Source organism: Diadema antillarum, unplaced genomic scaffold, assembly GCF_040938485.1.
Source record: "Diadema antillarum isolate AM-2024a unplaced genomic scaffold, OU_Dant_1.0 scf00000066, whole genome shotgun sequence".
Taxonomy (NCBI): Eukaryota; Metazoa; Echinodermata; class Echinoidea; order Diadematoida; family Diadematidae; genus Diadema; species Diadema antillarum.
This window is the reverse complement of record NW_027270955.1, coordinates 2,528,552-2,600,640: the sequence shown is the minus strand read 5'-3', so window position 1 is coordinate 2,600,640 and position 72,089 is coordinate 2,528,552. Positions and strand designations below refer to the sequence as shown.

General features: G+C 38.3%; 2 protein-coding genes across 2 annotated transcripts; one reads left to right on the top strand and one right to left on the bottom strand.

Moving 5' to 3' along the window:
* The first annotated feature begins 13,710 nt into the window (after positions 1-13,710).
* On the top strand, positions 13,711-23,987 carry LOC139716514 (uncharacterized). Its single transcript, XM_071628054.1, has 8 exons — positions 13,711-13,955; positions 16,297-16,944; positions 18,223-18,342; positions 18,846-19,026; positions 20,053-20,165; positions 22,102-22,191; positions 23,038-23,282; positions 23,758-23,987. Exons 1-8 carry the CDS (start codon positions 13,711-13,713, stop codon positions 23,985-23,987), a joined length of 1,872 nt encoding a protein of 623 aa, XP_071484155.1.
* A 6,617-nt stretch (positions 23,988-30,604) lies between these two features.
* LOC139716513 (uncharacterized) lies at positions 30,605-70,229 on the bottom strand. Its single transcript, XM_071628052.1, has 10 exons — positions 70,068-70,229; positions 68,163-68,297; positions 66,982-67,200; positions 42,925-43,251; positions 41,506-41,625; positions 40,344-40,418; positions 37,710-37,877; positions 36,017-36,148; positions 32,498-32,698; positions 30,605-30,624 (listed from the first exon to the last, which is right to left on the bottom strand). The coding sequence occupies exons 1-10, from the start codon at positions 70,120-70,122 to the stop codon at positions 30,605-30,607; spliced, it is 1,452 nt and encodes a 483-aa protein (XP_071484153.1). The 5' UTR covers positions 70,123-70,229.
* Positions 70,230-72,089: the final 1,860 nt, after the last annotated feature.

Sequence of the window (72,089 nt, the reverse complement as noted above, 5' to 3'; positions counted from 1 at the left end):
CATTTACTTGAATTTTGCCTTCTGTACATGTCATTGATTTTCATAACCCTTTCCCACGTTCAACAATATTCGTAAATCTGCGGTCATATTCGGGCATACGTGTGTGAATTAGGTGTAAACGTATTGTCGAATTCCATGGAAAAAATATATCGTCTCATTCCATTTCAACACTGTCCACACCAATCATTTTTTTTTTTTTTTTTTTTTTTTTTTTTTTGTGAATTCGCATCTGATGATGCAGTCAAATTTATGAATGTCTATTTCCGGGTGGGCCGAGTGCCAAGTTATTCCATTAACTTTATCGCCAGATGAATAAACGTCAATACTTGAATCCACACTGCATACATCAGTTCAAGTTCAAATTTATTTCGTTTTCCTCAATCAAATAATACGTGATCAGTCGTTGCTTTGTCGGACAAACCTTGCATGGGCAAGCTTTCTGATGGCAAGGAGCAACATTTGTGTAATAATAATAAAAAAGATATGCATAAAATTCAAATGAGTCAATAACCCTGTATAGTAGGATTTGGAATTTGTGAGACCTTTTTTTTTTTTTTTTTTAAAACTTGAGCCACATACATTGTACATGTATTTCATGGATCATCATTGTGCCTTTAATTTTGTTAATTAGACCAGTTCTCTGAAATAGGACTATTTTTCAAAAGAGTGATTCACACACGTACACACACACACATACCAGCATTTACTTGAATGTTGCCTTCTGCACGTCATTGATTTTCATAAACCTTTCCCAAGTTCAACATTATTCGTAAATCTGCGGTCGTATTCGGGCATACGTGTGTGAATTATGTGTGAAATTATTGTCGAATTCCATGGAAAATATATCGTCTCATTCCATTTCAACACTGTCCACACCCATCGTGTTTTTGTGAATTCTCATGTAATTTACTGTCTGATGTAGTCAAATTTATGAATGTTTTTTTTTTTTCCGGGTGGGCCGAGTGCCAAGTTATTCCATTAACTTTATCGCCTGATGAATAAACGTCAATCCACACTGCATACTGTACGTACATCAGTTCAAGTTCAAATTTATTTCGTTTTCCTCAATCAAATAATACGTGATCAGCCGTTGCTTTGTCGGACAAACCTTGTATGGGCAAGCTTTCTGATGGCAAGGAACAACATTTGTGAAATAATAATAAAAAAGGTATGCATAAAATTCAAATGAGTCAATAACCCTGTAGGATTTGGAATTTGTGAGACCTTTTTTTTTTTCTTACCTTGAGCCACATACATGTATTTCACGGATCATCATTGTGTCTTTAAGTGAGTATCTCACTGGGCTGGAGACTGTTTGGAGACATGGGACTCATTTCATAAAAGATGTTAGGATAGCAACTCTTGCTGGAATGGTAACTTCCCATAGCAACAGCCAATCAGGAAGCTGGATTCTTGTCGTTCTCATGACAATAGTCATTCCAGCAAGAGTTGCTGTCATATAATCGACCTTTTTTTTTTCAATGAAATGAGGCCCTGGTGATGACTCGAGTCTTTCTGGTCGTGGAGTGGAATGATCGTGGAGACGTCTCCGCGACGTCTCCGCGGAGAGATCGAACATGTTCGAGAGAATCGAACATATTCGACTTTCACGGAGACTCATTCCAGTCTCCAGCTGGTCGCGGAGACGTCCCCGCGCGGTCTCCTACACGTAGTCGTGGCCAAGTCGCGTTGACTAGTTTTAGGTCCTCCGAGGCGTCTCCGCCACTTTGCGGAGACCCATTTTGGCTACTATCTGTTGTGTCGCGGAGACGTCTCGGAGACCTCGCGAATGAAATTAGACTCCACGACTTGGCCACGACTAAGGAGATGTCGTGGAGACGTTTCCGCGACCAACTGGAGACTGGAAAAAGTCTGCGGAAAAAAACAAAATGAACATGTTTCATTCTCTCGTGACTCCCCGGAGACTCTGCTACATTCCAGGAGACGTCGCAGAGACATCTCCGCGGCTAGGGAGACTCGAGTTGCCACCAGGTCGCCAAATATAGTCTCCAAATGAGATACTCCTTGGACATGAAAATATACTGCACTTGAAGACTAGAACGAGTAGGACCATATGCAAGATGTGACAAAGGGGCGGAGGAATTTAGGAGTAGTCTGTAATCACTCCCAATAGTGACATTATTTGAAATTCCTCGAACGAATAAAAGTTATAGTCTGTGTATGTGACACACTGCAACAGAAGAGTGTATATGTCGTATAGAAAAACAAAACAACCAAAACATGTAGGAGTATGAAACGTATATCATGTAGGCCTATACCGAAAGCTCGTATCACATCACAAAATAATCTCCGTGTGTTTGTGTACGCACAATGTCAAATGTACTCATATATACATTTTTGCGGGATATGTAGAGAACGGAAAACTTATTACCATGACCACCTCTATGTCGTCATGCTTGTGAAAACAAAAGGAAAAGATTTCTTGTGTAATACAATCAGGAGAAAACAATGCAGTCCTCCACCGTACGAATCAATATGTGTATTGCGTGTATGTATGTGTGTGTGCATAGGCGCCGGAAGTGGGGGGGGGGGGGCAGGGGGGCGGCCGCCCCCCCCCCCCCCTATCCAAATAGTGGGGGGCAAAACGCATTTTTGCCCCCCCCCCAAAAAAAAAAAAAAAAAAATGGCTACAAACGGCAGCTTTTGGACTGTAAAATGTCAAAATTTTCAAGCTCGCTCGCTTCACTCGCTCGCATCCAGCAGTTGAGCCCGGTGTGCCTCCCCCTTAATTTCTAAAGCGAAAAACATAGCTACAACGGCAGTTGTTGGACTCTAGAATGTCAAAATGTTCAAGCTCGCTCGCTTCGCTCGCTCGCATTGAATCGTTATACCATTCTCCTAATGTTGCTGACAGTAATTGCCAGTAGTTGCGCACGATGCCCCAACCCCTTAATTTCCAAAGCGAAAAATGAATATAGCTATAAACGGGAGTTTTGGGACTGTAAAATGTCAAAATTTTCAAGCTCGCTCGCTTCGCTCGCTCGCATTGAATCGTTACGCCACTCTCCTAATGTTGCTGCCAGTAATTGCCAGCAGTTGCGCACGATGCCCCCCCCCCCTTAATTTCCAAAGCGAAAGATATAGCTACAAACGGGAGTTTTGGGACTGTAACATGTCAAAATTTTCAAGCTCGCTCGCTTTGCTCGCTCGCATTGAATCGTTATGCCACTCTCCTAACGTTGCTGCCAGTAATTGCCAGCAGTTGCGCACGATGCCCCCCCCCCCCTTAATTTCCTAAGCGAAAGATACATAGATACCAACGGGAGTTTTTGGACCGTAAAATGTCAAAATTCTCATGCTCGCTCGCTTTGCTCGCTCGCATTGAATCCTTATGCCATTCTCCTAATGTTGCTGCCAGTAATTGCCTGCAGTTGCGCCCAATGCACCGCCCCATTAATTTCCAAAGTGAAAGATATAGCTACAAACCCCAGTTTTGGGACTGTAGAATGTCAAAATTTTCAAGCTTGCTCGCTTCGCTCGCTCGCATTGAATCGTTATGCCATTCTCCTAATGTTGCTGCCAATAATTGCCAGCAGTTGCGCCCGATGCGCCCCCATTTATTTCCAAAGCGAAATATGTAACTACAATTAAAACTCCAGTTTTGGAACTGCAGAATATCAAAATTTTCAAGCTCGCTCGCTTCGCTCGCTCGCATTTTATTGTTATGCCATTCACCTTATGTTGCTGACAGTATATAATTTGTCGATTGTTTCACACCGTCATTCCATAATCTATGTAAGGAAAACTTACAATGTTCCTCAATGACTGCGTTGTTGAATGTATCACATTCCGTAATGTATTGTAGTCCTATTATTGCTCACGCACACACGCACAAGCATACAGACCGTCAAAATTACTTAATGGTTCCCCCATGTTTCGACCCACCGTACGCCACTTTACCATATATATATATATATATATAATAGATGTGTGTGCGTGTGTGTGTGTATGTGTGTGTGTGTGTGTGTGTGTGTATGTGTATATTGTGTAACATATGCATGGTCTAATCTTGAGCCCCCTCCAATGTTTGCCCCCCCCCCCCCCCATCCAAAACTGCTTCCGGCGCGCCTGTGTGTGTGTGTGTGTGTGTGTGTGTGTGCGCGCGCGCTTGTGTCTACGTCCGTGTGTTCATGGAGGTATTGTTTGTATGTACCTCCATGGTGTGTGTCTCTAATGGTGCAATTATAACAAAGACGTGACCAACGGTCACTGGTCTATCAATAATGCTTGCGTGCATTTATTGTGTCGTCACAATAAATCTCGGCGTGCAGTGTCCATGCGAGGTCAATATGATATTTCTTCCATCTCTCAGTGTGACAAAGCGGTATTATGGGGCTTGACATTGTGCTTCACCCACACCTTGAAGTTGTTCAACAACTTCCTGTTGACTCTACACACGCACGCACACACACACACTGTATATGCAAAAGATATTAACACCTATAGCGAAGCTGATGACGTTCGCAAATATTTGACCTGTGTAAAACTGTGACATTCCAGTGACCCGCAGACTTATGGTTTCTCTGTCGATACATCCTTGTCGTTTCCCTAAGCAGAAAGAAAGCCGGGGAAAGAGATTTAGAGCCTTAAAGGGACTGTACAGTTAACTGGTCGAGGAGAGGATTCATGTTTATAACATTCCTAAGTGAGATAATGAGAAACGTTCTATGAAATATGAAAGAGCATGTAATTTTAAGAAGGATTCAACGTTTATTTGATGGCGACAGGCCACGCCTTTTATTAGGATCTCTTTGTTTCACCTTGTTTTTGGTATCTCAGTCATTTCAAAACCGATTTTCATCAAATAAACTTTTAATTCCCCTTAAAAGTGTATGCTCTTTGACATTTCATATAGAATGGTTTCTGAATATCTCGCAAAACATTAAAAGCTAAATCCTCACCACAACCAGAACTGTACAGTCCCTTTAACGTACAATAGCTTTACCGAAACTCAGCTCCTGTGTCCATTGATTTAGCATGTTTTAGCCCTAGCCCCTTCGCACTTCCCTAAGCACACCCTGCCTCGCCCGTGACCCCGTTTTTGTTTGACTTTCAGACAGTAATTCCCGGGGGCATCTCAGCTATCTCAGGTCATCACACACTTTAAAAAGTACAAAACAAGGACAAAAACAAAGGTGACAACCATGTTTTGATGAAATCTCGACTAAACCATTCTGAGAAACACTTTATATGATATTCAGTTTTTCTTTATGTTTCCGTAACTTTATAGTCGTACCGTAGACACATGCATACAATATGATTCATACGTATTCACCTTGTTTGTTAAAACAAGGAAAACCAAAAGTTTGCGCAAGTGTTAGTCATGAATGGTTCTGAGTTATGAGTGCTCCAGCAAAATCCAACTTTTCGACTTTTGTCATGTAAAATATATTATTGACATGTGCTGCAAATGTATTTCAATTTATTTTCTCAATATGATCATGGAACCCACCTTTGTCCATTATATCGAGACCGCTGTGTCATAACCCTTTGTAATACGATGAAACGGCACCTTTTGAATGTTACTGCTATCTATAATATGTTTTGTGTGGACAGCGATATACAATGATGATTCACTGCATTTTGTATGGCGCCAGATTTTTCTTTTTCTTAAAACACTCCCAAGACGTAGACTACTCTGTTGACGAAAAGATAACGTTGATTCATAATATGCTACATTCCCTTTATATTGTCTTTTCTTTGACACCCCATTAAATCAATACTCTGATCTGACACGTTGTGTATACGCCTGCGGCGCCGGGCGATGTACATGTAAATTACTTTGTACACTTGTTACGATCTCGCACTGAAATGTTGACTCATCACACGACAACCTGTCGTGTCTGTACATAATAATACATGTAATTACAGATGCTGTGTAAAGTGTGTTTTTCGTACGCTATGTGAGTGTGCGTCTACTGAGTATTTCATATCATTTCATTTAGTCCATTTCCATAAATAACGCAGAGGCGATTAACATTTTAATACAAATAAAAACATAAATCAATACAGTATTGTTATCAGGGCAAATACAGATTGAAGTGCGATAAATGTAGATGTCTTTTATGACAAATACAAAATCAAACTTGATTGGAACGGAGGGGGCTGCTAAAAACAGAGCATTTAGTTTGGAGGGTCTTCTCATGCGATATGTATGCATAATATACATGCATGTGTGTTATATTATACTTTCATGAAATAATACATACATGTACATATTATATGTCTGTCCGTGTTTGCTGTTACATATCATGCAATGCTTTAATCATAGTATAGATTGAAAATCACTTTGTAGAAGACTTCCATGTAATGCTTTCGCACAGTTTTCCTTTGTGCGACATCCGTTTTGTAACCATCACAGGGAAGCTTAAACCAATGACATCCCTGCTTTTTTAACGAACCCTGTAGTGACTTCGATTCGGTTTGCTACAAATTTCAACGGTGGTGTGTACATGTAACCCCAGTGTAGGCACATGCACATTATCAATTAATAGCGACAATCGTTACCACTCTGCTTGTAGTTTGTTTGATCTTGGGTCTTCGGTCGTCCATACCTTTATCACTCCACCCCGCTCCAAAGCTTGTTAAGCCAATATAATTAAGGCAATTGCTGAGCGAAGACAGAAGGCGGAATCCATTTGCCCCACTTCATGATTGTTGTTGGTTCGGTACTGTAAACGCACCGTGATGAGTTAGTGCTTCTGTTTCGTGTTCTTATTACATGCATGTTTCATGTAGCCATACATACATTGTCAGCAAGTTGCAGTTAATTGCTTCTGTTGTGAAAGAATATCACAAGTAGCTTCATCCACAGCCGAGCCGATGACTTGATTTTTTTTCATGAGAACACACTTAGACACCTTGAGCCAAAAGGCATGTGACATACATGTAAATTACATATATTACACTGTACTAGGACGCGTAGCAGGCTAGAATTTGCTCTAGAAGTCTTCATTTGGGGAAGGGGAGGAGGAGGAGGAGGAGCGGGAGGAGGAGGAGGAGGAGGAGGAGATGGAAGAGGAGGAAAAAAAGATGAAGACAAAGAATGTAAACAGAGTGTAAGCTCAATATCTCTTTTAGTCCTATACATACAACGAACGATTTACCATTTGCGGTCATCGTAACAGTTACGATGACCTCAAATGGTAAATCGTTCGTTGTATCATAGGACTAAAAGAGATATTGTAGGAAAGGTAAATATAGACTACTGAGATGACGGGATATTCGAGTTAGTTCAAAGTGGAAGTGATATGGTAAGGAACAGAGACGAGGTGGGAGGTTAAAGAGCATATTGTATACAAATGATCTTTATTCTGTTTCATTGAAAAAAAAAACCATATATTTTGTACAATAGCAAATTGAGGACAAGGAACGAGAACACATACATACAATGCATAGCATATATTGATTGTAGATGAAACATGGAAACTACAAAAGACCATGATGTCTCGTCAGGGTAGTTCACAACAAAAATAGTAAGAGGAAATAATATTGTTTGACGATCACAACATGAAACAGATGAAAATATTACAAAACCAGATACAAACAGAACAATAAATGGGTGGAAAGTTAGAGGAAAAACAAGGGGTATAATAATGATATGAAGAAGATGAGGAGGAATGAAGAAGAAGGATACTAAGATAAAGAAAGATAATATGAAGTAAAGGAATGTTATCTAGGAGAAAAACAAAGTAAAACCAAAGGTGTTATGTTGATTGTCTAAACGTACACTTTGGTGACGACCACATCAGTACGTGATATCGCGTCTGCGTGCACACGAGCAGCAATGTGCTCATGTTTGTTCATTTGACAGTGTTTGCATTTCTGATTATAAAGGAACACGTCTTTCAACATCTTGGTAATCATCTTCTATCTACAGATACCAATCGCTGCAGTAGAGTACCGTGGGTATGTCACCAAATACGGAATATTGAAGAGCATGCAAATCTAAGAGGATCATGAGGAATTGGAAATTTATTGAATGAAAATCGGTTTTGAAATGACTGATACAATAAATTATCCCAAAACAAGGTAAAGCAAAGTGGTCCTAATAAAAGATGGATCCCATCGTATACAACCACTTTCATGAATATTGAAGAGCATACAATTCTAAGAGGAATTAAAAGTTTATCTGAGGAAAATCGGTTTTGAAATGGCTGAGGTATCCAAAAACAAGGTAAAACAAAGCAAAAGGTGAGTCCCACCATTTATTAGGACCACTTTGTTTTTGGATATCTCAGCCATTTCAAAACCGATTTTCCTCAAATAAACTTTGAATCCCTCTTAGGAAGAATTACATGCTCATTTATAATACATTTAAAGAAGAGGTTTCTTGTTATCTCACAAAAACAGTTGGAACCTGAAGCCCCATCTGAACCAAAACTATAAAACCATCCCTTGAACTAAACAGAACAATGAAAAAGTCGTTGAACTTTGAACCGAAGTAAATAAGATAAAGAAATCTTAGATACTCGTATCTTGCAACAGTTGTTTGATATCGACCACACGCTCAAGTGAAAATTAGGTGAGGTGATAGTATCATCGGTCTTAATTCCCGAATTCTCTTGTTTCTTTTGACATAATATATAACAGGGCTCGATATTAGAGACATAGAGGCATAGAGACACCACGGTAGTGATATATGCGCTATATAAGCACTATATATATATATATATATATATATATATATATATATATATATATATATATAATATATCATATACATGTATATTAGCGGTGGCCCAGTGGCCCCGGGCCACTAAAAAGTGGTGTCGGGCCACCAAAATGTCAGATTTAAAGATTTCTAGTGGCCACCAGACAACAATGAATTTAGTGTCGAGCCCTATATATTATACAACGTATATTCAATTCAATTCATCAATTCAAACTTATATGATTTTATGTGCGTGTGTGTATGTGTTTTTAAGTAACTGTATTTCTGTGTGTTATATCTGTATACAGTATTACGCGTATACTTTATGTGATAAGTTCCTTTTTTAAACGATGGATGAACAAGCAGCGTATACGTCACATCACATCTTTTGTTTTTGTTTTTTACTTTAATTGTAATGATTAGGTAATGAGTGCTCTCTACCAGGGAATCATGTCATCAAACAAAATATTCGGTTTATTTATCAGTTATGTATTTGCAGTTTACATCAGATTGAAGCGTGCCTTGATTTCGAATATCGAAGAACCGTCTCTTATTCAAAGACCTGATTACCTATAGAAGTGCAGCAGCTCTTGGATATTGGATATAATTTTTGTAGGTGTTGCCGGGTTATGCATAGGTATGCATGCCATTCTTACTCGAATGAATGATCAATCACATACAGGTATCACCCTGATCACGAAGAAAATTGTTGGTTCGTAATTTGTTATAACGGTGAATTTAAGAATGTAAGACTGACCAAGGAGGTTTTATACATGGAGTTCTAACTAGCTGTAATTATTCAAACAGTTGTCAGATTCCTATTGATGTACAAAAGAATTCCACAGGTGCACTTGTGCCTTTGATGATCGATGTTCGACGCCGCCGTCTTGCTGAGCAATCTGAAGATTCATTTTGAATGTTATCATAATGTTGGCCATATTTTGCTTATTTATCTATTAAATGAAATGAAATTTCACTTAATGATAAAGCATGTAAAACAAAGGTCAATTCCGCCCAGAAATTCGCGCAAAAGTGTAAATCAGAGCTGTATCATGTGAAAATGTGTAAAACTGCACCATCAAGGAAAGCTGGTTTTATCACTTTTCCGCTTAATTTCCACCAATGAAACTAATATGGAATAATCTTCAAGTATAATTCTTTATTGATAGTGCCCATGTATGCCCACTCGAGTACTTTTCATCTTTATATCAGCAATTTTGCTCAATTTCTATTCCCGCATCCTCGTGTCTGTACCACCTACCTTTTATAAGAAGGGATAGCGAAAAGAAATTACCATCACAAAGACATATCTTGCTTTGAAAGTGGCTGGTGATTATGCAATGAGACACGAGTTAATTGTCTTATAATCTGCGCGGCAGATCCTGTTTGGCACATGCTTCAAATGTTTTTGAGCGGCGGCTTCGAACATGGTTTCAAAGGAAATAAGACGGTTGTGACTCCATTCTCTAGAACCTCCTTGGACTGACTTGTTCAGTGGTGCAGGCTGCTTCAGATATACAGTGTAACTTTGAATGGAAACACTTTACATAGGATTTCGTACATACGTGATCCCGCTTCTTCTTCTTTCTCAAGGTTGATTGGTCGATTGGTTTTCTATTCCTTTGTACATTAAGCCTCCCCACTGTGACTTCACGTTATGAAACTTGAGCTATGTTGAAATAACAATTTGCTTATAAACATGACTCAAATTTGTATAATGCGATATATATTGCAGTGCATTGTACCATGATAATATTTAGGTGAGCCCAGAATGTTGACAATCCCTCTGTTCTTTGTTAGGCCATCGACTGAGTTGAATCAACCACAAAGTTATTATAGCGTCATATTAGGAGAATGTATGTGAAAGAACTCGACTAAATCATCAGTGTACAGACAAGCATCGTGGAGGCTAGGGAGGGGGATACTTAAAAACTGCGGGAAAAAAGGCAATAACATTTTATACATTATATCGACTTAAAAAAAGAAAAAGATCCGTCTATACAATTGACAATCCCGAGGATAACGACGAGTCGCTGCATGCAGGTGACGTCTGCGAAAATAACTGACTGCCACACTTGAATAGTAGAGCCACCTCTTCACTGAATGTATTCTATTGAATGTGTGTGCATGTGTGTTTGTGTGTTTCAGATTGTAAAAGTCACGTTGTTTGCTTATTTGTTCGCTAATTTGCTTTGTTTGTGTCTGTTTTGCTGAGGTAAGTCAGGGAGGTGTTACAGAGATGGAGTAGCGACTCTTCGTAATTCATGTAAACACATGTTTGGGTTCAAGGCGTTACGACGGGATGTCTAGCATTCCACTATGCTTTGAAGTCATGCTCGGCACCGCTCTAGTTGCAAGATGAAGTTCGGAGACGAAGAACGCATTTCACCTTTCGTTGAATTACAAGCTTTATTTCACCGTAAAATTTTAAATGAAATACTCGAATTGGTTTAGAATAGTTTAGGAAAGAGTTCAATATTATAAACATGTATTTCTAGTTTCTTCGTAATGCGCAAATCGAAATGAAATGAAAATTAGGCCCTCTTAAAAACCTAATATTTTTCTATGATGCGCACATTTCCTTATGTTAGTTTTCTATCTTTTAATCTGGGATGTTTTGATCTTTCAAATGAAGTACATGTACTCCGCTAAAGCGTGTTCCTGCGTGCTTTTAAACTATTTGCTGTTAAAATTGCCAGTTTTACACTGCATTTTGATTCGCTGCTCCAATTCAAGGTACACAAATTCATTGTTGCCATCACATTGAAAGAGAGAGCGAATTGCAGTAGGGGCAAGTGTTTCTAGATGTGAGAGCATTAGTCCCGATTACTGATGTTCTCTATTGTCAAAGCACATGAGCAACACCTGTAGTTCAACGCATAACTTCTCGGCGGTGCCGCGCATGACTTCAAAGGAGAGCAGTATAAATTATCTCTCCTTCTCTAGCACCTCCCTGGGTAAATAGTGTATCGAGGATTGAGTGAGGAGGAACTCAGCTAATTTAGATAATGCACGGAACTGCACTATGTACTGAAAACCCAAACTTCCTCATCAAAGTTTCTGTTTACCATTGGGAGTACTGATTTGAAAATGTTCGAGTTATTACATTATTACGATGCATATGTGTAGGTCAGTTGTATCACAAAACATCCTACCATATGAACATTTTACAGTAAAGTCTACAAAATATGAGGAGATTTCACCATATTTCTCGATAGGCCATACATATGTACATGTAAATGTTTATGGTGTGTGTGTTTTTTTTCTAGAAACAATCTTATTATAACTATTGTTCAGATTTCATTTATTATCAATACTTAGAACTGATTAAACTGATTAACATTTTCACTTTTCAAAATCCTAACTCACATTTCAGAACCATTTTAAACATTATTTAAAGCTGGGTTTTTGTTTCATCTGCAAATGGTGAATAATGTCTTTAAACTTTGATCATGAGCATGAGAGTTTGATAGCTGGAAACAAGACGTGACAGGAAAAATGTAAATTATCTTCCCATGCGGTATACTGTTTTGAGCCAGGAAACTTACCTCCTTTATAAAGCTCCAGAGAACAAAATATCCTTCCCATCCGTAATACCAGTTTCTGCTCCAAGCGACTTGTATTGCAGCCAATTGGCCAAGTCCATTATTATCTTAACCCATTGTGTGCTTTGAGTACTGATTGTCACAGAAAATGCACAGAATCAAGACAGCTGTGGTTGCATTTCTATTATATAAACAGTGTATTTTTTTTTGAAGGCTTTTAACGGAAACCAAAAACCAAAAGAGAAACGTGGATTGAGTGAAAGCAGCAACATTAGTAGAGCACATCAGTGCAAGTTTGAGGAAATTCGGACAATCGATGCAAAAGTTATGCATTTTAAAAGTTTTGGTGTTGGAACCACTGGATAAGGAGACTACTTGAGTTTATGACATCATGTGTGGACAACAATATAAAAAAGTACAATAAAATTCAACATGCTTTCACTTTTTTAGCGTAATGAAAGAGCCCTTGACTAACCGCTTTCAGAAAGCCGGGGGATAATTACTTCCCTTAACATACTGTATTTTAGTATCAAGTTGATGGAATGTGTAATTTTCATACACAATGAATTTTTGTGGAATCCCCTTTATATTTTCTTTATTATTGTTGCCTACATATGACGTCATGAACTCTAGTAGGCTCTCTATCCAGTCATTACAACACCAAAACTTTAAAAAATAATAACTTTTGCATCGATTGTCCGATTTTTCTCAAACTTTTACTGATATGCTGTACTAATGTTGCTGCTTTCACTCAATCCTCTTTGCTCTTTGGGTTTTGGTTTCCTTTAATTCCAGAGTGGAAAAAGATAGAGTTTTGATAGCGCTGTTAAAGGAAGTATCCGCTCGAGATTACGCTGTAACAATCGGAAGCACACGTGGGATAAGACAACGCCTCCCTCGAAACGCTTTCTGTCATGAACTTTGCCAGGAAATAAAATACCGGTAAAGAGCGCACCATGTGTTATATGTAAAATGTCGCATCAGAGGTCATCATGGGGACTCCCATACTCCCACTTCGTCTAATAGCCATTAACTTAGTCTCAACCTACATGGTCTAATCCCGTTTCGTATACAACCAGTTCGTCTGACCATTTAGTCCATATGCCACTGTAGTCCCATTTGCCAGCGATCTACTTCCAGATGGGCTGTTCCCATTTTGTCTAATACCCACAGTTTATAAGACAAAATGGAAAAAAAAATCCACGGAGTCAAAATTGCAATTAGACCATCTGGTCACTAGGCGAAATGATAATTGGTCAAACTGAACATTGACCAAGTGACGATTAGACCAAACGGGCATTAGACGAAATTGATAGTAGACCAAATGAGTTTAGCCATAGTGATGTTAAACGAACTGGGAAGTAGACCATCTGATATTAGACCAAGTGGCAATAGACCTTCATGTGATGGTGCATTAACACGTATTCAAGGCTATTGGGTTGCTCTCTTTAACGCTCTTTCCTTTTTGGTCACTCTTCCATTGTAGTCGACATGAAGCGTCTACTCAAGCTACGGAGGCCAGTGATACTGAAGTGCTTTGCGTTGCTAGGCGTGGCATCTCTCCTCATTACCCTAGCGACGTCGCGAACATCGTCCTCTCGTGGAGACATCGGGGCGCTGGATGACGCTGCAAGAGATATGTTGGAGAGGACAAAAGGGCGACGGGATGGACTCGAAATAAGAGCGGGAGTACGAAGCGAGAGAGCCAATTCAATAGGGTCAGTCTTAAGACCAGGGTATGTACTGCATGAGATTTGAAGTGGATAGAACATGATTATATCCTTTCTGATACATTATAAAATGTGTGCATCCACGTGTTCATGCTACATAGATGGGATCCAGAGTACATGTCATAAATCGTTGCTGGCTTCAAATCCAGCCATATAAAAACTTTATGTGTGTCGGGAGAAGGTGATTTCCTGCAAAATATGCAATAAAATATGTACAGCATGTACAGAGTTCACAAAGTTTGTACACTCAGGGAACCGGAAGAGGGGGCGTTTCTATCCCACCTCCCTTACTGAACCGATTTAGCCCATCGTCTAGCAACTGCTGAAAATCAACGAGGTAGCATTTTCTGTGTAAAGAAGGCAAATATCCTGTTCTGGAATCAGGTGGACGCAACCAGGCTTATCGAACGTGCACACTTGCACGGCTCACGGCAGGAATTGTCACCATGCATGCAGAGTTTCCACTCGTGGGTCTTTCCCATTTCTGAGTTATGGAACTTCAGTGTTCTCCCCCTGTCGCTACGTCGTGATGTTTGACACAAACACACTGATTGTGCAAATTAGCCGAGGTGAAGACGTCATCAACTCGCCACTGTCACACTAATTTGTGCACAAAATATTAAATCCATGTTATTTGACCTATACGTTATCCAGTACCCCCCCCCCCTATAGTTCATTGCTGCTAAGTTTCAGCAATAAACAGGGCGATATTGTTTGGATTAAACACTGCATTTGGTAAATATTTGTGTGTAAGTTACGATAACGATTCCCGATGCATTCTTGCTTTCGTTTCTGAACAAATGCTCATGACCTTTGTCATAATGTATTTTTCCCCATTGGGTCACGCCTTTATTCTTTTGATGTCAGTAGGCCTATACGGTAAAACTCCTTCAAGGGGCCCCGACTCGCACGCCAATGTGCCCGCAGGGTAGTCAGGGTGCCAAAAACACGACTGCGTATACAGTTTCTCGTGACAGGCGTTGCAATGGTCATTCAAATCAACCACACCATATACAAAGTTAATAATGATAATAATAATAAATAATGTATAAAGCGCAGAAACTATGTCTATATATTCTACTGCGCTTCAAGAGCTCTTAAATTCCTATGTTGCACAATGCTGCCTGGGAAGTAAAAAAGAAAAGAAAAAAGAAATAGGCCAATGCTAAAACAAAAAGTTTTCACTTTTGATTTGAAACTGTCTAAAGTCTGACATTTCCGAATGTCTAATGGTAATCTACTCCACAATCTATTGGGGCTGCACAAGTTGTATATAGAGGACTGTTTATTCCTCACATATTCATCATGCTACCATGGCCCTCTATAACAATGGTCTTCAATAAAGAGGCCATACAGTCCTTCATACGATTTTCCGCAATCATCGAAGCTTTATATTGACTCTTTTATTGCGTAGCATTCCACTCTGTAGAAGTTATCAACCGTATATGAATTATGAGAATAGAGGCCATTCAAGGACATACACTGTAGTGTGTTCCTGGTTGTGCACCATACAGAGCCTGAGTGAATAAATGGATGGATGAATAGATGTATGAAATAGTACATCTATTGGTTATATTGAATGAAAGGAAGTTGCTAGGGGAACAAATGCATTATTTAGCGTATGTACATGTTGCATTGCATTAGAAACTGTGCCGGCAAGTACTCAAGCTACTTGGGAAAATCAATTTTGGTATACTCTGTCAGAGACAAGTTCCCACGTTATGAATCATTCGGTGATTTTATCAACCATTATCATGTCGTATACCTTCATTTTTTCATAGCTTTATTAAATGTACATGATAACAATATCGGAGACTCAGCATTTGGGGCAATTATATAGATTAGAGATTTCAAATTTGAAACATAATTAAACAATATGCATTTTCTACGTGGTTATCTTGCCTGAGATTGTGAAGTCGATCCAATGCTTTTACATGATTTTATTTTTCTTTCAATAACAAACCTGAAACTTTTATCCTCCGAATGTCATTGGGAGCTACAATGTAAACGTCAGTTCAATTTCATCTTGATAGAGCTACGTATTAGTTTTTGTTTTGTATTTTTTTTTTTTTTTTTTTTTAGTGATTTCAAAACTTGGTTCATCTCTAGACAAACAGTCAAGAAGTTGGATGTTTTAAATGATTGTTTGTTTATATTGCTTATAGGAAAGACATTTTTACGTCAACAAGTCTATGCAATACGTTCAATTCCATGTACTTATTATTTTATCTGTTTACGTTGGCAGAAATGTGGGATGTGGGATATCTATTCTTCTATAACGGTGAGCCAGAAATGAAAAAAAAAAAATCATGATAATATTCTGTCAAACTTTGTTTCATTTCTCAAGGTTATTAAGACCCGACAGAGAAGTCGGAGGAACGTTACAGGGCCAACGGCACGAACATGCCCAAGAACTCTCCCGCGGCTTGAAGCAAGACGAGCTATTCGATCACGAACAGGATGCCGTAGACCCGTTCGCAGCGGGACACCACGTTCCAGACGACGAAGACATGCTTCGCGGCGCCCGTGACCCATGGCCGGGAGACAATGCAGAGAGCGAGTTCCCTGCAGGGCGGGAAACCATCGCAGACGGGAGGGACGAGCCTTATGTAAGAGGTGATGAAGCACCAAGAGCAAATGTAGATAATATGGTACACGGCGGTGACGCTGACGTCTCGAACCCTAAACGCCAAGTGGCGGCAGTCGAGCCGCAGAAGGTGGCAGCAGTCGAGCCGCTGAAGAAAGCGGCCCCCGCCCGCAAGGCGCAATCCTCGACGGTGCTGAAGCAGAAGCGTGTACGCCTGGTTCGGAAGACCATCCGACACGGGAAGGTGATCAACGAAGAGGTGCTCGGTGTGAAGACCATGATCGTCGACGACAAGGGAAAGCCAGTCAAAAATCAGCGCGCCGCCTACGATGAAATATGGTACAGCGACATTCTTAAGGGGAGCTATCGAGCGAGGACGGTGCACCTAACAAACGTTACGAACCAAGGGTGAGTTCCAATGACCATATCCTCAGATTCACGTATTACAGAGAGTCACAAGTGTAGTCGTTTGATGCAAACTAAAGCGATCATTTATCACTTCATACATTTCTAGCAGATAAAGTATGGTAAACACGGTTGATCGCACAGATAATTTAAATGACAGGCATGAGGGGGGGGGGGAGAACATTCGAAATGTTCTGTTCCAAATTAATATGCAAAATGCATAGTGTTGGTATTGCTCGTCTTAAATCGCAACTGTATAATACTCTTGACCTGATAAGCATGCTTATCTTCTCTTCATGGTTAAAGTGCTACACCACTTCATCACATGTTTAAAGTGACATCTATGTATAAAGTGTTAATCTTGCAAACCAAAAGGAAGAAGTGTCTCCTTAGAGGGATGGCATAAAAGATGGAAATGAGGATTGAGCTTTTTACTTGTTTATGAGATACCAAGAAGCCAGTTATGAAATAAAACAGGGCATACTAGTACCATTCTAAGAGGAATTCGAAGTTTCTTAGATGAAAATCAGTGTTGGAATGATGGCTAAGACATTCAAAAAGAAAGTAAAGCAAAGCGATCCTAATAAAAGGTGTGTCCCACCTTTTATTAGGATGTATAGGGCCTATACGGTGTATGAAAACAAACATGAATTAAAAAAATGTACGTCACTGATCGGTCTTTGGAAATTCTTAAAGTTATTCCAGCATCTCATGTCAGTAGGAAATACATTTCGCAAAATTATTTTAATGTTTACAAACTTCTCCAAGTAATGTTCTGTTTTGCATGGATGTGCTTTGAGAGTTATGGCCTCTCTATGGCTATGTCATGAAAGCATTTGCTATGCTTCAATCGATGCCGTCACTAAATTTACGGCCGATTTTCAGTGGAACTGCAACAGTTATAATTTCTGTCTCCATTTTACCCCACTGTCAAGTGGTATCACACTTCAGTTGAACTCGGTGGTTGCACTTAATGGTTTTAATCGGCACGTAAACCAAATCACAAATTTTGACTCCCAGGACATTATTTTGAAAATGAGTCTAAGGTTCGTTAAGAGCGAGGCGGGTTTTGCTGAGCTAAAGTGCACTGTACCAAGAAACATAATGCTGTTAATTCTCGGGATTTCCCCAACTGGCATACGCATTATGTGACATTTCAGATAATGTTCTACCGAATTGAATTAATGATTAATATGGTCTATTACCACATCTGTATTAATTTCTTTGTCCTTGCGTTTTTGTGTACTTTATGATTATGCTCCTGCATGCCTCTTCCTGCAGACGGCACTTAACAGAGGAGCTTTGGAAGTTCGATGACCCCAACTCAGAGAGACTCTTTCTGTACAATAAACTGCTACAGCACGACTGGCACGTCAACAGGACAAATCTAGAACTCCTCAGGTCGGTTAAATACAATCTCTACATAACAGAATGTCCGTCTGAATTGATACGTTGACCATGTACATCCGGTGAACGCCCAAGACGTGGTGACGTTGGCGTCCGCCTAGGGCCTGCGCTATGTTATCTTCTTTGTTGTTCCCTGCGTACCTACAATTTAAACCCCACAAAGAAGTCTGTATACCTTTTTGTTATTTTTCCGTGATTTTGTTTGTTGCTTTAGTTCTCATTCTCTTTTAAGGTCTATTTTCCCAATCAAACCTAAGCTCTGGCGCAAGTTCTAATTCCAGTTGCTAGAGAGTGTGCGTGTTCTTTCACCTGTTAAAACCTTATTTTTCGTCCTAAAAAAGAGAGGATTTGCCAATGACATTATCACCTCCTGTTTCATTTATTGTAATTACAGTAAAATGTGTAATTCTCAGCATCATCATCTCCATCATCATCATCATCATCATCACCATCATCACCATTTTAATCACTGTCATTGTATATCGATCACCTGACAGGAGAGAGTTGGCAGAAGATGGCGTGGACTCTAGACATACCTTGATACTGACCCGCGAAAACTCGCCCCTCGGTTCTCAGTACCCGTTCTATGCCAGCTCCAGGGTGATGAGTGTTGGCAAAGAAATTCAGCGGCTGTACTACTACAACGTAACCAAAGAGCTACATAGATACATTCCAGAGGTAATATCGGCCCTCGTGTTCCTTCTTGAGGGCATTGTAATATACAGTACACACAAATGTCTTGGGTGACTAAAACTTGAGCTCAACATGATGGGATATTATGCCTACTGGCGTAAGCTCGTTTGTTGATCATGATGTCATGAATAAGAATATGAAAATGTACGCGAGAAAGATTAAATACACTGTTGTCATGCTATTTCGGCATTTGTTCGTAACGGCAAATGTAGTAACATACATGTACTCTACATCCTACTGTAAAACCATACAACCTAGTCTGGCTTCGAGAACATGTGTTCGTACTATTTCGTAAATGGCGTAAATACTCAATTCTGAGTGACACACGCCATTAAAACCAAAACAACAACATTCACTTTCCCAGAATATTAACGCCCTCTATCGACAAAAGACGTAACAGCTTGAGCTGGATGACGTCAGTACCGATAGCTCGGTTGAGCTGTAATGTTTTATGTACACGCGACAATACAGAAGAGAATTGGGTACATAGGAAAGACTGGAAAGAAAGGCAATAAAACTTTGGCATTAGTGGCCCAGTGGGTAAGGCTTGTCAGACTAGGATCAGTTGCAAGACTGTGGTTGAAGTCCCTGCATGGTTGCAGGTGTTGTAGTGCCTCTATAGCAAGGCATTTAATCATTGTTTGTTCCGCCTTTATAGGACATTGATCTTTTGTGGTTGCCTGCTTACGAACACTCATACCCTTTGCCATGTTTGTTGTCACATAATACTGATGATAATTTACGGTTCAAAGAACTAGGACCATGTGAGCCTCTTGGAAAAATGTTCTAATCCCCGAAACCATGCACTTCTCTCTTATACCAGCTATTCCTATATTATGGTGAATAAGTACTAAAACAAACAAACAAACGAATACCACGAAATCAACCGTGTGGTAGAAGAAAACACTATCATTTCTGATTAATATGCCCTATATATATTTATCTAACTAGTATACCCATACAATGTATTACATTTTGTCTGTCACACTTTTTTATTTGTCTCGTACACAGGTGAGTCCATTCCGAGAGAAACTCTACAAGAAGTGCGCAGTGGTGGGGAACAGCGGAAGCCTTCTAAACAGCGGGTGTGGAAGCGAAATCGATTCCAGTGATATGGTTTTCAGGTATGGATGCACTCTGATATGACAATTTGTGAAAGAAACGGTCATTCTGTAGTGAGTATACATTAATTAGAAAAGTTGTGAAAGGATAGCATCGTCACCGAAAGGAATTTGCATGGCATGGATGTGATAAAGAGAGCAATGGTGTTATTTTATCAACACGTCATGATTCTTTACACTTTTTTTTTATTTTTAAGTACATTTTCAACGTTCGTTTGTTCGATACTTTTTTATCCTGATTGCATTCGACTTGGTGTTTCCCTTCAATGTAGGAAAAGCAGACGTGTGTGAGAATTATAGCACTATGAGAGAGTTCAGGGAGTCCGTTGCGGCCTCATTTATTATACTGAATTAAGATACGGTCGTGCATTCAAATCAAGTTTGGAGCAAAACATTTATCGTTTCGGTGGGAATATGTTCAAAAGATTTGTTCAAACCAAACTTTGTTTGTTACCGGGTGTTGTATGTGTGGTGTGTTTTTTTTTTTTCAATACATTACAGCTTTAATTTCGGGTCGAAGCTAAGATAGAATGTGGTGACCTATGTTAGGCTTTTGTCTGACAGATAACCCCTCCCCCTTTTCTGTGCACGCAGCATACAGAAGACGCCTTTGATGTGACCCACTTTGATCCAAACTTTTGTTAGTTACGATTCACACCAGTTATTGTCTGACGTCCTCTCTCTCTCTTTCTCTCTCCCTCCAAATAAAAGGACACAAATTGGGCTCTCCTCACATGCCCGCGAACAAACGCTGGCGGGTTTAGAAAATAATCCACAACAATTCGTTTGCGTGATTTTCTTTCTCTTTAGATAAGTGAATATAAATTTACTTTTTTGTCATCTCTGCTTATTCTCTATTACATGTTAATGTATGTTTGGTTTGATGGTTTATTGAAATCGTGACTCGCAGCAATGAAATTGCTCACATTTGTACATAAAACGCGTGATGAATACATAGATATGAACAAAAATGTCTAATAATGAATGTTTTATTTCATCATATTTTATTTTCTACTACGTGTACTACCGCTAGTGAATCATTACGCTACCAATCAAAAGTGGAGCTATTCGTGAAAAATATGGACACACGTCGCTATTTCATTTGCATGTTTTTGCAGAGTATTGTGTATGCGTGTATATGTGTTGTGTTTATTTTACTCATTTCTACATTTGAGTATAAAACATTGATTTTAAAAAGTGCTTACGTATATAAAGTACTTAAAGGGGATAGCTAGTAACTGATCAGTGAGAATGCTGTGGGATGATTGTAACAATCCTTGTGGGATTCATTTAAGAGTACATAATATATCTAGTGTTGTGTGAAAATTATTCGCAGCAGAATGGTCTCATATTCAAGTAATGTGCAGTTTAATGTTTCCAGGTTATCATGCCTGTACAGTGACGGGGCATTTAACTGCGCATTACTTGAATATGAGACCGTTCTGCTGCGAATAATTTTCACCCAACAATAGATATATAATGTACTGAACTCTTAAATGAATCCCACAAGAATTGGAACAATCATCCCCCAGCATTCCCACTGATTCCCACTGATCAGTTACTAGCCATCCCCAGTGCCGTATATTAGGAGAGTCTGGCCAACTGCTAATTTGGACGCCATGTCGTTACCGCGCGTACTACGCGTCACAGGATTAGCGTGTACGCTCAGACGTAACAAAATAACCAAGCCAAATAAGGGGCAGTTAACAATGGGCATTGCGTATGAGCGCACTTCATAACGACATGGCGCCTGTAGATCACGGGACCAGCTTTTGACCAATCACAGGCTTCAAAACACGTAAGCCAAAAACCGAGTTGGCCAGACTCTCTTAATACAGTATACGGCACTGGCCATCCCCTTTAAAAGTTATATAATTATGAATGCATGATGTTACAACATATGTGATTTTCACTCTCCATATCATGTTTTTCTTTCCAGATGTAATGCTGCACCTATTAGGAAATTTGCTGAGGATGCCGGAAAGAAGAGCAATATTACAACATTTAATCCAAGCATATTTCACAAGAAGTAAGCGGTGGTGAAAGTGCTTCTTGTTGCCTAAACGCACCATTTAAGCTCTTACAAATATAGTGGAAATAAAGCCAAGACGAAAACAGAATCCGAATTGTAATACTTCTTTTTAGTCAATGACATATACTTATTCAACACCATATTTTTTTTAAGCCTTGTATACGGCGTGTCTTCATGTCTTCGTAAGAAATTTTTTTATGTTACACTCGAGAATTCATGAAGTACAGATGACTTTCGTTATAACTCAAGTCCTCAGAACCGACAGTTTCCCTTCGTTATACAGCGAAATTTCGTTGTAGCCGCACTGTGTAGGCACTCCTATATGCAAGTTGATCGTCATTATCTATTTAGTGTAACAACTGAGTAAGTGCTTTTATGAACAGAAAAATAGTGCAGCACTCTCTTATGAAATTGAATTTTTTTCTGCCCAATCATATTTCTTTTCACACCCGCTTACAAGAGGGGTAATGTATCAGCGGTGTTGTTATTGTCCAGACATACCGGCATTTGTTTCAGTACCGCTCATTTTCAATAGCGATCAGGGAATTGATTTTTGGGTGGTGGTGCTTTTATTTGGTTGTTGTTGTTTTTTTCATTAAGCAATCAACTGTGACAATGTTAAAACATAGCTAACGCACTTTTCATCGTGAATCATTCTGTGACCAACTCTACCTCGTTCCACCGACCATTACTGTTTTGTTGTGTTGCGCAGCTTGAAATAATCGTCAGAAAATGGCAAAGGAAGTGCATCGTTTTGCAGTTTGTAACGAAAGCATTATTTGGCAAAGGTAAAAACGTCTGTTCTTTCTATTTTTGGTCTGCCCCCACCCCACTTTTCTAAAGATTTAACGGCCTTACCAGACAAGAAGACTACGCTGCATTTCGGGAGAATATCACAGAGTACCACGGCTACGTTTGGATGACATGTATCGGGGCGGCTTCCCTGTACAACGTGTGTCTGTCCACCGTGCAGGACGAGGCGAACACGGACGAGGCCGATCCCCGCCTCGTGGTGGCGCACTCCAATGAGTTCGTCAGCTTCTGGAATTTCTGGAAGAGGAGAAACTTCACGAGTCAGCCGTCCACCGGTACCTATTTTTTTTTTTTTCATTTTGTCTAACTTTTTATAAGTTTGTTCACAATTTGATGCAAGCAAAGTGGACATCGGAGTCGAGAATTAGAAAATTAGATAATGGCTACTAATAGATGTTATTTAAAAGTGTAATCGTTCGCCATTTTGCAAGTTGGTTTTAATAAATGTATTGAAATCAGAGAAGAAAGAGGTAGAAGATAAATCCAAAGCAGAATAAAGATAAGAAGATTATGGCGTTCTAAACCCCCACCATACACACTTTGTGCTCTCTCTTTCAACAACAACAATAACAACAAAATGGAGGGGGAGGGTGAGTGGAAACAGAGGGGGAAAATTCACAACATCTATGACTTTCCACAGGATCCGTCCTTTTGATTCTTCTCGTCTAAGCTTGGGTAACGTCTATTGTCCTTGACCCCCCCCCCCCCCCAAGCTCACACAAGGTAATTTTGTCGGATTCTTCTTTACAGGGTTCTACATGGTACACGTAGCGATGCAGTTGTGCGAGGAGACACACGTCTACGGTTTCTGGCCCTTCCCTCTGCGGCTGGACACGGGGTTCGAGCGGGTACCTTACCATTATTTCGACGACGTTCTGCTAGAAAAGAAACACGGAATGAACAGCGAATTCTCCAACCTCCTACAGTACCACGAGCTGGGACTCTTACGACTACACACGGGGAAATGCCGGGGAGGATAGCGACGAGCTAATGGGGTATTAAACGCCCCCGCTCTTCAACTTTTTTTTGCCACTGTCAGCTGCTGTAAATCCTGATGTCAGTGTTTGAGATGCTGAGAATGTTTAAGGTGCGTGGCTACCAGCATAGCCGCGAGTGAGGTGAAACCATTCCGTCTATAAATCTTCGCGTGTGCTTGCTTATGCATGGACTCTGTCGTTGAGGAACAGAGCAAAACGTAGGTGGAGTTGGAGAACCGGTGACGCGTCCATACACACTTGTCGCGATGGTGATTTTTGTCCACCGAGAAACATTACTACAGAGAGGGTTATGGTACGATGAGGATTACCGTAAAGATGGTGAAGAAGCGATTGAGAAGCATTGTGATGAAAAACTAGAACAGGGAGAACCTCTGATGAAGATCAGGGCCGGTGCTGCCGTGTACTTTTTTAGAAGTGAAGGGGCACAGCTTATGGGAAACAGGGACGTCAATTCATTGTGAGGATGGCGGGGGGACATTTTGGATGACGGGTAATTGTGTCGTAGAATCGGCTGACAAGCAATTTTAAAAAGGGCTTGACATTTTCTGACGCCACTTCGGGGATTAATCGATTGAGAAGAAAAGGTCTCGTACTTTTAGGTGCCATTTTCCCTACAAAACTCGGCTGACAAGCTTCACTGTTTTTTTGATGCCTCTCCTCTAACAGCATCGGCTGCTGACGACAAAAAAATCTAACCCTATATATATATATATTTTTTTTTTTTTTTTTGCAAAAACCTAAGTGTGAGGGGATATGTCGTGGTAAGAACCTATGTATTGTGCAAAAAAAAAAAGAAGAAGAAGTGGTTGCGCCGGCCCTGAATATTAAGTAACAAGTTCACTGAGAAGCAATAGTGGTGAGGTCGAAATGTTGGTGATTATGATGGTCAACATGATTAAAAATTATCAAGTTAGGGGAAAGAGTCAGTACTGTTGATTGACTGTGTGTTCTAATCGTGATGGAAGTATGACGAAGACCAACGGGCGCTCATACGTATGACAAAATGATGGCTTCATTCGGAGGGCGATGACGTTCAAGGTGCTGAAGCTTTTGTAATGAGGTGAATAAGATGAGGACGACAAAAAAGTACTTAGTCACTTTTATCACTTTATAATTGCCAAAAGTCAAACTTCGTCAGCTGACTTTGGATAGTGAGACTCCGGTAAGGATGACGTCACACTGGCCCGAAATTGATGGCCATACAAACATGGAATTTACATTTTTGCGTGACGTTATCTCCGAACTTGGTTACAAGCCAGTCAAAGGCCAAAGTACGATCTTTTGCTCGAGGACGGAGAAACTCTACGCGCCGTTATAGGAGGGTTTTAAGATGCCCTGATGAATATCCCGATGTATTTACGATCAGGGCCGGAATTTGAGCATTCCCATTTACCTATAGTAGTGTACATCGTTGCTCAACATCGGGACAGTGTGAAGCCTATGTAAAGTATGTTCCAAAGAAATAATTTGTCTCTCTTTCGTGAGTTCTCACTTATTTTCGATTGAAGCTATGCGACAGATCAGTATTTAAGATTGTATTTGTAAGTTACATGATCGAATACGAGGAGTAAAATATTCCTCGATATGTCGTTTTCTTTCTTTTTATTTATTCATTTTTTTTTGGCTATGTCTTTATGACAAATTCAATCACCTTGATGATTATTTTAACGACATTTGAAGTTGTTCTTGTTGTCAGATTTTTTTTTTTACAGAATAATACAGAATAATGATGTCAGCAATTAACATTCACTTCAAAAGTTTTTGTGGCGGTTTCGCGTAATGTAATTTCCTCAGGGTGTTAAGGTATAGCCATGGTTTATACGATCCTTCTATCCCTCTCTCTCTCTCTCTCTCTTTCTCACTATCTACCTCAAATATGCTCCAAACAATGTGCGCAGACTATTTTCATGGAGTTTATAAGAGTAGACTGATGAAAGCTCATTTCCATGAAGGTTTGAAAGTAAGGGTAATTTCAGTCAGGTCGCTTGTACCGCTGCATGCTGTAGAAATCTTCATCTCTGCTTTTATTGCGGTACGAGGGACTCCAGGGCCCTGTCTTATGAAGAAATTGATTATGAGGTTGATTTCAACTATAAGTCTATGTCAGCCTGTGTGTTAAGGAAATTTAAAATCGATATTATCTTTTGATAAAACGGGGCCCTGTTATAACGAAGTCATCGGGAGCGGCATTTTTCTTTCAATATATTAAAATATTGTTTTAACCGAGCAGTAAATTAGGTATACAGAGATATATAGGTGATCATTTAAGGGCCTGAATTTTTACTTCGCTGTAATCGAGAATTCCACTGTAACCGCCTTCGTTATAACGAGAGTACACTGTATACTGTATTTATTACCTAGAGTACATGGCTCACTGGGATGTAAAAAGAATGCGCATTTCTGTCACATACCACAGTGGTAACTCGGCAATAAACATGTCAGGGTCTTTCTTCTTGAACAAACGGAACTACAGTTTTTACTCATTGTGAGCCGCAATGACTATACATGAAGTAATTCCTGAAGCAGTCAGATTAATTAAAAAAAAAACCTGGACGGTATCATTTTGAAACTGTTTTCGTAGTGACTAAATTCCTTGCAACTTTCAAAAATTGCAGGAATCTTTATGAAACTAGCCATACATGTGACGACATAGATCACGTGATACGCCGAAGTCATTTCATTGGTCCCGGTGGAAACATTCCCCCACCCTTTTCTTTATTTATTTCAGTTTTTAGTGAGTTAACAACACATCTGTTGTAGTGAACAAACTATCACGATCAAGCTGACTTTTAGATGCTTTCTTGTTATTTAAAAGATGATGATTAGAAAAAAAAAAACAACAATGAGAATAAATGATTTTATGAGCGTTTTTTCCCAATGATGGTGGAGGCAACATCCTCTTTAATCCAGCATTGCTGACGAAAAGAAAAAAAAAAAAAAAAAAGAATTGAGATAATTACATGTACAAGCAAATATTAGCGGTTAAAAGGAGCTCGTGCGTTTGCTGACATCTTGGTCTTTCGCTAGTACGTTTATGCCCGGACTATTTGGTTGTGGATAGTTATGTTCGGATAGCCGCGATGAACAATGCACTGCCAGTTGTACAGAGATGTTCCATTTACATTGTAATGATATATCATTTCACGTTAGCAGAAAGAACAAGTTATTCGTCTCTGTTAATATACCGACAGTAAACCTATCATGTCAGTGTTAGTGTAGGCCTCTAATTAAGGAAAATCGTGCTCGTTATTTACTACTACTACGACAATAGTAATAGTAATAATGATGATGATGATGGGAAAAATAATAATAATGATAATACTACTACTACTACTACTACTAATAATAATAATAATAATAATGATAGTAATAAAATTAGTAATAATAATAACATTAATTATAATTATTATTATAATCATTATTATTACTATTATTATTATTATTATTATTATTATTATTATTATCATTATCATTACTACTATTTCTACCATTACTATCATTACTATTGTTATTATTATCAATATTATCAAGTTTCAAAAGGAATGACGGTTAGTGGTCTCAGCACCAGCAACGCAGTCAAATGCATACTAATGATTTCATCTGTGCCTGTTTAACTGTTCATCGCTCATTACACAAAATCATCCTTGGGGAATTTCGTCAGTCCCGTTGATACGAAAGAACAAAATTTTCTTTTATGTCGTAAAAAAGAAAATGAAATGACATGCTGCCTTAGTTGCGTAGTCTAAGTGGTTTTACTTCCGCGCGTAGACCTCCTGCAGCCAAATCAGAATTAGACCTACCACTGTATAGAGGGATTCACAAACGTAGGAAAGCAAAACACGAACTGCGCAGCTCCGTTTCACATGCGTCCTTTCACGAGTGCAATTTACGACTCTAATAATGTTATTGTTATATCTCGACAAAGGTATAAGAAACTCGCATTTTCATATTTTTGAATGTATTCATTCTGTGGAAGCTTATTTTATTAACTACTTTGTAATCTGAAATTTTTGTATCGACTATGCATCGATGATATTGTATGATTGAATATGTACTAAATAAAGTGACCTGTTATTATACCAAATGCTGTAAAAAAAATATTGGTTTACAGTTGTTTTTGTTTATGTTTGTTCCATTGCGTTAAAAGAGCAGGAAAATACCAAACGGATGATAGCAAAAGGATGACAGATGTAGTATCAATGTTTTCCTTTCTCATTAGTTTCTCATCAATCGCAAATGTACTTGAGGAAGGCCATGGAGGAATACTTTCATCAGCTTCTTTTCTTTTCTTTTTTTTTTTAATTTGGGGGAGTACACAGGTGTACACAGCAGAATCACAACAGAAAAGACATGAAACGAATTTGAAGGAAAGTTTGACGAAAATGATCGCTAAAAGACGAAATTACTTTTGCTGTTATGTTTGCAGCGAGTGTTAGGGACGAATTTGAATAGTAAAAATGTAAAAAATGACGGGAATGTGTGACAAAAAACTATGAATAGACTTTGTTCGAAAATGATCGACAAAAGACGAATTTGAAACTAGGATTAGCATATTCCAGACTTCTCGCGACGAAACTGAACTGAAAGACTTAGGCCTAACAAGACTCCTGAAGAAGGTGTAGGACGTCGAAAATTTGAGTCGCATAAACTCGTGCTTTATTGGCCAAAAATGCATAACCAGTTTGTTTCTTCATTTCTTCATGGAGCCAATGCATGAAATCTCGACATCGACTTTACATGGATAGATAAATGGAAAAGGGATAAAACAGAGAGGAAATGTGCAGAACGTGAAACCAGACAATTGTGCAAACACACACACAGGTCACCGAATGTACAGGCGTAAATATAATACATTGTATACATAATATGACAATTATTTCAGCAGAGACGTTTTGCTTTCTGACACTCAAGATGGTTTATGAAACTCGAATCTATTATTATTACTTTCTCCTGTGTTGAAAGCTTCACAAACGTTTAAAGGTTATAAAAACTCCGCAAGTATCTACAATCTACGTCATGCTCTGGCATTTCTTTTTTTTCACATTAAGTGTTTATTGAGTATGTACAGTATATCCGTGCGCCAGGGTTTGCAGTGTAAATCTATGTGGATTTTACAATACTTGAGCTGGTCACGAATTCTGGTGCCTCAACACTGCTCGCCACGGACACATTTTTTGGCAAGAAATGGCGGGAATCAATAGCTAGCTCCGGGAAGAGATGGAGGCAAGATCTCAATCTGATTTCAATATCACTTGTGCTCACGTGGTGTTCCGAACTCGAAGCAGACACAAGTGCATAGTGAATTACTATACCTTTGCAAAGCTACAGCATCTGGTCTTTACGACCGCCATGGTGACATGGGGCAATGTGGCTCCATTTGTTGAGCCTACCCTATGGTACCATAATGAGTTGGTTTTTTTTTTTTTTTTTTGGTTTTTTTTTTTTCTGGACCGAAGCCAGCTAAAATAACACACGTTTAGCTTAGCTTGTCTAGTAGGTGAAAGGCAAGTCAACATCCCTTTTCCAGGTATACTAGTGCAAATGTTGATTGTTTTGGAAAAAGCAGTCTGCACATTGTTCATCATCCACATTGAGAAAAGACATTACAAAAGAAATTATGTCATCCCATGGCGAACCTTATCCAAGCATTTCCCGTTAAATTATGTACATCGGTGGCAAACAATGAATAAAGGTATTCGTTCTCTCTTGACAATTAGTGTCATCCATGCTGACTTGGAAATGTACCGTAAAATTTATACATTATGACTTAAAGAAATGAACACTTAGATGTAGACTCCTGGGGGTGTTTCATCAACGTTTGTCAGCGCTGACAATTTCAGCAAAATCCTTGGTTTTGATTGGCTGAGATGCTCTGGTCACTGCCTGTTACTATGGTGATTCAAGTTGTCAGCGCTGACAAACGTTGATGAAACACCCCCAGGTGTCCTGGAATGATTTCCTCGTCAGTTCATTCTTGTCTGCAATGATGGGTATGAATATCGATGCTTGCATAATGCGAGGAGTTTTTTTTTTCCATAAAATCACAACGTGATCCATTCTACAGACAGAGAAACATTTGGCAGAACTTCATTGAGCAATGGTATATTCAGATATGACAAAAAGACAACAGTTATACACGGTATTAAACGTTACTTAAGAGTGGCATGACAAAGGTGCACACATAGAAAGGCAATGAAGATGCAGAATAGAAAAGATGAATATGGAGGAAACAGCTTGCTTCTAATAGTGTCGTTAACTCACTTGTATAAACGTATAAAAACATCAAAATCGTTTGCATAATTGAAAAAAAATGCTTCAAATCTGAAAACATGCTTTTCTGCAAAACATCACTTTATGCATGTAAATAAATTGACAGTATTAAATTGTACAACCTACAATTGCTCTGTATGAGACAAATTTTTTGACACCTGCCTATAGTAAGTTAGACGGTATCTGTGTGATTAATCAATAATATTAACGGTATGATATACAGTCATTTCAAATGTCATATATTTTCAATGACTTGTAATTGGTGCTAAGCCACGTACAGGTGTGTGAAAGGAATATCAGTCCTCTCTCCCACCACCCACAGGGAAACATCACCCCATGCTAAAGAGAACTGAAATAAATGAATTTACAGAGATTGATCCAAGACTGGGGGCATCATGGCCCCTCCGGACATTTTGAGATAACTTCCAGAATTTATAAGATCCAAAACTTCATGACTTTTTTTAGGGTCTTACGCACCTTTTGATACCTAATCATATACCAGCAGCGGATACGGTGTTACGTTAAATTTTACTGTCACATGTCAGTCAAAAATGTAGTATTTGTCCGTGTTTGTGTGTAAAATGAACTAGGTTTTGCAAGATTCTAATGTAATACTTTTGTTTTTCTTGCACAGTTTGAGTTTCAGCTATTAAAATCTGCTCTGAAGTTGAAATCAATTGCTCTGAATGTAAACAACACAAAACAATTGATATTATAGGAAAAAACAATAATTAACACGAAAAATACCGAGATACCCGAGTTTGATAGGCATAACGAGTATAAATGTTTAATTAGATACCTAATGTTTGGTCTTGGATTTGTTAGACAATCAGTTTTCTTACAAATACATGTTAAGCAACTCCTTTCATATATTTCACATTATAGGGATCACTAGACAATCATATTGGCACAAAATATAAAAAAAAATCAACAAAATTAGCATATTTGCATAATTGATTAACCTTCATTGGAAAATTATGGCAACTTTTGTAAAACACCTATGCATTCTTGTAGGTGATGTCATAAAGTAGGGTGTTTGTTGAATTTGGCAACAATCAGACATTCCCTGGCCGAGATCATAGTGGGGCATCATGCCCCCCCCCCTTCCTCAAAACCTCCAAAATATTCCAGCCTTTTTAGGGTTAAACCAAAGAGGACACGGGCCAAGCACTTGGAACTGCACTCGAGTCACACATTGGTATCACAACCACCATACGCAAAATGACGATTTCACTTCATCACCTACCAACTCGCCCATTATATCTTATGGAAACCACGTAAAGAGTAAGGAGACACCATCCCTTCTAGATGTGCTGGTTTTGTCACATGGACATGAACGTCTGCCTATAACTCCTCTTCAGCACCAGTTTAAAATGTCAGCATAGGCAGATTTAAGTGAATTACATGGCATTATTGCAGCGAGTTTCATCAATAAAAGTGTTACTATTGCTATTATGTTATTACAGCTGTATTACTAATTAGTAGCAGTGGTGATGTAAGTCATATTTCCCCTCTGTATGTGCCTCAGGGTTTCCTATATGATTATATGAAATATTTGAAATCGTCCTGGGTACTGTTTTTCCTGGTGAAATTGGTGAATTGCTGATAGCTCGGCCACAATCATGGTTCACATTTTAGTATAGTTTTCTTTTTTCTCTTTTTTTTCTTCTTTTTTTTAATCACATAGGCATACGCCGCTTTTCTTATTTGGCACCATTCACTCGCCTGGTCTTATCTTCTATCCGTTCTCCGTTTCTTTTTCACAAACACTGACTACTCGGGGCCTACAGCCAAACAAGCTTGCTTTCATGTAGGTCCCATCATACTTCCTTTTGTTCAACCCCATTCGATTTGGACTAGTTATCATTTCAATTGATGTGATATTGCCATGTATATTGTTCGTTTTTGCACATTGTTTATAAGGTAAAAGAACCTGTATTATTATTTCTGATGTGACATTCACGTACGAGAAGTATGAAAATAAATGAATTGAATTGAATTGAATTGAATTGAATTGAATTGAATTGAATTAGCATAGATTACGACAAGATTATTCTTCTGGCGAGATCCACTGAAGAGTCTTTATAATATATCATCTTTTTTTCACAATGATATTGGACTAGCAATCGTATACCCCCCCGGAGATACCGAAGAGGAATGTACGTTGGAAAGTTTGTTTTCCTTCTTTTCATTTTCTTTTCTTTCCATTGACTTGATGTTACATTCCGCCGTCTTGAGACAACTCCAGATAAACTTAAGCAGCTTTGTGCTCCTCTCCACATCTTCTTCATGGTTATTGTGGGTGTAATTTTCAACTACGATCATATCCTCTTCGGGAATATCTGGGAGTAATTCCAGCGGACCCCACCCTTTAATCTCCATGTCGGTTTTATGCGTGAAAACGTATGATCTCATCTTCGCACCTTAAAGAAGATAATGAGAAACAGAGAGGGACAGAAAGAGATAACATAAGGAATGAATACAAACACAGAATGCCCATACATTCTTACATTGTTGGTTGAAATACCACACAGAAACGCCAGTGTAATGACAGAAAAATAAAAGTTTAAACTGTTAAAATGAAACTTATGTCGGTAAATATTAAAAAAACGATCCATTATTCAAAGCTTAATCATTTTTATTTGCGAGATACTGTAGTATCGTTTTCAATAAAATGTGCATATTACATTTCTGATTACGTCACTGTCTAATGAATTCCTATTGGTTTTCACATTTCATACAATACACTTTTTTAGATCTGCAAGTTACCAATCACGACTTCGAAAAGGACATGTGATGTTGACTTGATTTGTGAGACAGTTGTGAGGGTGGGTATGCTCTTATTACAATACCATAATTCACAGGTATGGATACAGCTTGTAGGGTGGAACATGTGAAATTTAGAATCTCATATCTGTAACATTACTGTCTGCTTTTACGAAGAAATACGTTGCTCTCTCTGTCTGACGGCTTTGCTTTATTTTGATTGCTGTAAACAATAACTTGAGTTGAGTTTCACTAGATATCCCAAACTTACAGCTCCATCATTGAAAGAATACAAAATTAATATTCCATTATTTTCATTTTTTATTATGTACCTCAACTTCTCTCTCTGCAAACTTTATAGACTTGTGTTCGGATAAGACATCATTATCATCACGAAATATGGGTTTCGCATTTTTTAAATATATATAAGTATGTATAAAATTGTCAAAATTATACGCTTTTTCACACATTATCACGCAGTCATTCAGTGATCACTGCCTGGCATATAGTTTGTGGAAACTCGCCCTTGAAAAGAAGCGTATCAAATTCAAAGAGTTTCTCCTCCTAACCCCACACACACATACACACTTATTTTCCTCGCTCACTAAAATAGAGAAATTTAAGGAAAAGAAAAATTCTGGAGCAAGACACTTACCACACAACTTTTCTATTTCTTGGGAAAATTTACTTAGAAATCTCTTCAAATCGTTGGTAGCGTTTTCGTCTCTGTTAGAATATGAATTAAGAATAACATGAACGGACAATCCCTGTAACGAATCAGAAACAAATACTTCACATTGTCACGTTAAACCAAGCTGCTCATTGAAATTCAGAAAACCCTCAATTATTATTCCATGTCCTTAGACGCCTTCAATCCGATCATTAACGCAAATGGGAAATTAATTCCCGACAAAACTGAGTCATTTCAAGACACAAGGGTCTTTAATATTCCATCTGAACAATCTCATGAGGACATGCTGTCAATGCTGACGGCAATGATAACTATTATCATCGTTTATTTTCCTATCATTTTAATCATTGCCGTTTCAACATCTTCCCTCATTCACCAAGAGTAGCCTCAATATAGAGTATGATATGTAAGAATTGTTCTCTTAGATGGCTCTGATGATGATCTAATAGTAGTCCAAAAGTACAACCTCCCCTTTTCACAAGGGGTAAGGTAAAACATCTCGTGGGCGTGTGAAAGGACAGGGCCGAATTCGAACAGGAAAAGCCTAAATTGTATAGACAAGCTTTGCGGCAGGAGATTGAAATGAACTTCAATTCAAAAGATGATTGTGGCGGTCTTCCTGCAATAGAGATCTATTAAACAATTCACTTTGCAATAGAGGTAGTACAGTGAGACTCTACCGTGTCATCTGACGCGGTACAAACAGCTGCGATGAAAAAAAAAATATCCAGGATAAAAAAAAAGAAAAGAATAGAAATCCTTTCTGCGAAATGAGATTATTCATGATCGACGGGACGAATCAATTTCAAACTTGATCAACACTGATCAATATCTGCCCTTAGCCAGCCTTACTAATGACACACTAACAGAATACTTGATGACCCAACAGATAAACAGCTATTATGTGATAGTCATAGAGTACAGGGCCCTGTTTTATGAAGAGTTATAATTGATTTATCGGAATATATCGCTGATTTCTATGGTAAGTCTATGTCAGCCTGTGTTGTAAGAAAATTTATAATCGATTATATCTTTTGATAAAACGGGGCCCAGAGGCTGACAAGTCTCGTGTAGTTTCTTGCCCCCCCCCCCCGAAGATTTTTTGAGTTCTCATGCTTGATTATGGGGAAAGAAATTGAATACATGAGTCCCACACTATAATGATACAGTGTACAGTAAATTATGTTCCGAGACTAAAATGATAAATTATGTTAATGTAGCATACATCCGCCTCCCATGTGTCGATTGGCTGATTGATATTTAATATTTAGGTCGTGAAACTTTTGCAATAATTCATCTGTGGCTAAAATATTCATTGATTGCAATTGTTTTCCCGTTTTCAATTTTAAAAAAAAGTACTATGAAGTCACTGTAATAAAGAGAAACATGTTGCTTATGATGCCTGCAACATTCACTAAGTTTGATTTTGTCAAATTGTGGTCTCACCTTGCCGCGTCAGTGACAAAAATAGGACAATGTATTCTTTCTCCAACGTCCGCTTTGTGCCCTGAAACAGAAGTGGTAAATAATTTACGATCAATTTTCCTTTGAGTCTACACAGCAGAGCATAGTTGCCCTGTAGATGTTATAATTGATAGGTTTTACGGCAATCCGATACAATGTGATACGTAATTGAGTTTACTATTAAGCCAGGTTTGCTTATGTTAATAAACGTGGGAGAGAAGCAGAATTTCGTTGTTTACCTTCGATATCATTGACGTGCCTTCTATATGATTGATTTTGCTTGTACAAATTCTCTTCTAGAGAAATCCTCAAGTTCTATTGGTCATTTACCAACGTAACCCAAACACACACACACGCACACACACACGCTCATATCTTTTTTCACAGTAACATAACGACTGGATGCATAGAAATTAGCTTTTTCTTTTTCGTGAGCGCTGTACACTTATGGCGCAGCACGAAATGGAAGAATGGTGTGATGCACACCATGACACTAAGTTATGACATGGGACATGTCTATGAAATCATCTTATTCAGTCTAAAACCATTGTATGAAAGAGAAAATTGAGCATTTTCTGAACCATACTTACATCTATGTTTCAAAGTATACGTATACCCTAGCTTTGCAGCCTTGCTTTTCTTTGCTTTTTTAAACTAAAGCTGAAATAAAATTACTGCAGTATTCTGATCACCCCAAGAATTCACGTATTTTTAACTAATTTTGCGCCAGAAAAATAGTACGATAAAGTAAAATTCAACTGAAGTTGCACGAAAAATATTAAGTTCTTACTCAATTGATCCATATATTCAGTGGTACTACCCGAGTAATCCTTTAGTCCTCTGTTGTCGAAGAGCGTTATACTGTTTGTCAGGTGATACGGTATATTTCCTCGTGTGATACTCCCACCTTCCATCGGGTCGTAGGAATCGTCAGCGTGTTTGTGATACTTGCCTGCAGTATGATAATTGCGACAGGCAAATTATATAGTCAATGGACCAGTGACTACACAGCACATACATCAAATATTATACACGTGTATATGCATATCTATACACATGCACGAAACTTGCAAATCATGGGATAAGTTCAACACTATGGAGGAGAAAATCATCGTGTACATAGTTTGTTTGATTTTTTTTTAAGTTCGGTTATACAAGACAATATTATGATGGTAGGAAGCATGATAGGTAAAATAATGTATTATATTCGGATCATGTTAATGTATTAAAGTGTGGCCTTTTGTTCTTAAAACAGAAGAAGAAGAAAGCCAGCCAGATAAGGACTGCCATAGGATAATTGTTAAACTGTGACACTGCCATCAGGCATGCCCTGTGTGTCGCTGGCTTCTCCGAGAGACTTCTATATTCATCTACTACGTGATTAGATTTTATTTCGACAATTTATGTACCAGGCAAGAAAAAGATGAAAGGCAAATATTAATATCAAATATCTATACAAATATAACATGAATGATATGCTCTGTGCATATAGCATATCGCCTACAATAACCTGAATTACAAACGCGACGGAGCAATAGATTTGTGTCTCATTACACTGAAAAAAGGAAGAAAATGTAAGCAGCGTGTGCATGTGATGTAATCGCAAAGAAAGGTTACAGCAGGTGAACTAAAATCTACTGTAGAATGCTTTTGAGCAATTTTCGGGAGGGAGAATCTGCTCCATCTTCAAAATAAACATCAATATACAAAAAATAAGTAAGGAGACTATAGTACAAGTTCATCTCCGTGGACAAAGCATATTTATGAATTTGTATGTTTTTTATGAAGCAGCGACATCGATCCCATGGAGATATTGATGATCATTTTGTTGTTGTTGTAATTTTCAATTGTACAGCACAGAATCCGGAAACATAATTATATGAAATCTACAAGCTGCAGTATCAACCAAGCATACAAGGTTATCAAAACTTATCAAAGTAGATGGTATAAGCTGCATGTAATTGCTGTTTTACTATTCTTTTTTCTGTTGCTATATTAGTGTTATTAATATGATTAATAATGGTACACTATTGACGTGATATTACGTATTGTTTTTTATACATCCTCCACATGTCTCCACATTAGCAGACTAATACAGAACTTGGTTGATGACAATGTTATAGAAAGAAATGTAAACCAAAAAAGAAAATAAAAGGAGATGAATACTTTATTTAATTCATGAATCATGTTAATATAACAATAATTTGAGATTCCTTTATTTCTCAATCGCCCCTTGCTGACACGATATCATGGGTTTCTATACACGTAGATTAAAATCATATCTTATAATAAGTTCTATTTCAAAAAATTACATTTCTCCCGCGCGCTACGTGTCCATCACCAAGACCTCATTATGGACAGCACTTGATGCAATGACCTCATTTTCTTTCTTTTTTTTCGACTGATCAATTTGACCATAGTAAGATATTCCAAATTTTTACCGATTTGTCCATGGAATAGATGAAATAATGTTAATATTGATTAGGTATGTCACGATGAAGAAAATGTATTACCTGTCAGGGCAAACATGACCGAATTGATGAAGGACGACTTGCCGGCGAACATCACACCAAATAACCCAAGGTTCACCTTATTCACGGTTAGTTTACTTCCCGAAGCACCTCCAGGTCTGTACTCTTGTATTTGTTTCCTCAGTTTCTCCATCTCTTCTCGTGACGCGACTAAAGAGGGCAGACATAAAAAGACTTGGCTTTGTATACACGCAAGATAAATTTTCTATTGTAAACAGTTTGCATTAGATAGACATGTACATTACGTGATGTTAAAGGGATAGTACAGTATTGGTGGAGATGAGAATTGGGCTTTTAACTTTTTGCGAGATACCAAGAAAACACTTGCGAAATAGTACAGAACATACCATTTTAAGAGGAATTCAAAGTTTTTTTGATGAAAATCGGGTTTGGAATGACTGAAACATCCAAAAACAAAGTAAAACAAAGCGATCGTAATAAAGTGTGGGTCCCACACTTTACTAGAATCGCTCTGTTTTGGATATCTCAGCCGTTTTAAAACCAATTTTCATCAAATAAACGTTGAATTCCTCATGGAATTACATGCTCTTTCATATTTCATAAGAGGTTTCTCATTATCTCACCAAAAAATGTTAGAAACCTGAAATTAGGTCTCAACCAAAACTATACGACCCCTTTAAAACAATCCTTGGTATAGGCTTGCTGAACAGATCAGAACCACCCACCTAAGAATTACAAGCTGTGCTATTGACTTCGCCCCCCCCCCCCCTTTGGTTCCCATATGACTATAACTTTTTACCATTATTATGTTGCAAATGACATTAGAATATACGTTTCTACTATTTTTGTCCATCAAAAAGGGCAAATGCCATTGCATAGTATAATAATCATTGTAATCTGGTAATTCAGTTATGTTTGTTTCTTGCTATATTAATGTGTCTTGTTTTTGTGAACACATAAAATCAAAATGTGCAGCCCTATTCACGTTATACACACGACACAAAACTTTAATAGTTGACAGAGCCCTAGCTCTCAAGAGCTGCTTCGAACTCTGAAAGCGAATCATTCGAACGGAGATGACCTACTGATTTTCTCTAAACACAGAAATGCAATTTAATTTATTTGCGGAAGACACCGTACTTGGAAATACACGTCGGAGTCCGGTATATGACCGCAACAATCTGACAATGATGGTAATTGTTACATCATCATTCATCAGTTATCAGTAATCATCAATTAGAATCATCACCATGATCAGCCCTCACCCTGGTGAACCAAAGGTAATTATCATATTGTACCATCTCCTCCAATGAATCAGTTTTACCCACATTTGTTTATCTATCCGTCTATCTATCTACCTATCTATCCATCCATTTATCTATCTGCATATATATATATATATTTCCATTTCCTCCATTCTATATTTATACTCTCTCGATGCTTTACAGAATTTCGATATCTATATAATGGGGCCTATCTCTTCTCATGAAAGTTATAATCTTTCATGCTATATATAAAGCGACACTATAATATTGGTCATGATCTTCCAACTCCGTGCGTTTCCTCCTGTGACAATTACTCCAAAAAAGTATCTGAACGCTATTAAAGCCAAACATAAATCCTGCCCGCAAACATAACTCTAACCCGAATCATAATCCTCACATCAAACTAAGCCTAAAACCCCATCACAGCCTTAACCCTCACCCTAAGTCTTTGGAAAAAATAAGACCAGAGCAATCGTCGCAAGAGCAAACGTCGTGTCACCTCCAACTTTACGTCCTTTTAACTTATCATGTACGCTATAAACTGCTACTATAGTTGATATTATAATTGTCGTTGTAATCATCACTGCTATTATAGCTTGCACTGCATGGCAAAATCATCATACAATGTTACTGGTTGCGATATTTCGTGCTGTGTGTCGAATCAGTCCGATTTCCACGTGATGTTATATCAGTTTGTTACACTGATATCTAGTCAAGACTACGGGTAACGATACACTCATTCATTTCCATGTGAGAGTGCTCAGTATGAGAGGTGTTATAATGACTTTAGTTTACACTGACGAAAGTGATGTTAACACGCAATCTTTTCAGTATCGATGGTTTTGACTTCTTTATCACAAACATATGTTTCTACGTCAAAAAAAAAAAGAAGAAAAGAAGAAACCAAACAACAAAAACGTAAGAAAGTCCAATAGTCCATGCATCTTCTCAAGCATGCAAAACTCTGTATAGCATTACAACCCAGGATCTTCTATTTTATGTAATTCACCGTTCAGACACGTGTTACACCGTTTCATACTTTGTCTATTACTACTCTGTAGTATTACAGCCAAGGATCTCTTTTTTTTAATGGAAGTCACCGTTCAGACAGATGTTAACGTGTTCCATACTTCGTTTATTGTTTCCCGTGTCATCGTTATTCGTTTCTATTTTTCTTCCTGTTTATCTATTCCGAGAGGAAGGAGGTAGATTGTTTATGGCAATAGTAGTAGTAAGTGGACCCAAGTAATGCACTAGGCATAATAGTTGGCAAATTGAACTTTTCGGAAATATATTTTACGCCTTATCTGAAACATGTGATAAAGAGGTAGTAAAGGTGTCGTATACAATTACAGCCTTGAAATAATTAGAATCTTTCAAGCGCACGTACCAAGTTCAGGGTTGTTTTCTTCGCCACTTGGACTCCTCTCGTAAGCACGGTGCGTGAAGAAGCCGGTGCAACAATCTGCGCGAGGGTCAATGGGGGTAGTAAGTAAAGCATAATTATGCGGCAATCGCCTAATCATTGGACACGCATCACCGTAGGCACCAATTGGGCAGTAAAGGATGAAATAAAACTATAAGAGCGACTACAACATACACTAATATTTTTCTGCATTCAAATGTCCCTGGATAGGTTGTTTACAGACTCAAGAACTCGAATTTATAGTCCATTGATAATACAAATTTGAAAATTGTTGAAGCTTGCATCAGTGCTTGACGCAAGCGGTGGACGATTGATTGGCCCGGCCAGAAGATTTCGGGGTCATAACCTAATTATAGGTTTTTGTCGCCACCTGGGCAATCGAACTATTATTATTATTATTATTATCATTATTATCATTTTGGTGTGTACATTGTTTTTATGTTGTTGTTTTTCTAATCCAGAATGGTGAAGAAGAACTAACGTCCCAGTGCGTGATATCTACACTATAATTTTAGCTAGGTACCGCAAGGGTTGCCAGATCGCCGCTAGTCTTACTATTTCTAACCAATGTCCATATATAATATTACGGCCGATCTTATTTTTTTAAAAATCATTTCTCCCGTTTTATACCCACGTCTACCCCTATAATGATAGAACAATCATTTCAAGAACATTATCGAGCCATGTAAAATCATGCTTTTGCCCATTATCCTAAATGTACAATTTAAAATCAACACATTTTTACATTTTTCCTTTTTCATAACATTTTCTAATGTTTTATTCAATATATTTATTTGTTAATATTTTACTTTAAAGTTTCGGGCCATAAAATTGTCATTGTCCGGCCATCACCTATACGTAAAGACAAGTTTGTTCACAGTTACTATTATATCTGTATGTAACTTTGCCGAACTCTATACAGTTTAATTTATTTGATGTCATTTTAATAATTGCTTTCGAAAAATGACATATGTCCTTCAATTACTTTGCATTTTATTTGTACTTCACCGTGTCAGTCAGTAATAAACAGTGATTACTTGTGTTGCTGGTTACTGAATTATATCAATTTGCTCTGACAATACTACGTCTTATCGTCGCTTTGAAAGACGTTAAAAGTGACATCTACCTCCTTTGTGTCCACCATCTTTCTTCTTGTGTGTGACTTTAAACACAAGAAAACCCACCAGACCCAAGACGATAGGAATCACCACAATTATTACGATAATTGCGGTAAAAGGAAATCCTCCTGCACATGCACGAGAAAAGAAGAATAAAGAGCAAGCCTCATACACGATGACCACGTATGACAGAAGTGATGACGTATACGAACTTTTGTATGCAGATATGGCTGTATTAATTCATTGTGTGCACATGGTACTTGCAAATGAGTATTATGTGTGCGTTCCTTCATGCAGTAGACATGAGAAAGTTTTTTTTTTCACGAACCTCACAGACATGTCAGTCAATCAATATGATTATCATCGATCAATATATCGACCAACTTATCAAAGTCCTAATAATGCCATAACCTATTGTGAATATCAACTACCGTAAGAACAGTTTTCCATATATTGAATGGTCAGTAATGATCACTGTAAACTATTATAGACGAACAAAATGGCAAAAGTCTCAAGAATTTTGCATGTAAGATGAAAGAACTTTGCAGCTTGTCACATTCGTACATATCTTGATCCGAAAATGACGTTGGATAGTGTTGGAAGCAAATCAAATTGCGCAATGATGTCAATGGTAAAGTTCCCAATATGCATGTCATGCCTGTTGTGACCGTCATCAATGTTGTGGCATTTGCGGCACACATTTCAACATGCAAACTGGATGAGGCAAAAATGTCAACACTCACAAGGCCCCACTTCACATTTCACTTCCCTCGTTGAAAAGGGAAGAAAAGGGAGTTACACCTTCCTGTGTCAAAACACCCTGATGCCAAGATTTGTCACCACTGGTGAGTATTGTAGTTGAGGGGGTGAAGTGTTATATTCGTTACCAAACTTTCATGTTCGTAATGATATATTCTCTCATCTTGTTCGGATTTCATTATTATGTAATTGTGATCGCTGCCACTATCACATATGGATGCATGTGCACCTTAACCTTAAGGTCACTTTAGTATGTCTCGTCCGGTAACTGAAAGTTTCTGTTTGTATGAGTCTAAGGATCTACACGTTTTAGGTCAACTTTACCGTATATTAGAGCTTTCTTTTCAAATCATTTATGAAGTTCTTGTAGTTTCATTGAATGTATTACTAAACTTTTTCCCCCAAGTCATTCAATTCAATTTATTTCACTTTCTTCTTCCACAGAACGTACGAGAAAAAAAAAAGTCACATGATTTTAAATAATAATTTCACTGTATTACTAACAAGAAAATTTACCGTTAAAAAATAAAGATATGTAAACAGCATTATACATAATTACTAATCAATTTTCTCACATATTACATTATCTATGCTCTGAAGAAAGTAAAATAATTGAGGAGTTCACTTACTTAAACGTAAAAATGTACGCCAAAAAACAGAGCTTATACCTGATTTCACGATCATCACCGTTATCGTTGCATTTGCAATGCCTTGGACAGCTTCTCCACGGGCACTGCACGTAAATGTTTCCCTGCTACTCTCGGAGCTCATTGACACGTTCGCATAGACGGTTTGGTCGCTGGTACCATCCTCCCGTCTCTCGAAGGACGCTGGAAGTAACGTTACGTCTGATTTCCCAGCTGCTGTCAGTGACATTGCGACGTCCGGTTTGGTCCCACGTACTGTGCATGAGAGCTGGAAATTCCGGCTGGTCACATCCTTAGTGCAATGCTCATCCCCTTGACATTTGTCAAAGGTAGGACCACTCCCATAGGCTGAGGGATGACAGCACACGGATAAACATGACGGAATATTATTCGGCACAAGACGATTACGTTTTAGGTGCCAGTTTTTTAACTTTATCTCCCTCTACAAATTAAATTTGTTAAGATCGCAACTGCTGATTTGAAATTTAACAAAAAATGTCGAGAAAAGGAACCAGTGGGACTCGAAACTCTCATCTACTGCTTTTCGGGCAGCGACACTACCACCAGGCCGCTGTGCCTGGTTGCCAGCAGTGACACCATGAACTTGTAACAAATAGCCAAGCTCCGAAATTCCACCATTGGTATGTTAAGATGTCCAACATTGTCCAAGGGGGACAAGGCACATTAGATAAACATTGCCCTGCTTTTCTATGTATAAATGTTCTATTCTTTCACATCAGCAAAATCTGAAATGCTTATGCACCATAAAGTGTCATACTTTATGCATTTCCTATTTGTATGTGTGTGTGTGTGTGTGTGTGTGTGTGTGTGTGTGTGTTGTGGTGTCTTCCTTTACTACTGAAGGTTGTATGACTTCGTCGTGAAAGGACGTGTTCTCAAGCGGCCCTCCACCACAACACGCGTTCGATACCGTATAAGCAAGGAACTTGCTAGAATGTCTCAGCCACGCCCCTACACTCGGGCTACATCATCAAAGCAGCACACGCCAGGCGGCGCGGGCCCGGGGGACAGGGCTTCCTCACCGCATGGTCAGGGCCCCAGCAATGCAGAGCTTCAAAGGGACATTGCTAATCTTTCAACCACCATTAGCTCAAAAATAGACAATCTGAACCATCAAATAGACACGAAAATTGACAAGTTGAACGAACAGATCAGTGACATAAACAAGCGGTTCACTGAAATCGAGAAGTCCCTCGAGTTCAACGATGCTAAAATTTCGGATGTGGAGAAGGAGATACCAAACGTGCGCAGTGTTCTGGAAAATGAAATAAAAAAACTAGAGGAGAAAATGACGCTTATGGAGATTTATAACAGAAAGATGAATCTTCTCTTCTATGGGGTCCCAGAGCAGAAAAACGAAAACATTCTTGTGACGCTCCAAAATGTCTTTGACAAGCTTGGGATGGAAGACGGCAGAGCCAAGAATATCAAGTTCGCGAACGCCCACAGGCTACCGGCTCGCAGGGATACTGGGAGACCCGAGGAACCGCAACGCCCGCCGCGCCCCTCACCGATCATCGTCAAGTTTCTCTCCATGACAGACCGGGATGAGGTGCTTTCGGCTTTCGAGCAGCAGCAGCGTCAGCCCCAGAGAGCGGCGCCGGACCAGCGAGCGCCACCGCCATCTCGCATCACTGTGAGAACGGATTTGCCGCCTGCACTCAAGATTCGCCGGGGGATTCTAGCGAATGCAGCATACAAACTTCGGAAGGAAAAAGGTGTTTCGACAAGAATCAAGCTGCAAGGAGTCAAATTGATTCTTCAAAGCAAGGAAAAGGGCACAACTGGTTGGAACTTGGTTGAGGAATAAGCTGAATGAGGAATCCGCAAGTATAAACAATTCCTTCATATTACTCTGAATGATTTGGAAAAAGAAATTAAAAGTTTTTACTCCAGAGAAGTGTTTTTAAGTGTCGACTGTCAAATTGATTTGAATGTCTTGCGAAAAGGATAGAAAGCGCTTGATCAAGAATGTAAACTTTATCCGTTAAGTCTGTTCAGTTGGAATCTCACAAACATGGCCTAATTTTTTTTTTCTCAGCCCTAGAGTCTATGATATAATTAAAGGCTGTTTTTAACATGGAGGAAATATAATGAGCCATTTCTTGTTCTGTGCAAGTTTTGTGTTATTCATAAGGCTGAAATGACTGGACGAAAGAAATTTCCCAGAGTATGTAACTCAATTGCACCAAATTTGTTTCAGTTTTCTTGGCAGCCGTAATTTAAAGGCTGTCGTTAATATAGATGGTATATAGCATGCCATTTCTTGTTTTGTGCAAGTGCTGTGGCATTTCAAAGTCTGGAGAAGAGGTTTTCCAAGCTGAAGAAAATAGCTAATTTTATCTAGACTATGTCATTAAAGAAGAGGTATGGAATTTGTCCCAATAAGAAAGGACGGGACTGGACCCTGGGAAAGAAATTTCCCAGAGTATGCAACTCAATTGCACCAAATTTGTTTCAGTTTTCTTGGCAACCGAAATTGAAAGGCTGTCGTTAATGTAGATGGTATATAGAATGCCATTTCTTGTTTTGTGCAAGTTCTGTGGTACCACGTATTCAAAGTCTGGAGAAGAGAGGTTTTCCAAGCTGAAGAAAGTAGCTAACTTAAAAAAAAAAAAAAAAAAAAAAAAAGGTTGTAAGGCTTGGTACCTCGGTATCTAGACTAGAGGAAAAAAAAAAAAAGGGGGGGGGGGTTAAGGGTCAAATGATTGGACGAAAACCAAATTTGCTTTAGTTTTCTTGGCAGCCGTAATTTAAATGCTGTCGTGCTGTTTGTGCAAGTTCTGTGGTTTTTCAAAGTCTGGAAAAGAGAGGTTTTTCAAGCTGAAGAAAATGTCTATGTTATTAAAGAAGATGTTTGGAATTTGTCCCCATAAGAGAGAGACCTCGGTATCTAGAGGGAAAAGGAAGAAAGAGAAAAGGAGGTTTTAGGGCTCGGTACCTCGGTACCTCGGTATATAGAGGAAAAAAAAAGTTTTTAAGGCTGAAATGACGGGACTGGACCCTGGGAAAGAAATTTCCCAGGGTATGCAACTCAATTGCACCAAATTTGTTTCAGTTTTCTTGGTAGGGGCAATTGAAAGGCTGTCGTTAATGTAGATGGTATATAGAATGCCATTTCTTGTTTTGTGCAAGTTCTGTGGTACCACGTATTCAAAGTCTGGAGAAGAGAGGTTTTCCAAGCTGAAGAAAATAGCTAACTTTAGGGGAAAAAAAAAAGGGTTTTAAGGCTCGGTATACCTCGGTATCTAAAGTAGAGGGGGAAAAAAAATAGGGCTTTTTAGGGGGAAATGACTGGACGAAAGAAATTTCCCAGAGTATGTAACTCAATTGCACCAAATTTGCTTTAGTTTTCTTGGCAGCCGTAAATCAAATGCTGTCGTGCTGTTGTGCAAGTTCTGTGGTATTTCAAAGTCTGGAAAAGAGAGGTTTTTCAAGCTGAAGAAAATAGCTAATTTTTTCTATGTTATTAGAACTATCCAGAGACAAGGCTGGGCCATGCCCCTTTTTGGTGCATGGTCGTTAATTCTATGGTATAATTATGAAATACTGTGCAGAATGTCACATGACAAGTTTCAAGGTTAAAGGTTTTGGTTTTTTTTTGGTGGTAATATCACTTTTGGATGAATAAGAGGGCAGACGATGCAGACAACAGGACATTACTGAAGGTATGAGTAATCAATAGAATGGTCTCTTATGCCTGTTCTTTTTTTTTCTTTCGGCAGACGTAAAAGCTGACTTCAAAATCAGACTACTCCTCTATCATGAGCATATGATAAGCAGACAAAAAAAAATGGCCATATAGGAACACCATTGCTTTGAAATATATTCTATTTTGTTCTTCACCTTTGACGTGAAAATCAAGCTAGGATTTTTATAACTAGGAAATGTGTTGAATATTGCCTAGGGTGTATTACAGGAGAGGTTTTATCTGCCACATCTTGGTATGTGATTGGGATGATCCTAAAGAGTAAACTTATTTATTGTGGTGTATAAGTTACTTTACCTGAATCATGCACGGACCATGTCTCACTTCATGCCCTGACAATTTCGTTTTCATTTCTGGAATTAGTGTGCATACATTTTTTGTAAGTCATGGGCAAAAAAAAAATTACTGAGCTTTGTGAATGTGATTTGTAGAAGCTGTGAGATTATTATGTTCATTGACATTTGAAGGGGTCTTTATAAACTTTACAACTTTGCTGCTTTACTCCCCGAACATACAGCGGGTGTGAAGTAGTTCCTCATATGTATGTTTATGTTCACAAACCAGATTTTGGAGTCAAGAGTTTGGCAGTTATTAATTCATTACCACATTGCAATAGGTGCTCAAATATGCCCATGGTTTGCTATGCATGCAAATTATAATCAAGTCTGTGGGGTGGAAGATAGAAGTTGGTTATTTTGTATGCGTAATCATGCCCTTGGAAGGAGAAAAAAAAAAGAAAAGAAAAGTTAAATTCAAATGGTTCTCTAAGGCTACCTAATTGTGAATGAGAGTTTTGTCTCAAATTGGTGGAATTTTAAGGCCCGTACTATATGCAAACTTCTGAGCCCTGTGAAAGTTTGTTGTTGCTCGTAGCAGTTTGTGAAATGGTATGCCCATTTATGTTTAAAGGGATTTTATAGCCTCAGCTTGCTGCATTATTCTCAGAACATATACAGCGAGTGTGAAGTAGCTCCTCACATGCTATATGATCAAGCCAGGTTGGGGCGCCAAAAATGTGGGCAGTGCATTCATGCATTACTATAATTGCAGTCTGCTCAGACTTGTCCATGCCTTGCTATGCGGGCAAATTAAAATTAAGTTTGGTAGGTGAACTTGTTTGGAAATATATCTGGTATGCATAGTCCTTTTTTGTTTCAGTCAATTTCCAGTGGATCTCCAAGTCCAGCCAAATATGGTTGAGAGTTCCGTCTCAATTTGTGGGTTTCTAATGCCCTTTGATGCTGAAAAGGGCCCTAGCCTGTTTTTTTTTTCCTTTTCTTTTCTGCTGTGCAGCGGGTATAATGCAGCTTCATATATAGCATGTTCACGGAAGAGCTAAATTCTGGCGCCAGAATGTGGGTTCTAGTGTTCAGGCATTACCATCTTGCAGTTAGCTCAGATGTGTTACATGGTGAGGTATTTTGTATGCAAACTACATTGTACAGTTGAGGACGCGGCGAAAGTCTTTTCTGCTGTGCAGCAGGTGTAAAGCAGCTCAGTACATGGCATGTTCACCAAAGGGCTAACTTCTGGCGCCAGAATGTGGGCAATTGTTCAGGCATTACCATATTGTAGTTTATAGCTCAGATGTCTTCATGGTTATGCATTTTGTATGCAAACTACATTGTACAATTGAGGATGTGGTGAAAGATGCTTAGACACTTATTACTTAAAGGGACTGTGTACAGTGGTGGTTGGGGTGGGGTTTCATGTTTTGAACATTACTACGTGAGATAATGGGAGGCCTCTTGTGGGGTGTGGGAGGGCGTGTGGTTTTGAGAGGGTTTCAACGTTTTTTTGATGGGAGTTGGTTTTCGGGTGGCTGAGATACCCCCAAAAGTGATAATAATAAAAGGCGACATGCCCCACCTTTATTGGGATCTCTTTGTTTCAACCTGTTTTTGGATATCTCAGCCATCTCGAGGCCGTTTCTCGTCGGTTAGGCTTTTGGTACCCCTTGGAATTGCATGCTCTTTGGAGTCTCATAGGGTGGTCTCTGGATGTCTCGCAAAACGCTAAAGGCTGAATTCTCGCCCCGACCGGGACTGTACACACCCTTTAAAGGTTAATGGGTTGTTTTTTTTCTCTCTCTTTTTTTTACGTCAAATTTTTATGGACTTTCAGTTCACCTATAGCACCGCAGATGGAAGTTCCGTCTCAATTTGTGGAATCTAAATTGCATACTTTTATTTATATTCAATAAAAGGGAGAAAATAGTTTCTTGGCAGTTGTGCATGACGGGTTGAATGTTTAAACAGACAGTCCTGTAGTTCTAAACTGGACTGAACCAGTTTCTTGCAGATATTATGCATACCATGAATGTAAATTTTCAGGCTCTGGGGGTGGTGCTTAAGTGTGACACTAATTTCACACAACGTTTGTTGCCCATTGATCTGGGTTTTGGTAGTGTGTAGTCCACTGCCTGGACTGTTTTGTGTGATCATTTACCGCGCGCACACACCGCTATTCACAGCACACGTATGCTCCACCGTACGCTCTTGTATTAATTTGCCGCGCACGCACGCATCTCGACCTCCAAAACAGTCCAGTCTGGTTTGCCCATAGAGATGTATACTAATAATATACTAGAGCGCGGACTGTGTGTGGCGCGTACGCAGTGCTCGTGTGCCGAGATGAAGAGGCCGCGCGCCATCTTTGTCCGGGCAAAAACAAACATCGCGTCCGGGCAGCGCAGTAGTGGTGGAGACGTGAATACGTATACACAAGCGCTCAAACACGTATTGGTTTTCAGCAAGAAGATGAGGGGGTCGGAGATGAGAGAAGGAAACAACTCAAAAATTTAATTTGCTAGCAATCTCTTATTATGAGTGGTAATGAAAATGAAAATTAAACAAAATTTACTTTATTCTCCAAGAGGTAATACTTTCAAGCCGACCAACACGACCATGGTCCATGCAATACAAAGGGTTCTCTTGGTCTCTAGACAGCCGGGTGCCCCTTGTGATACAGTATACTGCGTCAATTTTTGTTTGTTTGTTTTTTTTTGCAATTATATTTTTTCTGTATGAGGGGACTGCATTCTATAGTCCTATCTTTGTATACGAGTGTTTCATTGAATTTCAATTTTTTTTTTTTTTTGGGGGGGGGGGGGTGGAAATGAAATAAATCATTTTTAAAAGTACGTGCAGGCATATTGGTTCCATGACATATTAAGTTCAAGCTCGAAATGCTAATGTTGAAGCTTACATAAACCCTAACCCAGATCATAAAACATAACCCTAATCCTAATCCTCACCCTGCCTTTAACCAAAAGCCCAATCAGACCCATGATGCTAATTCTATTTTCAGAAAGATATCAATGCCGGAGCATAATATGTCCTGTCACCAGGCATATATTACGTATTCTAAGCTTTTCTCACACTATCACCATAGTAAAATTAACTGCTGGTATAGCACAGGATGGAGGAACGATTTAAATTTTTTTTTTTTTAAATTTATTTATTTATTTATTTATTTTTATTTTTTATTTTTATTTTTTTTTTGGGGGGGGGGGGTGGGGGGGCTCAAGGGCCAAATAGGGCACTTAGAAAAGAGCACTTTTTAAACTTAAAAAGGGGAGTCTTTTTTATTTTGGAAATGGGGCAAATGCCCCCCCCCCCCCCCCCGTTCCGCCGACCTTGATATAGTTATGTAGGCCTACTGTATTAGCTATCTATAGTAGCAATAGATCGAGAATGGCTGAGGGAGGGCGGAATGCCCCCTGACGAATTTTGCAAGACCTTTTCTTTTCTTTTTCTTTTTCTTTTTTTATTTGTCTTGAATCAATCTGTTTAACACATACTTTAAATGTAATTTTAGTTACTTGTGAAAAGAAACTCCGCTCCCCTTCTTTTCTCCTGTTTCTACATCCAAAAGCAGCACATGAACCAGGCATTTTGCAACGTAGATCTATGCTACTTTAAGTAGAATTTGCGAATTTAAGAACATTTTCGATTTCCAAACTCCGATGGAGACCTTGGCATAGATGCTAGCCTACTGCCGTTGCATCCCGTCGTCGATCTCCCTGCATGCTCCGCTAGCGCTAATACAGACTGTACGTTATCGGTACGGTCGCTAGTCGAAATTTGCCCGGACCAAAATGGCGAACGCCTCCTTCTATCGGTCACAGGGATTTTACGGAGTCCGCCCTCTAGTGTTCTTAGTATATATCTCTATGGGTTTGCCAAGTCTCCCCGAAATATTTCGGAAAAAAATGGCCCCACCCCCACTCCCTCATTCATTTCGAGCATCCTGATTGGTCGATGAGATTGCGTCCAGCAGGCAATTTGTGGGATCGAAAAGAGTCGATCGATCTCTAATCTTGTAGTCTTATTGCAAACAGGTATATTGCATGTAGCAATATAACATACATATTGTACGCCAATATTTGTATTAATCTCTACATATATTGATGTAATTTCAAAATTATTTTTCTTTTTATTAAAAAATGCTCAAATAATATATCTTAGAGATCATAAGAGGAGAATGAAATTAGAACGTATATAAACCGTGCGTAAGATTAAGACTAACTTTTACTCGTTTCTATAATTGTTATAAATTAAGTTATAAATATCACAATAATCATCATTTTAAATCTATTTTTTCGACAAAAAAAATAATAATGTAAAAATTACAAATAATAAGTTGATAAATACGTGTATTAAAGATATTCGCCCATTTAAAGCATCGTGACTTATCGTACATGTCAATATCGAGGTGGCTTTTACTTCTCGATCGGGGATCCCCCGAATCGCGTGTACAGCATACAGCTGCTGCCAGTGCCGTATTTATTAAGAGAGTCTGGCCAACTGCTAATTTGGACGCCATGTCGTTACCGCGCGTATTACGCGTCACAGGATTAGCGTGTACGCTCAGACGTAACAAAATAACCAAGCCAAATAAGGGGCAGTTAACAATGGGCATTGCGTATGAGCGCACTTCAGTAACGACATGGCGCCTGTAGATCACGGGACCAGCTTTTGACCAATCACAGGCTTCAAAACACGTAAGCCAAAAACCGAGTTGGCCAGACTCTCTTAATATACGGCACTGGCTGCTGCTGCTTATGTAACAAATGTGCTTTTCGTATTGATTCCGAGTCTTGCGTTTTCCGACCAAAATCTGTGCAGCATTTCAAGTATTTCCTCCAAACCTTGTTTCCATGATCAATGGATGTCAACATCAGCGTCTCCGCGTCGCTTTTCTGACAGTGATAATGAGAAGAGCATTCAGTGCAATGTGCTACTGAGAAGCTTGGATTCGTTTACGGTTTCGGGGAGCAGCAGCAGAACCAGAACTTAGAAGTCCCTACTACACGTAGACCATCTCGTTTCTCCGTGCGTGGTCATAGACTCATGATTTTGTTTATCTCCATGCCGACTGGTTTCGGCAATAGTGTGGTGTTCCAACTTCCAAGCTGCACCGTTGTGCGGTGATATTCTTCGCAAACTAGATCTACATGATGGACCAGACTCTCCGAAAGCTGTGGCTCTTGTTGTCATGCCTTTGAAGTCTTTAATTTCGGACCAGATGAGCAGGGCTATGGATCTTGCTTGGCCTGCGTGACAAGTCGGAGACTCAAGCGGCCTAGCGGTAAGCTAATCTGATCATCTAACGTTAGATCTATCCAGTTTCTACAAATGATTCGTCAAGGCAACTTTCATTACGTGTCTCTTGTCTTGAATTACAAACTGTAACTGTAGGCCCCTAGTTGAACAAAAAAAAAAAAAAAAAAATGATTGTAAAACTAAATGTAGCCAAATGTCTGGCCTCTAGGCAGGGTAGGGTAAACACATGTCAGGCTTCTACTACAGTACTACTCTTGTGAGTGTTCCTAGGTGTACTGACCTGAGTCAAATCCTGTGTAATTGTAATAAATTATTAACACCGTAGCTGCACTGGTTTAATTGTTTTGTACAGTAGCAGTACAGTAACTACTGTAACTTTCTCGCATACAAATGCAATTACACATAGGCCTATTGCCTTGATTGGCTTTGATCTGTGAGCCACAGCCTGTGTCTCGTTGGCTTTGCTCCTCTACACAGACAGAGGAGCAATCGAGACACACGCTGTGGCCCACAGACTAATTCTTCATGTGCATGTACATTGAGAAAAACTCAAATAGGAACATGCTTCAGTATGCAAATGTACTCATACTGAAAGGGGACAACTTTGCACAACAGGGAATGACACTAGAACCAGACAGGGTTGCCTTTTGAACACTTTGATTCGGTCTTCGGTACCGAATCGTCAACATAGGTCCTCTGAGGACAGTCGCCATCTTTCGTTCTTCTTTCCGCCCTCTCTCGGCGTATCTGTTATAACCGTTTACACATTATGTTCCCTTACAATACTTGTTCATCTATAGATTAAAATTATGCAGTCTTATGGCTATGCGCTATGCATTGAAGAGACTGCAGGCATTATTAAAATCACATGTGCAATGTAGAAAATGTTTTTTTATTTTAATCTTACTGGTGTTTTTTTTTTTCTTATTTTTCAAATAGGGGGACTGCATCTGGAGACACCAAAGCATTTCGAGCAGTGTATGGAAAATTGGGTGAATTACGATCGAAACTCAAGTCGTCAGTCCCGCTGTTGCCCTGACAGCCACTGCAACCAGAGATGTGCGTAGCTGTATCATCGAAAACTTTGCTCTTCGCAATTATGTATGGGTAAATCAGTTGCCGGACAAGCAAAATATAAAGCATGTTGTCAAGTCTGCTGCAAGAGATTTAGATACAATGTTCAAGTGGCTGGCAGATGACTTGAAGATCCATGGTGCATGTTGTGAAAGGATGATAAGATAACCTTTATGGCACTGCTTCCAGAAGGTTGCCACAGGTATGTTAATAAGTTTATACATGTATGTACCACCGGAACACGGAAACTGATATCCAAAAGGAAATTGTTGACAGCATGGTATTAACAGATGGTGAAATCAGAGTTCTGGGCCCCATTTCATAAAAGATGTTAGGATAGCAACTTTTGCTGGAATGGCAACTTCCAATAGCAACAGCCAATCAGGAAGCTGGATTCTTGTCATTACCATGACAACTGCCAGTCCAGCAAGAGTTGCTGTCAGATCAAATCTTTATGAAATGGGGCCCTGATAGCTACCATTGCGTCTGGCCTGGGTGTTGACGTAGGCAACGTACACAGTACGGTTTTGTGTGGATGCCCAAGTGATCTAGACGATTATATCCACCTTTTAAAAGCACTCAATTTTCAGGAGTTATCAGATATACTGGTAACATGAAGAATCATGTACAGCTGTACAGCTGTACATCGGAGCTGAGATTTTTTTTTTTTTTATGAAAAATGTCACGTAAACACATGTACATGTAGCTTAGCTTGTACCTTTGGGATTTGAAAATTGTTTTTTAGAGAATTCATATGATTGTTTTCAAACAAGAACCCACTGTGGGTGTTTTTCCTCCTTAAGGTTTGTAATGGTGAGTGGTTGGTACATTGGTTTCTGGTGTACCTGAATTTTTGGACCTGAATTTTTGCAGTTCCATGCTACATGTACAATAATTTTCTTTTTATCACTGCAATTACTGTACCTTGCTCTTATTCATAGAAGCAAATACAATGTACATTTGTACACACCTACTTTTCATACTGTACTTTATTTTTTAGGCGTGAATATTTTCATTTCATTGGACATGTTGATGGGTACATATCGTAATTACAAGTGATAAAATTATGGAAAAGTTGAAATATCTTAGTTCAAGGTTGTGTTTTTGTGATGTAGTGGATTACATGTGCATTTACATACAGACCATGCCAAGTGGGGATGGGCTGTGTGTTTTGGGTGTTTGGGTGGGTGTTTGAAAATTGAACTATTATGCTGTTTGTCTGCACATGTAATTGTACATCGCATGTTCATCTATGCATACATGTACATACAAGTGTACACATGTTTAGAGTATGTTTTTGAGTTGTACAACTACCAAGAACTTGTTTACATATACTTTCTTTACATAGAAAATCATTCATGAGAAGTACAGTATGTTCTTTGGCCCATTTTGATAAAACTAAAACTAGTTCTGTTAATGCACATTAACATTTGTACCTATAGTTTGAACTGTGAAGCAATGAATTTATTTTCTTTTTTGAACTTCGAAGCATTTTTTTTAAACCAAGAATTGTTGTAAAGCGCAACAAATGAAAAAAACGAAGATTTCTTTGTCATAACTTGTAACCAGTTTGTGTTAATCCTGTGTTTTTGATGTGTAATGAGAGTCTACTACACATGGTAATCAGACTGAAATGTGACATATCAAATTATTTCTCTGACATCAAAATTCAGAGTCAAACAGTTTACAATGTATTTTGTTTGAAATAATGCACTGTTGTTGAACAATGATCGTGAACTATCATGAATATACAGCAAATGTATTGTATATTACAGTACTTGTACATGTACATGTACAAATGAAAGTGTATAATGAAGGAATTTCAAGAGCTTGGAGAAACAACTGAAATATGCCTAATATTTTATCAACTATAGAACATTTTATTTCAGTTCCTTATGAGTACTTGGTGGCACAGAATATCCAACTTTAAAGACACTTATACACCTGAGGAATTATTTTGAATGTCCTTCCCAGAGTGACAACTTTTTGAACTCATTATTGACAGTTGGGAGTGGGATGCTAGCTTCGAAACTTCCTTGGTAGTTGGTACAACGTTAACAGTTTTACCATCATGGCCAAATTTTTATAATGAAGGCTTAAGAAGTAATGTGATTAAAAAAATGTACAAGTTATACATATGCTCAAATTACACTACTCGTAGTCCATTTGTTTTCACTTTGCTGTCTGCTCTAACTGTACATGAAATAATGAAGACTACACAGTGTATGTAACAGTACATATATTGCACATAATGTACATGTACACTGTACATTGTACATTTCAAAGTACAATAGTGATAAATTGATGTATTTCCTGACCACACCTCAACACTGAAAAAAAAAAATCTAAACTTATTTACCAATAATCAGGTGCCATAAACGTTGAAAAAAGTAAAGTCTACTACACTGTACAGCTGTATGTACAAAGTACATGTACAATGTTTTAATTTGGATGTGATTTGTAATAGGGGGTTTAATCAAATTGCTAACATGTGAGTGTGTGTGTGTGTGTGTGCATGTGTTTGTGTATGTTCGTGTGTGTGTGTGTGTGTGTGTGTGTGTGTACACATGCGTGTATGTGTTTGTGTGTGTTGTGTGCATGGCCCACACATTTCCCAAGCATAATTTCACGCTGATATCCCCCTTTAATAAATGTTTGTGAATTAGAAAAAAAACAAGTTGCTTTGGCAGACTGTCTTTTGATATGAATAGGCCTACTTCATCTTGGTTTACTAAGTTTAGCTTTATTATCATGAAGACTACCAAACAAAACACCGAGTGACGGGGTATTCTTACAACAGGGATATCGGTCTGATTGTCTCTGTTACAGAAATTATCAAAGTGAATAGTTTCGGTCTAACTGCCCAGTAAGCCCTACATGAAGTGGTAATAAAATTATAAAAGTTGTGCAAACTTAGCGCAATTCTTTAAATTTAGACTGCTCTCTAAAAAAGGCACCTTCTGGTTCCTTACATGTACTTCAAAACTTTGCACTACAAATTGTGTAATGTGTTTGTACCCTATCCCCTTCACCTCCACCACCCCTGATCAGAATAGGTATGCTTGATATCTTGTATACCATACATAGCTAAGTAGCGGTTCATAGAACCTACATCTCACAGCCCTGAGCTTACATTACAAAATTATATTGTTATTTAGTGGGCCAGATAATAGTGAAAACAGGTGCATACAAGTGCCTATGTCAATTAAAGAATTTCTTTAATTTCTGAATATTTCATCATACAATATTATTAAGGAAGAATAATTGATGACAAAATTATTTCCTTTAATAAATATGATTGGCACAATCCCCCCCCCCCCAAAAAAAACCCAACATAATGATCGAATTTGATCCCCTTTACCAACAATAACATCGCCAAACAAATCTTCCAACTTTTCTTGAGGTCCACATCTCACGACCTTCACAGAGTTCTTTGCAGTTTTATGTAGTGTTTGGACGTTAGAAGTGGCACATCACAAATCATACATTGGCGAGATGGCGATTTGTAGCTCGCCATTTTCAATCTCAAGAATAATATTCAAGTCATCTCATCATCGAATCTGGGCACAACAAAGTCCAAAACACCACGTGAAAGTATAGGTCGGACATGACTGCAACCATAACTTTCAGCCAGTCAAAAACGTTGCACGATTCAGCTGTGCAAACAATGCATGGTACGGATCACTGAAGAACTGAGTACATGTATCACACTGCATTGTGATCAAAGAGTTGGCTCTTTGATTGTGATAATGTGTGTTGTGCAAAAATGCAGGCATCTCTGTTACATAATTAGTAATTGTTGCAGATCGCAATTCACGGTGCAATGCACACAGCTGGCTGCAGATCGATCGATCCCACAGAACTTTTCTGTGATCGATCCCTTAGTTTTCATGCATACGCAATGAGCTTGCGAGAGATAGGGCATTACGTCAGCATACCTAATATGAACTTTTGACCCTACGCACTGTCAAACCATTCTGGACGTTTTTTTCGGACAGGTTTGTTGGCGCCCTCATCGATATCGAGCGGTTACAGGGGATAGCGCGATAAGCTGTGGAGCGCGCGTGGATGCGTAATGATAAGAAAACGTCCAGAATCTGGACTAGGTAGTGTGTTGCACCACACCCAAAATGTACCCGGTACGGATTCTTGGTTCGGCAGGTTTCATATTCATTATGCATGACTTGAATAATCTGTTGGCAGTTAATATAGGAAGTCATTATCATCCACCCGGGTCAAATCGGTGCATGCATGTTACGCAGGAATTTTTTTTTTTTTTTAAGGTTATGTTGGGGTAAAGTATACAGATTTTGCAGAAACTCATTTTCTGTACGGAGATGCATGGTGGAGGGCCGCTTTCAATCATCTCCTTGCGTTATGGAAAGTTGGTTAGTTGTTTTGGTTTGGAGGTTTATTTCTGTAATGTTTGAAGTTGTGTACTGGGTAGGTATATGTTGTACATGGGTATTAGGCTTCTGTCACCGAATTAGAGATTGGGATAATTTAGGCTGTAATAGGAGGGAGGGATGGGGGTATGTTAGGGTATATGCCAGGGATTGTAAGGTTAAGGGCTTTGGTGTGGTTCGATGTCTGATACGTTGTATGGGGTGTTGTTGTGGTTGTTTCTGCTCGCATTCAGAAGCATGTATTAAATCGGCAGTTTGTTTGGATAAAAACAAGCCCCGTATTGATTGTAAGTGGAGGTGCCCGGTATCAAAGTTAATGATGTTACAAGATTTTCAAAGGAGATTGTATGGTGTTTGGGCAATAAGGTCACAACATTTGGGAATAATTATTTGTTTAAAATGGCGGGTTTAACTTTAATTTCTGTAAATGTTAGAGGTTTACGGAACAGGAAAAAAAGAAACAGAATTTTTGAATGGGCTAAAAGTAAAGGAGGGGATGTCGTATTGTTACAAGAAACGTATAGTTCACCCGATATCGAAGATTTGTGGAAACGAGATTGGGGAGGTGAAATGTTTTTTAGTCACGGCTCAAGTCACAGCAGAGGTGTTCTAATTTTAATAGCTTCTGGTGGTAATATCAAAGTTGATCAAATAAAAGTTGATGATATGGGTCGTTATATTTTTTTAAAAGGAAACATTTTTGACTCTCAGTTGTTATTAGGTAATGTTTACTTTCCAACAAGAGATAAAACATGGGAACAAACGGAATTTCTGGGAAAAATAGATGCACTTATATCAGATTTCTGTCCTTGTGAATGTTCTCTTATTCTAGGAGGAGATTTTAATGCAATTTTGAATGAAACTTTGGATTATATAGGGCCTAAAACACCTTCAAAGAGTAAATTTATAGAGAATTTGAATTTTTTTTTCTTAAGAAATATAGTTTATTAGATATATGGAGGAAAAGAAACCCGGACAGTAAGCAATTTACTTTCAAACAGTTAAACCCTTTAGTACAAACTCGTTTAGATTATTGGTTCATATCAGACCACATGGTGCGACTAGTAAGAAATTGTGAAATTATGACATCTGTTACTCCTGATCATTCCGGTATTAGATTAGAATTACAATTTGTTCCGGAAAGTTATAACTGTAGGGGTAAATCGTATTGGAAATTTAATAACAGTTTGTGTAATGATAAAGAATTTGTAGAAGGAATGATAACGGAAATAGAAAGTATTATGAAAACGTGGGAAGATGCATTTAATGATAAATTAGTTTTTTGGGATTTTTTAAAAATGAAGATGAGTGAATATGCAAGAAAATATTCGAAAGGAAAAGCAAAGGAAAGGCGAATGAATATTGAAAAGTTAGAAAAGGAATTAAAAATTTTAGAGCAAGATTTATTAACTGCTGCTGCTTCTTTAGAAATAAATACACAATATGTTGAAAAGAAAAAAATGCTGAGTGAATTATATGATAGATCATTGGAAGGACTTAAAGTTAGATCACGAGCAGCCTGGTATGAGAACGGGGAAAGAAATAAAGAATATTTTGAACAATTATTAAAATCAAATAAAAAGAAAACTATAATATATGAATTATATAGTGAAGATAATTTTGTTATAAAAGATAGAAATGAAATTTTGAAGTTAATTCGAAATTTTTATGAAACATTATATTCAAAGAAGAGGGGTGCAGTAAAAGAGGTTTTAAATGAAAGTTTCTTTTTTAAAAGTATTCCAAAGTTAAGTGAGGAAAGTCAACAATTTTGTGAAGGAAAGATTACTATAGATGAATGTTATGAAGTTTTAAAAGAAATGAAAAATAATAAAGCTCCAGGTAATGATGGGCTTTCGGTGGAATTCTATATCATTTTTTGGCCATATTTAGGCAGGCATTTAGTTGAAGTATTGAATGAAGCGTATGATAGGGGTAATTTATCAGTATCACAGAAGCAAGGGACCATTACATTAATAGAAAAAGATGGTAAAGATCCTCTTTATATTAAGAATTATAGACCGATTACACTTGAATGTGGATTATGAAATTCTTTCAAAGGTTTTGGCGAAGAGAATGAAACAAGTTTTGAGTGAGATAATACACATGGATCAAGTGGGATACATGGAAAACAGAAATATTGGGGAAGCAATTCGATTAATAGATGATATGATTTTTCACTGTCTGTCATATAATATAGCTTGTTATTTAATAGCTGTTTATTTTGAGAAGGCCTTTGACTCGGTATCTCATTCGTTTTTATTAACCGTTTTGAAAAATTTTGGATTTGGCCCTTCTTTTTGTTCTTGGATAAAGACATGTTATACTGATATTAGCAGCTGTGTAATGAATGAGGGGTTTTCAACCGGTTATTTTAGAATAGAACGGGGTGTGCGTCAGGGTGACCCATTATCACCTTATTTATTTTTAGTAGTTATTGAAATTTTGGCACATGCTTTGAGAAATGAGACTACTTTGAGAGGGATTGATCTTGGTGATTTTGAAGTAAAGCAGATACTGTATGCCGATGATATGACAATTTTTATAAGAGATAAAGAGTCAGTTAGGTTACTACAAAACTTATTTCAGATTTTTTCGGAAGTCAGTGGTTTAAGGGTTAATATGGATAAAACGAAGGTTTTGATTATTGGTAAGGATGAAGAGAATGTAGCACAATTTCAGTTTGGAAGTATAGTTACAGAAATTAAGATTTTAGGGATTACATTTGCTTTAGAAAGGAAGAGAATGGAGGAAGTTAATTATAAAGAAATATTAAGTAAAATTAAAAGACTTTTAGGTTGGTGGAAGCAAAGAGATCTCACCATCATGGGGAAAATTCACTTACTTAAAACTTATGCTTTATCTAAATTGATTTATGTGGCGTCATCCTCTGTTGTTCCAAAATGGTTATTTGATGAAATTCAAAAAAGTTGCTTTGATTTTGTGTGGAAGGGCAAGGATCGCGTCAAACGAGCCATTATGTATCAGGATTACAAGGATGGTGGATTGAGAATGATGAATTTTGAATTGTTTGTGAAAACTCAGAGAGTGATGTGGGTAAAAAGACTTTTGTATGGAGAACGAAATATGAGTTGGAAAGTATACTTTGATCACAGTTTTAAAGCTGTAGGAGGTAGAATTTTATTTCTTTGCAATTATGAGACTAAAAAACTTTCACTTAAGGCACCATCGTTTTATCTAGAAATGTTAGCTGCCTGGGAAGATTTATATAACTGCAGAAGTTTTGAAGAAGGGAAAATTAATCCAATTATATTTAATAATAAAGATTTTTTATTGAGAGGGAAAATGATATTTAATGCAGATTTATATGAGCGGAAGGTTTATCACTTAGAACAATTATTTGATAAACAATCCATAAGACCAATTAGTTATTTTCAAAGTTTAGGTTTACAAAGTGAAAATATTGCTTATGTATGGAGTTTTTGTGAGTCCATTTTGAAAAGTGGGAAATATGATGGAATTTTATGCAATTGGTATGAAGTAGATGTCAGTGATTTTAATATACCTTTAAAGTTTTTTGGCCAAATTACAGATTTAAAAAAGATACAATCCAGGAAGATTTATTCACATTTCGTGTCTCTTTTAAAGCAGTCTTACTATTTAGAAATTAGAGATGGACACCAAAAATTTGTTTTCGCTGATAAAAGTATGAGAGATATTTTTATAAGGCCCAGAAGTTCAACTCTAATTGGAGACTTAAGAGAATTTCAATATAAGTTATTACACGGGGCGATTTATACTAAGGAACAGCTCCTAAAATTTGGTTTTGTGGCTGATAATTTATGTTCCTTTTGTGGAAAAAGCTCTGAAACTTACTCGCATTTATTTTGGAACTGTGAAAAAGTTAAATCTTTATGGCATGATTTCATTGAGTACTTTCAGTTAGAAGAGTTACGTAATTTAGCTTGGCGGGATATACATATTGGTTTAGAAGGAACTTCTCACAGAATCAAACTGTACAACACTCTTATTCTTATAGTTAAACATATGTTATATAAAGCGAGGTCACAGTTAATGACACCGACATTGGTAGAATTAAAAAAGGCATTAATGCAATGTCGAAAGGAAGAGAATGATATTGCCATAAGAAGAAATAAACCGGGTTTGCATTTGCTGAAATGGGAATGTTTAAAAAATTTGTAAAGGATTAGTTTATTTATGCACCCGTACTTCTCCCCTTTTGTGTGTGTTTGATTTCTTTTCTTTAGATATTTTTGAGTTCAGAGATAAGTATTGTGTATGTAGAATATATATGCAGGTATGTGGATATGTATATTGTGTGTATGTGTGTATGTGCATGCATGTATTGTGTGTATGCAGCATATATCCTAAGCATAATTAGCATAATTATTATGTTCTGAATGCGAGCAGAAATAGCTGTGTGTTGTGGTGAGTGAATGTGTGTGCAGGGGGTGTGGAAGTGTGTTTAAGTAGATGTGTGTGTGTGTGTGTGTGTGTGTGTGTGTGTGTGTGTTTTAAGCGGATGTGTGTGCAGGGTGGGTGTGTAAATGGGTGGGTGGATGAAAGGTGGATGAGATGAGAGGTGGATGAGAGGGAGTGTGTCTGTCTCGGGTAAGGAGGTGGATGTAGTGTAGAGGGTGGGGAGGTGGTTTAGAGATGAGAAGGACGTTTTTTTTTTGGGGGGGGGGGGTTTAAAGTTTAAAGTTATGAGTAGTTGAGGGTTGGGTATGGTGGAAAGGTGGGAATGAGGGTGGTTTATGTTGTTGTTGTTGTCATCGTTCTTTTGATATAATAGAAATTTCATTTCCTGTTTTTTTAGTGTTTGGCTAAATTGCTCACAAATGCATATATGAATTCTGCTTGTTTGTTTTGTAGTTAAAAAGGAATGATCGGATAATTCATTCTATTTCCTCTCTTCTGTTTGATATCTGACTTAAAATGAATTGAATGATTATTCGTGTTTTATGGATTATGGATTATGTCTCATAACTGTAGGAATATCTACATGATTTATGACAGATGTTATGTAGAATGTGTGTAATTTTTTTTGAATTGTTATATTCTCAAAGGAAATGGAATTAATAAAAAGATCACTGAAAACAAAAAAAAATGTTGATAAATCCCTTTACAAAGGCTTTTCCTACAATATTCCTTTGAGATTTCTACTCCCTATTTTGATGGTCTTAGTTAATTATCATTACATAGATCAGTTTTGATATACTTGAAGTTAGGCCCTATGCCTCATTTTATAGTGTATCTGTAAATAACCATAAATTCATGATTTTGAGTTTTTGCAAGTAATAGTTACAGAGCTGAAGCCGATACAGATTATTCGTACTTCCTCACCGGAGATGTTTTCTTTCGGACATATTACAAATTCCTTGATATGTCCAAAGTTCAGCTGTTGATTTTGTTTCATTTTTCACATGTCGAAAAAAAAAGGAACTAGTGGGACTCGAAAAAAGGAACCAGTGGGGCTCGAACCTGTCATCCACTGCTTTTCGGGCAGCGACACTACCACCAGCCTGTCCTTGGTTGCCGATAGTGACACCATGAACTTGGAACAAATACCCGAGCTCCGAAATTCCGACATTGTTATGTTAAAAACTCCAACATTGTCCAAGGCACATTAAATAAACATTGCCTTGCTTTTCTATATATAAATCTTCTATTTCTTCCTTCCAGCAAAATATGAGGTGCTTATGCATCATATAGTGTCATACTTTATGCATTTCTAAAGCCCCCGTTCCACTATGCCGTTCTCACTACGATTGACAATTTTCTCAGGTCGGGAAGGATCGGGTAAAACCTGAGCCGATCTGGACACAGTACGATGTTAGAACGCTCTAAGTACGCTGCAGTTACAACTACCAAGTGCTTGCTACGCTCTTACTACGATGATCGGGAATGAGACATTACGATCTCCGCCGCTGCCGGTACGCTTTAGAACGATGTAGCTACGCTGTCAGTGCGATGTTGCCGATGTTATCCGATCGATGCACGCTGTATCTACGCTCTGAACGATCTATACGATCTTATCACGCTGTTACCCCGTTCAGAGAGCTGAAAAGTGCCCGATGTGCCCCGATGTACCCCGATTCGACTGTCGGTCTGCAGTCAGTCAACTTATTAGCATGCAGAACCGAAGAAATATACTGTGGACCTCGAAGAGGCTCCTCAACTCACGGTTCTTTTGCAGCAATGCATTGTATAAAAAAGACGTGCTGATTTTTCCAAGGCTTTTTCTTGCTTTTATAGTCCGTCTTCCTCCAGTTGTAGATGATTTCATATTCTTCAAAATTCTGCTATGTCCTCTTCCTTCTCTTTCAGCATCACGTGCAGTCTCTCTTTCTTCGCCTTTTGGGTAGCTGCTTCGCTGCTTTCCTCTCTTCTTTTTCTTCATCTCTTCTTCTTCTTCTTCGAAAATTACAGCTAAAATTACTTCCCGTTCTTGTGCCGATGTTACTACGCTCAGAAAGACCTTGTTACGCTCATCCCACTGCGTTTACGCCGTCACTACGCTCTCCCCGCTGTGTTTACGCTGTCACTACGCTCTCCCCGCTTGCAGTACGATTAAAGATATGCCAATTTTGATCGGGGAGATCGGGAAGAAATTTTGAACCGGTTCAAAATTTCTTCCCGATCTGAAAAAATGTCCGCTCCAACCCCGACCTCCACACGCTGCTGCTACGATGCTTCCGATCCCCGTACGCTTTTGCCGCTCTCTCCCGATCTGCTAGATCGGGACAGATCGGGGTCCAAATCGTGATAGTGGAACGGGGGCTTTATGTGTGTGTGTGTGCAGTGGCGTATCTAGGGAAAACGGCGCCCGGGGCAAGCGCGAAAATTGCGCCCCTAATTTCTGAAAAAGTGTTCAACCCCAACCCCATCCCGGTAGGGACTTTAAACAAAGTCCACATGATATGCTTTTTCAAGCACTTTTAAGGGGTCTTTTGAGGGTGATTTAAATGTAATGAATTTTGACAAATTTTGGCGAGCGAGCCGAAAATTTTGATATTTCAGTTTACAAAACATGGAATTCTTGTCATTTTTTTTGCTAATCAAATCTTACAATTCCAATCAAGATAATGTGTAGTGACGGCCTTATAGAACAAACTGAGGACTTATAATACTAGTACTCTAAATTAGTACGAGCGAGTGAGCCGAAATTTGCGTATTTCCGCGTTATCATTACGTTTTGTTTTTATCTTTTTTGATTTTTTTTGCGCCCCCCCATTATGTTCGAAACCGTTGGCGTCCTCTCTTGATCCAATCGGCGATCGCTTCAGAACGAATGAAATTGCAGCCGCTGCTCCGTGTAACATTTTTCCTGCTTAATATAAAATGACATGTGTGAACACAATAGACATTGTCATTTTGTGCGCGTCATCGTCACGTTTTGTTCTTATCTTCTTCTTTTCTTTTCTTTTTTTGGATAAATTTTGGCGAGCGAGCGCAGCGAGCGAGCCGAAAATTTTTGTATTTGAGCTTACAAAACATTGAATTGTTGTCATTTTTTGCTTATTTGATCTTACAATCCTAATCAAGATAATAGTGACGGCCTTATAGATAACGATTTATACCAACAAACTGTGGACTTGGAAAAAAAAAATACTCTAACTAGTACGAGTGAGTGAGCCGAAATTTGCACATTTCCTCGTCATCACTACGTTTTGTTCTTATCTTGCTTGATTTTTTTTTGCGCCCCCCTCCCCCCCCCCCCGTATGTTCGAAACCGTTGGCGCACTCTTTTGACCCAATTGGCGATCGCTTCAGAACGAAAGAAATTGTAGTCGCTGCTCCGTGAAACATTTTGCTTGCTAAATATAAAATGACATGTGTGAACACAATAGACATTGTCATTTTGTCCGCGTCATCGTCACGTTTTGTGCTTACCTTCTTTATTTATAGAAATTTTGGCGAGCGAACGCAGCGAGCGAGCCGAAAATTTTTGTATTTCAGCTGACAGAACATGGAATTCTTGTGTGAACGCAATAAACATTGTCATTTTGTATGCGTCATCATCATGTTTTGTTTTTATCTTGTTTGATTTGGTTTTCTGCCCCCCCCCCCCTTCCGGGCGAGTTTTTCTTCTTCTTCTTCTTCTTCGTTTTTTTTTTCTTTTTCTTCTTCTTTTTTTTCGGTTTTTTTTTTGTTTTTTGCGCCTCCAAGGAGTGGCGCCCGGGGCACGTGCCCCCTTGCCCCCCCCCCCCCTAGATACGCCACTGTGTGTGTGTATGTGTGTGTGTGTGCGTTGTGGTGTTTTCCTTTATTACATGTTGATATTAGATTAATTGCATTTATAACGTCCGTTCTAAATCCCTTTACAAAGGCTTTTTCGTTTTTGTTCTTCCTACAATATTCCTTTGCGATTTTTACTCCCTATTTTGATGGTCTTAGTTCATTATATACATAGATCAGTTTTGATATACTTGAAGTTATGCCCTATGCCTCATTTTATTACGTATCTGTCAATAACGATAAATTTATGATTTTGAGTTTTTGCAAGCAATCATACGTATAGAGCTGAAGCCAATACAGATTATTCGTACTTCCTCACCGGAGATGTTTTCTTTCGGACATATTATAAATTCCTTGATTTGTCCAAAGTTCACTTGTTGCTTTGATTCATTTTTTTTTGTTGAGAATACAATGAAATTAAATCATTCGTTGAGTTACTCTTTATTCTCTTAATTTAGTTTGCTTACATCTGGAATTTTTTACGTGTAGTCGCTCTTCTATAATAGTCAAATCGTTTATAGATTGATCACTTGCCAAAATCCAGATCAACATTGTCGGTTATCCGTCTCTATGTTTTCCCTTCTCAGACCAGAAACGTCAAAGCCATTTGAACGTAACGTGAACTGATGATCGGTGGCAGTATTAGAGTTAACAGTCAATCAGAGGATTGTGCATGGTCACATGGCGTGGACTGTAACATTTTACAAGTTGCTGGTCTTCTATACCACATGTCTGCTCTCGCGTAGAGCAACACTATTATAGACTCAACAATAAGAACAAGCTAAGATTATATTACTGCATAGGGTTGAAGAGGTTACCCTCTCTCTTTCTCTCTTTATAAATCAAAAGAACATACTATTCAGAATCGTGTGCCATAAACACTAGAAAACATGCAAAGATGTCAAAGTACAGCAAAATAATTGAAAGGATTTGTAAAAAAGAGTAGATCTATCTAAGCAGATCTATCTTCTGTCTATCTAACAGATTAAGGATGACGCTGTGCTATAGTGAGCTTCAAGTATTATGTCAAAGAAAGACCAACAATGCATTCGTCAAAATTGTATGAGTTAGAACTTACCACGAATTGTGACCATGGTACTGTTTGAGTAGACATCATACTTGTCGTCCATGACGTGACAGACGTACTTTCCGGCGATGCTGAAATCGACAGGTTGTTTGAATACCAGACTGTAGTTTTGGCTTACAAGTATGTCGACGGAACCGTCATCGAACCGCTTTCCAATCTTTTCCCCGTTTTGCCATACTATCAATTCCTCTGCCGTAAGATCAGTTTCACCTGTAACGGAGAGAGTGGACCAGAGAGCGTATAGCTCAGCCTTTCAATCATCAGGAAGAAGTTTACCTTGTACCACCCCTAAGTGTTAATGACACATTAAAACCCTAAATAACATAGCAACCCTCGACGTAATACATTTTTATCCTAAGTGTACGTAGTACATAAAATAATATTGTACGTCAACCCTAGAAGTAATATTGACCCTAAATGTAATATATTCTAATCTAACTGCAATATCTTTGCAAAATGCAATGCATTTTCACCATAAATGCAACACGTTTTAACCCTTAACGTAATACATGTCAACCCTTCAAGTAAAATCGTCCCATAATGTGGTTCGTTTAACCCCAAATGTGATGCCGAGATTGGTTATATACAAGACAGTAGTTATCAGCAGTTAACTGGTGTGTTTCAAAAAACAATTCCATAATATTGCTACCATTGAAATTGAATGTAAGCTTCCGTTCCACTCACATATAGCTTGCATTTCGTGTAGATATTGACTGTCAAAAGGTGTTCTCTACTGGATTTGAGAGTAATTTCGAAGTTTCTGTCACTGTTTTGTGTGCAAAAGCCATGCCTTTGCAGTAATGTAGCTACTGGCTATGTGAAAGAAAAACAATCATAGATTTGTCATACAATAATACAGCAAAGCAAAGCTTGGCATTTTCTCTACAACTTTACTCACTATTTGCCCAGCTCAACAGAAATCTATAGAAGTTTCATAGACTTGAAAAACAGAATGTTTTCTCAAAATATGAAACCCTTAGTGTCTCAGAATAATGCGGCACAAAGGGGGTTTCCCCATGGCACATGAAGAGTTAATGGATAAAAAAAATACAGCTAGCAAACAAACTTACATAAAAAGATTCAAGTAGTCCCTGCAACAATGTACCAAACATGCAACACAAAAATTGAAATTCAATGTCATCTAATGGCGTGGTTTGACAATGGAATATAACCTTTCTTCCAAGAGACTGCGAATCGATTTCCCTGGAATAAACAGGGAAGACTGGCCATTTGCTCTCCTTTCCAGAAAACAGCGTGAGGTTCCGTCCACACCACGTCTACCGGTACATGTTGCGATTCTACTTGTCCTGCCACAAGAAGAAAATTAAATGATAGAAATGTAATGAAAGAAACGAAATACATTTACCAAACAAACATCGTCAACATACTTCTAACAGTCAATAGTTGAAGTACAGTTTTGGAAAAAGAAAAAAGAAAAAAAAAAAGATTCGCTCCTTCAGAACTCTAAAAGATAGCCAAAGGCTGATCTGAATTGCGCACACATGCATGACTACTAATATTCAAACAAAACCGTTAACCACTTCAATGGCGGATCCAAAGGGAGCACATCCGGCGAGCCCCCCTTTCCCGGTAATTGTTTGTCAAAACAAAAGAAATGAAAAGAAAGACATTAAGGGGGCGCCTGCGCCCCTCTTTTAATTTTGTGAAGGCGTCCCCTCCTTACAAAATTCTTGGATCCGCCCCTGCCACTTGAATCTGCTTCCAAACTACTGTTGACCAATCGTGAAGTATATCATTAATATGATATTATTCAAATGTGAATATCTGAAATGCATACGAAATAATATAAGTTAAAAGAATCATAAGGCTTTAACCAAAAGGGGAACTCAACACCATATCTCAATTTTACTTCAACCAAATGAGGGAAAACCAAATGAGGGAAAACCATCAAACAACCACATGGGAGATTTACCACAGCCAGATAAATAGTAAAGCTATGGACATCATTTTTATCAATATGAATTTGTTCCGTCATGAAAGCTACACAAAACCTTGTAAGTTCCCCTTGATTTCATGTAGTGATATCACTCACAACAGCATATACACAAATTGAACGAGAAGACATGGTATCTCCACCTATAACAATAGTTACACATACATAACTTTATTGTTTGTGTGTGTGTGAGAGAAAATACGTTAACGTCCTAGCCCCTTACACGTACTTTCCGCCCACTTTTTTCTTTATTAGATTCCATGATCTTATTATCATTGCCATTACTATGTAATCGACATTACCTGCAGCTGCATGTTTAGAGACTTGACTGTATATATTACATCGACAACGACCTGTCCCAAAGCTTCTGACAAAATAATTAACCAGTTAGTTTAAGGCCCTATATGACAGCTGATGACCGGCAATACACAGACAGAGAAAGTAAGTAATTCATATTTTTACTCTTGTTCTTAGAACCGGATAAATGTTATGATAAAATGACAGATACCATAGATAGGTATCAAAGTATGATATGGGATCATTTTCGTTTCACACTATAGGGACGTACATATGAAAAACAGATGACACTCATACACACACACAGAGACAAACGTCGTGTTTGCTCTGAATTATAACGTAGAGTACATAATGTATTCATAAGTTTCGACCTAGGCATTATAGATTCTTTACATTATTAGCGTATATAATAAGAACAGACGGAAGCAAATGCATATTTTGTGCATGTATTAATAGGCACGCATTTATGTACACAGCGCTTTGTTTTTTAGAATAAAGTCCACAGATCACAAGGAATATGCATTCGTACCGTCTCATGATAAAATGTCGAAATGTCTGACATATCACGATATAACTGATTTTTCAAGATCATAAAAAAAGACCTAGACTGTTAACTCTTTTATGAAAAAAATAATATAAAAGAACATAATATCACCGAGAGGACTTTAACACAAAAAGAAATGTCAAACAGAGATAGCTTTACAACACTTATATAACCCATATGCTCAACGTGACGTTCAAGTGTATATATAGTCTATACACCATGATGTCGTACGTTTCTATTTCACAATTTCTTACGACTTCAAACCATCGCTTAAATACATACCGTGCAAGCTGACTGTTACGATTATCTCCAGCAGAATCCGTACAGTGCACTTCATAACTTTAGATGTGTTTGACGTAACAAGGATGAAGCGAAAAAGACGAACTTTAGTGCTACAAATTGCATTTTTCACGCTGGTCCAAATTCTGTCAGTTTTCCCTCGTATTGCAGCGACAGAGAAGACGCCGCGCCGTTTGGACTCTCATTAAGTTGACCGTGAGCGTACAAAAGAGGCAACATGGACGTGCAGTACAAAGGTCAAAATGATAGCTCGCTCGACTGTTGAACGGGGTGTCATAAACGAGATACAGTACACTCCCGTTATAACGAAATGCTCGGGACCGGCAGTTTTCTTTCGTTATAACCAAATTTCGTTATAACCGAACAAATACAATATGTAACGAAAACAAGGAAACCACGCATATATATATATGTATATATATATATATATATATATATATATATATATATATATATATATCATATTCTGTTTGCTGAATACTCATCATACACTGGAAAGCTATGTGAAATGGGATGGGATTATTGTATTACAATATTAAACGCACGTTCCCCTCAGAAACTGTGCGTGACACAAGGAGCGAACACACAGTGATGTGAAGCATTCGCCCGTGCAGAGACGCTATAAATGCTTGTTCCGCTACGTATTTTCGAAAGCAATCCGCATTTCGTTATAACAGTGTTCGTTATAAGCGAATTTTGTACCATACACTTTAATGGTGTTAATTTTGGGACCAGAAGTTTTACTTCGTTATAACGAAATTTCGTTATAACAGTGTTCGTTGTAACGGGAGTGCACTGTAAAATGAATGCCCTATGTTATCCCATTTGTTTATTCTCATTACTCATTAATTTCAGGGTTTTTCTTATGATATATTCAAATATTTATTCCTCAGATTTGAATGAATTGTAATTGCCAAAGTTATCGACAAAAGAAACAACAAAAAAATGACGGTTATGATACTTTTGTATTGAAACCTAAACGACAGTTGTGAGTCTATGACATTATCAAATCTTTTTGCTTTTAACTGTGTTGAAAACCAACAGGAACATTTTAAGGTGGAATTCCTTAATTGTACTGTGATCATTATTTCCTTATACAGGCCTTATAAGTTCATGATATCATCTGACACTTGGCGTTATCATTTGTCTTAACTTATCACAATATACTTAAGTGGTATGTCAGTGCTATTCTGTTTCTGTTTGACTTTTTTTAAGTGTCAAAATGCACTTTGCAAGTGCGATGAAGTGGAAATATCCTCAAATGTTATGCGATTGATCCGCAGCAGCTTGTTTGTTAAGCATCCGCAACAGCATTGTTAAGCATTTGCATGTATGAGAAGTAGAAAAAACTATACATTGGTATTACAGCCATCAAACAAACAGAAAATCATGCTCTATACATTTCTACATCACAATGTGAGTTTGCATGCATTTTGCTACTACTTGAGGAGCAGAATTAAATGAGAACTAGATCCACTTGCTTCTTGAGTTACTTCTGTGAGTTATACTTTGGCATTAAATCAAGCACTGAATAGGGTCTGCCGTAGAAAGAACAAAGTAATATACGTAGTGAATTATGAGATTCAGTTGTGATCACAATCTTCGAAAAATGTAAACAAATAAAATGAAAAACAGATAAGCAGTCCCGTCACTATCTTAAACCTTGCACATATTGACGAAAACTGTACTAATTTCGTCAAGTCTTATGCTGTATACATACATGTATTTCATATTTATTTGTGGGTCTAAATATACACAAGTAACACAGTATAGGCCCTATGTTACCATTATTCTGTCCCATGTTAGCCTGCTCCTCTGCTTCTACCATCCACGTTATCGTCCCCACAAACACACACAGGAAATCACCACGGCAGCCATCCAATCGATATAAAACATTATGATCTTAATCTAGTCATGGAAACAAAACCCACGTCTTTCTCTTCATCACTGGCCGGTGTGTGTACCAACTTCAGACCTTTTAAAGACCATATATTTGTATTTTCT

Excerpts from the sequence above, each read along its gene's own strand:
- LOC139716514 (XM_071628054.1), top strand. The coding sequence starts at position 13,711 with ATGAAGCGTCTACTCAAGCTACGGAGGCCAGTGATACTGAAGTGCTTT. Across the intron at positions 20,166-22,101 it reads TCCAGTGATATGGTTTTCAG|ATGTAATGCTGCACCTATTA; the intron begins GTATGGATGCAC and ends TTTTCTTTCCAG. Across the intron at positions 23,283-23,757 it reads CACGAGTCAGCCGTCCACCG|GGTTCTACATGGTACACGTA; the intron begins GTACCTATTTTT and ends TCTTCTTTACAG.
- LOC139716513 (XM_071628052.1), bottom strand. The coding sequence starts at position 70,122 with ATGAAGTGCACTGTACGGATTCTGCTGGAGATAATCGTAACAGTCAGC. Across the intron at positions 68,298-70,067 it reads CGTAACAGTCAGCTTGCACG|GACAAGTAGAATCGCAACAT; the intron begins GTATGTATTTAA and ends TTCTTGTGGCAG. Across the intron at positions 67,201-68,162 it reads CGCAGTCTCTTGGAAGAAAG|GTGAAACTGATCTTACGGCA; the intron begins GTTATATTCCAT and ends TCTCCGTTACAG.